This window comes from Embiotoca jacksoni, unplaced genomic scaffold, assembly GCF_022577435.1.
Source record: "Embiotoca jacksoni isolate LCO1_2020_lvr unplaced genomic scaffold, fEmbJac1.0.p SCAF_24, whole genome shotgun sequence".
Lineage (NCBI taxonomy): Eukaryota > Metazoa > Chordata > Actinopteri > Embiotocidae > Embiotoca > Embiotoca jacksoni.
This window is the reverse complement of record NW_027185375.1, coordinates 2,536,421-2,602,153: the sequence shown is the minus strand read 5'-3', so window position 1 is coordinate 2,602,153 and position 65,733 is coordinate 2,536,421. Positions and strand designations below refer to the sequence as shown.

The following is a 65,733-nucleotide window of genomic DNA, read 5'->3' as shown; positions in this document are numbered from 1 at the left end:
CACACACACACACACACACACACACACACACACACACACACACACACACACATCTCACCCAATGACTAATCAAATATGCATTTACTTATTTACTCAGTGGCTAAAACCTCAGTTGAGTTGTTCAATTTTTAAAATTTTTATCTTTAATGTGTTCAGAAAAAAAACAGAAAACAGTTGCATAATTATTGTGTTCATTTTACTGACACTCATGCAAAATAGACTGCTGCTGTTCTGTGGCAGGTTAATCAAAAGCAGTTTGAAATCATCTAAATACAAATTGTCAATCTTCTAAAACAATGAAAATAAATAAATGTTGTCGTAAATATATAATGTTGTTGTTGTTGTTTACAAAACTGTAAACATACAGTAATTTACTGACAATCGGACCAGGCTTATATTGTAATTTTACAAGAATACAGTAAAGGGTTGTATACTTACTTCTAGTAATGTACTAGCATATGAGTAATTCCTCCAATTCAGTAAGGAAATGTAAAAAAATACAGTACTGCTTCCCCCGCGGGGAAAGGTGTATTGCTGCCCTCATCAGTCTGGATGACATCATTGCTACAAATCTCAACCCTCTGGTATGAACCGGTCGGATGTAAAACATTAGCAAAACGTTGATGAGGGTTTCTCTGCAGCAGGCTGCCTCTCTCCTCTGGATCAGTGCGACACAGCGGCGCTGTCCTCGGTGCTGACCTGGACAACGGCCAAGAGGCAATCAATCTCTCTCTCTCTCTCTCTTTCTCTCTCACAGGAACATTTACTTTTATGTAGTCAGGTGAAAAGAGTTAGCACTCTAATCACTTGTTTCTTTTGCTGAGGTAAAGCTGTCATTTATTGAATCGGTTTAAGGAAATCTGTGAGAGTACGGAGCCCCGTGAGACATGAGACACAGAGCAGCGTCAGGACCTGTTAATGACTCCTGAGATCTGTATTTTTGTGCAGATAAGTATCGCTGAAAACGTCGATGAAATATAAAAATGGTAATCGGTGTCGGTGGATAAGAGTTTAATTAACCTAGCAGGCTAACGTTGATGAATTATGTGTTTGTATTTTTGCCGATTCCTGTAGATCTGCAGCACATCTTTGGTGTGTAGCATGCATGCTAAGGCCCACACTGAATAGCAGGCTAGGGTAAGATAGACAGACAGACAGACAGACAGACAGATAGACAGATAGACAGATAGATAGATAGATAGATAGATAGATAGATAGATAGACAACGGCAAAATCAATACAAATTACAGAATAAAAATAGAGGTAGTGAAGGTATAAATGTAAAATGCTCACTACATACAAATAAAATAGAATAAGATAAAAAATTAAGTTAAATTAAATTAAAAACTGCAGTAAGTGGTGGAGGTCAGGATTATCCGCTATGGATAACAGTTTGTTCAGTGTCCTCCTCTCCACCATCTTTTCCAGACTGTCCAGTTTGCAGCCGATCATGGAACCGGCCTTTTTAACCAGTTTGTTAAGTCTGTTGGTGTCACCGGCTCCAATGCAGCAGACTACGGCGAAATACAGCACACTGGCCGCAACAGACTGGTAGAACATCTCCAACATCTTGTTGCACACATTGAAGGATCGAAGTTTCCTCAAGGAAAAGAGTCAACTCATCCCTTTCTTGTAGACAGCGTTGATGTTGGTCTTCCAGCTCAGTCTGTTGTTGATGGTGGTGATAAAATACACTGATATATGATGATATATGCACTGATGAATGCTGGTTGTTTCAATAAACTGTGTACAATTTGTATGCTTGTGCCTGACTTTCAGGGGGAAAAGGGGAAGCCGGGTTGAGTTCCAGATGTATGTGTTGTAGCCCGCTGGAGTGAGAGTGAGTTCTGATTTTCTTCTAAAAAAAAGATTCCAGGTTCATTTGAGATTTTTTTTATAAAAGTGTACATTGTTCATCAATATGTTTTTCCATGACCCAATGTACTTAATTTGAAAAGCAAGTCCACAAGTTGTGCAGTTTAACAAATGAAACCTATTTTTGGTGTATTTCTGTTTCATTTCCATACATTGAAGCAAGCCACTTCTATATAAAGTGTAAAGGTTGAGTTATCTACTGCGCTATTCGGCCAGAGCCTGCCTTCTGTAATCGTTTAGGTTCTGCGATACTCAAAGCGACCAATCTTTACCAAAGTTATTTGTACTATAATAAACCACTGGGTACAATAAGGCAATGTCAAGCTGCCACGAGGGGAAGAGTTTTGGGAATGTTGTCCACAGGAGACACAACTACTTCCTTATGGGCTCCACTGATGTTGTGAATAAAGACATAAAAAAAACAAATAATAAAAGAAAAATGTCAGAATTAAGGCTGTGCTCTACCAAGTGCAATAAGGGAATAGAAGATCCACAAAAATAAATGTGTTCTGTATCTGGTCCCATCATTTAGGACGAGGCAACATAAATATCTTTAGAGGCTCTCTGCATGTTTTAAAGTAAACACAAAGGGGCCTATGTTCGTCAAACACTGGCATTAATTAAATATAAACAAAGAACACTCATCTAATATAGTGAAATCAAGTGGTGGAACGATGCTGAGGAGTGAACATGCGTTATTTGTGCACCTAAATCTCCTGATGCAATTCATTTATCAACAACATTGATGAGGACAATGTGCTCCAGACGTCACTAATGTTGTCGTGTTAATAAAGAAACTGCATCGGGAGCTTTGAGCGTTCCTAATTTATTTTGCAATCATTTATTAAATGGCCTAAACTGTTGTGCACAAATTGCCCCGAACCTTTTGTGCATAAATGACGCAATGTCACACTCTATCGCTCGCACGGATGGCTAGATTACTGAAACAGATGAACGTGAAAAAGCTTTTAAATTGTTAACCTTTTATGCGTAATTTAATTGATATTCATTTGTAGTTAAACTGACTTGCCTTTGATATTTTGTGGCTAAGATTGGCTGCTACGTCATGACACACATCCACTTACATAGTCAGTTGAATTTTTTTTACACCATTAACTAATCAGAGAGTTGCATAAAAAAAAAAATCTTGTTTAAATATTTTATGTAAGTGGGATTAAATACATATGACATCCATCGAACCTGTCTGTGGGATTTTGGATAAGCCTGTTCATGCGCTCTTTTACCCACTGAAGCCACGTCTGCCCCCATGAATCTTTTAAAGATGCGAGGAGGCTTTCGGCCTGGCAGGACGCAAACTGGTAGGCTTGACCTTCAAAAGAAAACTGGAGAAACTGATTGTGCGAAGCATCAAAAATAGAAGGACCTTTAGAGACCTACAATATCCTTATATCTAGTATGAGGCTAAGAAAACTGTCCTTCTTTGATAGGAGTCATGCAGAGGGTGATGGTGTGGCATCGTGGTTCATACCCTGCCCAAAAACCTAATTTCTAACATTTATATTGTGTTTAGAAGCAAATGTCTGAATTGACTTTACTTCAACAATAATTCATATTATGTTCATTTCTTTGGGTGTCTAAAGATAAATATATTAACAGCATCAGAGGACTAAACACTCTTATCTCAAAATAATGAAAAACCTTCTCAAAATATTGACTTAATAACTCAAAATAATTAGAAATTTCCACAAAAAATTAACTGAGTATCTCAAAATAAAGACTTAGTATCTCAAAATAATGAGAACCTTTATCCAAATAATGACTAAGAATCTTAAAATAATAAGAAACATTTGTATAGGCCTACGCTAATGGATACTATCACTGAAGACAACTTTAGATGTGGATTCACATATCATGCAATTTTAGTGGTTCCTGGGGAGTCCCACAATATTAAACTAAGCCTCCGTACTCTAGAAAGAGCTGTTTAGCAATAAAGTGTAATGTCTAATCCTTGAAACACATCACAGTGCAAATGTTGTTATGTAACATTAACTACGTATTAGGAGAAATGTATTGCTAAAATTATCATAATCATACTTTGTGGGTTTTTTTTAAATTTTTTATCTTGATCATTATTATAGTAACAACCTGATGGAAAATGAAAGTCTTTCTCTCTTTGGGTATATATTTGTGGTGATGCTTGTTGTTGTAGTGACACTGAGACAGACCAGTGGTGGCACAATAAGTTTTGAAGCGGGAGAGGGGGCATCCAGCTTTGGGTCATGTGATAGATTAGGCTTTTCACATCCACTTTTTTTTTTTTTTTAATCTCAGCCTACTTGACTAAGCTATGGTAAGAAATGCATTCCCTTTTCTCATCAGAGTACTTCCAGAAGAAAATGATTGAAGTAAGGTTTGAAAGAGAATCAAAAGTCATGGCTTATCCAACAGTCACATAAAAACTTTCCAAAATCATGACCTCAGCTGCTGACACCAGTCTGGTCATCTCTCCACACAACCATCTAAGCCAGACCTATGTTCTTTGGCTCCTCCCCTCACCCCAAATACTTGAGCATTTCCCAGCATGCCGTAGTTTTTCCTTTGTAACTTTTAAGAATAGTAAATAAGGCAACCAAATTAAATAGGTCTAAGTGATAGACATATTATATTTACTCTTGTTCAAACTTGCAGTTTTTGGAAGATTTTAATGAATACATGATTAAAAGGTTACAAGGTGGGAACGTAACATACCTATCACAGACAAGAGTGGGTTATTTACGTGATTACACTCCTGATCCTTATGCAGCCTGCAATTATTCATGAATGGTGAGTCCAAGAGGAGGCATAACTATGCCACCCATTGTTATTTTCCAATGGAAAAAAAAAAAAAAATCATATATTGCCCAGCCCTAATCACCACCTGATAGTGGGGGGTGGGGGGGGGACGGGACAAAAAGTATTGTTGTTGACCTTGTCTGGCGCTAGTGATGCAGATGTTCTCATAGGTAAAGCTCTTTTTGTTCACTGTCAATATCATATACAACTGTGATTGGCAGTTGTTTCAGGGATATGGGACTAATGACTGGCGAGAGAGAGTATTTAATAATCACCATGCTGGACTGGTCCAACTTCACCTCCAATCAGCCTACATATAGCCTCCATGGACCAAAACGAAAAGAACACATTTAACATTATTTTACGAAATGTTTTCACGTATACAAGTAGATGCACACTTTCACGAAGCATACATCTAAGTTTAGTGTGGTGAGAGCTCAGCAAGACAACGAGTGCTGCAAAATCACGCTTGCCGGCCAGTGCATAAGACTTCCTGATTGGTCGGCCTACGTTCAACTACCGAGAAAGTTTCTCATTATCTTGAGATACCCTTTGAAATATTTTTTTTTTTATTATTATTTTTTATATATTGTGCTTACACGATTGCAAGAAAGTCTTGAGAATTTGGTATCGGCGGTTCCACTGGTGATATATGTCTTACAAACCATAAAACCGTGTTCTTCAAAAAAAAAAAAAAAAAAAAAAAAAAAATGTTTTATTTTGAAAGTGTTAAGCGGAAGTCTTACTTTTCATCCCGTCTGGCTGGCAGGCAGGCTTTGACCGTGGCATGTCAGACTTAGCCAGTTGTCTGCAGGACCTTACCGCGAGGATAATGAGAGGAAGTCAGAAGCGTTAAAAAAAACCGGTAGCCAGCCCCCGGTACACACAAGGACGCCGCTCGGCAGCATCTCTCGAGCCGCATCCGTCGGGACCAGCCCTCCCTCCCCCTCCTCCCCCCACACCGGCTGCCGTCGCTGCTAAACTTGCTAGCTCGCCAGCTAACTCCGACCCCGTCGCATTCGCCCCGTTTACGGCGGTACACGAGTACCATCGGGGAGGGGGGGGGGGCCTCTCCGGCTAGTACGACCTCGGTTTGACGGGAGTTTTAACACTCCCCCACACCCCCCTCTTCCTGGGTTTATATTCCGGAGCAACATCCTTGCCGAGATGGGTGAGTAGACCGCCAGCGAAATCGGTCCCGGTCTGAGACGAGTTAAACTGTTTCACCGTTTAGTTTGCGTTGTAAAATGGTCTCTACGAACAACGTCCGCAAGAAAAGTGACGTACGTGTGATGGTCGGCGTTACTGTATTGTACATTAGTACCAATATACCTCTTCCTTGAGTTACCTTTTATAGTCGTGGATTTGCATTATTGTAACCCCCCCCCCCCCCCCCCCTAGTCGGAGGAAGAGCTGGCTGCGGATGAATCGTGTGTACGTGTGCTCCGTACACGGGTGGGGTAGCTTCCCTGACTCTCCATCCACTGATCTATCTCAGTGCTCGATTTTTTTTATTTATTTTATTTTATTTTTCCTTTTTAGCAAAGCCAAATATTACGTGTTCTCATTGTCTTCCTGCTTCCCGAATATGTCATGCAGCAGCAGGGGAGGGGGGGAGACTTAAAATTTGCTTGACGGTCCTAGTTGTTAAATGAATGTAAATTCGCTGCTGCTGCTGATGGTGTAGATGGTGTAGATGGCACTCCTCCATCCCCACAGCTGTTACGCAATGGATCCAGCTTACTCTCTGTAATGTTACGGCACCCACTGCTTGGGTATTGTGGACACACGCACATTGGTTGTGGATTGTTCGAGCACAGGCCCGTGATTTTTACTTTAGTACCACGTCTTCAAAGAATTGTGTACGAACCTGACATTTAACACGTCCTTGTTAATTCACCAATTCTAACTTTGCCCATCTATCACGTTTGAAAAGGAGCGTCTCGACGTGGAAGAGGCTTAATCGAGGCATCGAGAGCAATCGAGGTTTTTCACCGATTGTTGAATGTTTTTGCAAAGTCTTAATCCCTCATTGTCAGGCGTCCTAGGGTGACCGTGTGGTTTGTGCAGCGCACTAAAGCGGCAAACGGAAACGAACCAGGTAACTGCAACGGTGTCTCCGATCCTTATTGCGGTCGATCAGCGCCGGGCTTGAAGGCACAAGGCATCAACGTCAGCGTTTTAGATGGTCAAAATAAAGATGGGTCTCCGCTGAGGGTGAGTGAGATGTTCGAGAGAATAGTGTGTCAGCCTCAAGTGTAATTAAAGTGCAATCTGGACTGAAACCAACTGGGCAGTCCTTATCAGGTTTTTGCTGACAATGTCGATTATAAAGACTCGAGGAGAGTGCTGTGAGTCAAAATTAGGGCCGCGCGATTCAGAATGAAAAAAAGATTTTGGCCATAAGGGAGATCATGATTCTCTCACGTTATAATTTTTTTTTTTCTTCAATTTAAATGTTTAGTGCACTATGATAGTGTCTGTTATATGATCGGTGTTACGCCGAGTTCTTCTTGGCCGCCGATATTCGAATGCACCTCGAACTTTGGGTTGAGTCATTTTACAATGACTTAAACTTTAGGTCAATTTTACCCCCTCCCCGAAATCAATGACATTCTCTTGTCTGTGTTGGGGCGGCACGGTGGTGCAGTGGTCAGCACTGTCACCTCACAGCAAAAAAGGTTCCGGGTTCGAATCCGGTCCCGGGCCTTTCTGTGCGGAGTTTGCATGTTCTCCCTGTGCTTTGCGCGGGTTCTCTCCGGGTTCTCCGGCTTCCTCCCATCATCCAAAAACATGCACCTCAGGTCAGGTTACCCGGCGCCGCGCTGGTGGCAGCCTGCTGCAGCAGCTCCCCCCTGAGACACCCCCCCCTGCTGTAGTGAAGAAATTTCCCCTCGGGGATTAATAAAGTGTATAAAATCAAAAAAATAAAACATTGACGACTTCAAATGTTCACGCACTACAGACTTCAGATCATTTACTCATGATTGATAAATCGGACGAAGAAGATTACATCATCAGAAAAATCATTTCGATGTCTGGTAGTTCCCCTCAGATCTGCGCGGTCCTGTAATATGCATGCAATTCTCAGCGGGCTACCAGAACTGGACAGAATATCTCATCAGCTGCAGACAAGAGAAATGGAACCCTCTTGTTTGTTTGTTTTTTTTAGCTTAAAGTCAACAGCTTAATGACACTGAACATAAAAACTGATTAACTTCAGTATGTTCTCTTCTATTAATAAACGCCACCTTCGAACGAGTATTTTCCCCCCAGTATTGGGTTTTTAGTGGGTTTTTTCTCTCTCTCTCTCTCTCGCTCTCTCCTGTGTTTTCTTTCCTGACTGCTGCCAGTCCGCCGCCCTGCATTATGTGGTGTAATGCTGTGATGTAATTCGTCGAAGAAGCAAGCAGGAGCGCTTGTTTTGAGGCAGCTGGCATTCTGAATGAAAGTACAGCGGAATTGTCGCCATTTAGAAATGAGATCGCATTGAGGCGCAGAATCGAGATTGCAATTTTAATGTGATTAATTGTGCAGCCATAAATCTGCATTTTCAAGCGTCATTCAGGCTCACGCAATGCCGCTATTTTGTTTAAGATGCTAGTTTAATAGGCATTTGTCAATTATTATTTAGGTCAATTGTTGTACGCTATTCACATCAGACAGTAAATTGATACACAGATTACGGCGCAGTGAAGAGATATCTCTTTTTTCTTTTTCTTTTTCTTTTTTCGCTGGATCTTTGATGCAGCTGTCAAAACCACCAAAATGCAACTCTGAAACATTTCCGAGAAGTTCTTTGTGGGGAAAACTTTTATTATGCTCCTTGCTTTGACGTTATGATAGATAATCTGTAATCTGTCAATTATTAATAAGAATAGCAGGAAGGAAAAGCATTTGTTGGACCCGTTGATGAATGTGCCGTGGTTACAAATCAAAGATTCAGTTTCTGTGGTTTACGTGGCTGACAGTGCAGCAGATTCTCATAACGGGAGCGAAGAGAAAAGGAAAGGAAAACACTCAGAGAGAAAAGGAAAGGAAAACACTCAAGCAGAAGCACACTGTAGAAGAGCTGGTCATAAACCGTAGAGACCGGAGGCCCCGATCGGGTTTAACATACTCAGGATTGCCTTTCTGTTGTCTTGTCTCAACTAAACCAAACGTGATCGCGCTTAAGTGGTCACATGAAAGTGGTGGGCAACTCGATAAGTCGTTCCAGCGTTTCTCCATCCAGCTGCGAGCATGCAAGCGTAAAAGGGGGGCGGGGTTTGCATCGTCTGACCAATCACAAACGTGGGCAAGTGCACTGGCAGCAGAGCAGCATATTTTACAAATGAAGAGCAAACTATCATATCAGAAAAATATGAATCGGTTAAACACATTATCCGGGCTAAAAGCAGTATAGCTGCTAAATTCAGGAACGACAGTTGACAAAAAAAAAAAAAAAAATTTGCAGACTGAATGAATATGTGAGTTCAAAGTCTTCTAATATTGCTGCCTCATCGAGGGAAAGGGCAGTGACTGTGAATATATTCCATTAAACGAATGTGCTGCTCGACGCATTCCTCGGCATCACCGTCGGATTTATTGCTCAGTACATTTTTACATGTGGAATTTGTCATGGTGCATAACGCGAATAACTACAGTATGTGTAGTACGCAGTGTAACGCATCACAACATAATTGTGTAACACTATTAGATTTGACGAGTTTACTGATATGTAAAAAAAAAGAATAAAGATTGTAATGTGATGTGTGTTCTTATAGCGTTTATGACCTTTGTAGTGTTATTCTTGGAGCCGGAGCCCCAGCAATATGAAACGAACTGAGGAAGGATCAAGAACTAGATACAAAACATTATTTGAAAGCAGCAGGTAGGCTACCACCGCATCCGTGTCGTACGTTAAGCGAGTCCGCGAGGCTTGAGTACATCGACTATTCTGTGGTAGGATGACGTCGGTGTCGGTGTACAAGAGCGCGACGAAATGGAATCCGTATCCGCCGTTGCTGGGGAAAGCCGGAGAGGCTCGTCGGTCTCCGAACACCCCGCCCCTCCACAGAGATCCTCTCACCGTCAGCACATCGAGCGCCGCGGGATCCGCCACAATGCCCGTCGTGACACCTGCACATAGACGCCGGACAGCAGAAAAACGGGAGAGCTCCGTTGTAAAAACGCATCGAATCGCTGAACAATCGTTCAGCTTCGGTCTCGCCGTCTCTTAATCGACCTTCTGAACCGGCGTTTTGCTGAGCGTTGCCTTTTTGTCGCCGTCTCTCACTCTGGGTTTTTACTTTGCTGCCTGTTTCTGCTGCCCGGCAACACGTGATGTGACACTGTTGTTACTGGGAGAGGCGGAGCGGGAGCATTTCTTTTGACGTAGCCGATGCCCTGAATGAAAATGCCCGCAAACTTTTCTCCATTTAAAAAAAAAAAAAATTAGATCGCGCAGAGGCATGAATCGAGGTTGCAATTTTATATTAGGATTAATTGTGCCCTATGTTTAGCACTCTGCCGGCGCCTAGAATATTCTGTCTGCCACCAAAGCCATTGAACTTCTTAACAAAGTGAGGATGATATGGTTATACATGATTGGCGCGGCTAGTATACGTATCCATGGGCATTAATCCTAGCTGTAACGGATTACCATGCAGGCAGAGTGTTAGTACTTAGAATTTTTCTCTGAGACACCATGTTGAACTGCTTTCTACTCTTGTAAAGTAGGACGTATGTCTGAAACGACCCTTTTCTCCCGTAATTTGAATAATAAACACTATTTGGAATAGTGATTTTGACAAAAAAAAACAAATAATAAATTCATGAAAAAGCACTATATAGAAGACAGGGTTATAAAGGATGATCTAATAGGACGGGTTTGCTTGAATTTGTGTCACTAGATTTTTTGGGGGGGAGAAATGAAAAATATGATAGAAATGATAATAACGGTGAGCGATTTAGCATCACATGGAACGATGCAGCGTCTATATTAGAACACCTTGTTCTGTTGTTTTTGTGGACCATTAATTACGGTTCATCCAACACCTCAGCTCTCTGATGTGCTTCTGTTTTGCCAGAGGTGCGGTGTCCCTGGAGGTCTAAAGACAGAAAAGCAGCATGAATTATATACATATACATTTAAATGGACCTCTTTTCAGTCCCTCCAGTTTTTTTTTTGGTAATTATTCCGATTACAAATGCTTGATTTTTGTAGCGGATTTTCTCAAAATGTAATTCTCATAGTTTTAAGTGATTTTCTTTTTTGCTGTAAAATTGCAGGGATTGGAAAATATTCTATGTTGAGGGGGGGGGGGGGGGGGGGGGGGGAAAAGCAAAATAAGCTCTAGATGCTGGTTACTTGATATGAATTCAACAAATACAGTATATACAAAAACAAAGTGCAGTCTTTCAACTTGAAGTGCATAGAAAGCTAATTTAACATACAGTATGCAATCATTTCCTTCCCTAATTTTAATGAGAACATCACATTTCCCGCAAACCCTGTCACTTCTGCTTTTCCCCCGCTTGTTCCCGTTTTCTCCGGTGCAGAGTTTGTTTTGGTGGTGATGAGGAGACTTGCTAATTGTAAATGAGGAGTTATTTTTGTTAACAAAAGCGAGTTTTGTTTGAAAAGAATTCTTTATGCGGTAATACCGCACACAAGCTTCTGTTGATGACATTTTTTGCCTCCCCCCAAAAAAAATAATCACTGGAATTTTGCCAAATTGCTAGCTCCTGCAAATATTGCAGGTTGATTGCTTGAATTTGGGTTAATTATTATCATCGCAAGATCGGGACTTCCTGGTAGGACTGCCTTGTGCAGTACATTAGCCTTTAGGCTGACGTCTCCTACCTTTTCTCCTCTCTGAGCTACTTGTACAAAATATTAGTGTCATGTTTAATAGTTTAATCATAGCTGAGCTCCACCAAAACCAGCTTGAATAAGCTTCTTTTATACTCAACAGGCACACATTTTGTATCACAACAGCCTCAATGGGTTGCCAGATATACTGTGTATAAGGGAAACACTGCATGTTATACAAACCTCAGATAAAGCTGTGCAATGCATCTATCTTTTCACTGTCAGTCCGAGTTACTACATTGGTGGGTCCAATGTGGTTGAAGATGTCTGTAATTGGATCATTGGCTGTCGGACATCAGGTGACAAAGTTTTTTTTTTTTTTCACCAGATAACCTGAGTGAAGCCCTGGAGAAGCTGAAGCTTGTGTCTTCAGACAGCGCTACCGACAGCGTGGAGAGCTGTCTGGACTGCCTGCTCAAAGCACTCGCCAACAATAGTGAGTATAGATTTAGACTTTGGTGTCCAATATATATATATATATATATATATATATATCTATATAGATATAGATATCTAAAAACTGCATTTTGTGTTTACTTGTGTTATCTTTGACTAATATTTAAATTTGTTTGATGATCTGAAACATTTAAGTGTGACAAACATGCAAAAAAAAAATAAGAAAACAGGAAGGGGGCAAACACTTTTTCACACCACTGTATATATATATATATATATAGATATTTATCGATAGATAGATAGATAGATAGATAGATAGATAGATAGATAGATAGATAGATAGATAGATAGATAGATAGATATAGTGGTGTGAAAAAGTGTTTGCCCCCTTCCTGTTTTCTTATTTATATATATATATATATATATATTTTTAATTTTTTTTTTTTTTTTTTTTTTAATTTTTTTTTTTTTTTGTCCTTAAAAAATCCCTCTGACAATCTGTTTGCTCTGGACCCAGTTCCAGAACCGGTTCTGCTCTAATTATAACTTTTACCAGTAGTCATCTATAGAGGACCACAAGAGTCATGAACCTGATAATCAAGCAATTCAGGCATTCATAAATGTATTTGCAAATGAATAATCTGTTAACAAAAAGTCTACATTACTATGTAATTCATTATTTAATTATTAAATAGGCAATAAAAAGAGAAATTATGAAAATAATTTAGAAATGAAATAGGAATTGATCAATAAACTGCTCAAATTAAAAAACGATTTACAAAAACAACATAAGACAGTCAATAAGTACATCATTTTTAAAGTACATTTATAGATTCATAAATAGATATAGGAATTTAAAAATTCTAAAGAAAATTAAGCAACTGGATCTGTTTTATTGCCCATTTAAAAATCAGATAGTGAATTACTTTATAATTCAGTGTATTTTTTTTCCTAGATTAATTTGTAAATACATTTATTGATGTCCGAATTGCTTGATTACTATTTCCATGACTTGTGGTCCTCCATAGTCATTAGATTTCCAGATTATATCTGGATTGTATTCACAAAGGAATTGAGCAGCATACTGAACAAATGAGTCTGCTCCCATTTGTCTGAAGCCAAATTCTTTGGGCAGTGCGACAGTGTTTGCCCGGCAGCTGACTGCTGTGTAAGGATGGACATCCTGCTATCAAATGGACAATTCTTCCTTTGCTAACCATATAGCAGATCTTCTCTTAATTGGAGTCATTCGTCTAACAAAACCGGAGGAATCAAATCAGTGTAATAATCAGGATCGTTTCAAAGAAAGCTGTTTTGGTTGAGTCTCTCAGTCCCAGCCTGAAGCTGACAATAGAGACAACAGACATATTGTGATGTTATTTTAGGGCCATATCACCCACCCACCTTTTATTTTTTTTGTTTTGTTTAGTTTAATTTAATATGATTCTATTTTTATTTGTATATAATGTGCAAAAAACGTTTTAAAATGTTTTAAAACACATTTATATTTAATATTTTTTACAACTTTTATTTTTTTTATTGCTTTGCCCTATTTATGCTGCTGTAACGTAAAAAAAAAAAATTCCCTTTGAGGGATTAATAAATTAAGTATCTATCTATCTATCTATCTATCTATCTATCTATCTATCTATCTATCTATCTATCTATCTATCTATCTATCTATCTATCTATCTATATTATTAATTATGGGATAAACTTTCATATGGACAGCCAAAAAAACGAATCAGATGGAGTGAATTTAGTGAGTGAGACCATGATAACTTGTGGGGAGAAAAACAAGTATTTACCTTGTATTTAATGAGAGAAGCTGAACGGGAGTCTATGGAGCCGGAGGCTTTTTTTGGAACCAGCTCCTCAGCAGCCCCCAGTGGTATTGCACTTTGTGGCACTTCCGCAGATGCTTCATTATTCCGACTCAGAAGTTGCAGTATGTCCATTTTTGCACAGTCTACTTGTTTAATCACTGACAGAAGGTACATAAACAGCTTTTGCATTTATGTGATTGAAATTCCTCGTGTTCTTACTTCTCCAGGCACCGAGGCCAGCGTTAAGATCCAGGAGATGGGTGTTCTTCCTCTGCTCCCCATCCTGCTAAAACCCCAGTCTTCCTGCACCCCAAAAGTAGCCAACATCATAGCCGAGTTGGCCAAAAATGGTGAGATTTGCTTTCCGAGTTCATCCACTCATGTCCTCCATTTGTCAGTATTCAATGTTTCTCTTTCATGTTTGTTTTTTTTCCATGTTTTTTTTATGAATGGATTATTTGAGGGTAAATGGAGCAACCTGGTTAGTGGTGGATACTTTAGAAAGTTTTCTATGAATGAAAATACTTAAAGCAATAAACAATACAATGTTTGATTGACTATTCATTTCAGATCAAGGCTTGTTTTTAGCACTACTCCTTGGCATTTTAGAACCAAGCTGTCACCGACTGCGTTGTATTGTGCGAGGACTTCAACTTTTCTATAGCTGCCAGTGTCAGAGGGCTTCCGTCTGCCATAATTTCTCCACGCGAGCACAGGAGAAGCTTTTAAAGTAGAAAAAAAAAGCCGATGTGAATAAAACTTGGGGTAAGAAAGGTTCGGATAATGGATGGGTTTTCGGGCAGCTTTTTAAGACTGCAGCTAATGATCACACCCCAGCAGTTTGCCAAGCTTGGCAACAACCTGCTGGCATTTATCTGGCACTGCCTCCGGAAATCTCGCAATCAGCCAACTGACTGCTAGGCTAAAGACCTTGTCTGTCTGCCACTTTGATCGGTTATTTTAAGCGACAAAATAGAGTGTTACATGCAAAAATGGTTTTGAATGACAGCATAGTTTATTACATCGTGTCTTATTCCATGCTAAAATCTTCAAGATTAGTCAACTCTAATGCCCAAGTGACAATCTGATCACAATATGGTCACAGATGAGTCATCCTCCTCCACAAACAGAACATGGCAAACCAGAACTTTCTGTAAGTAGGACATGTGAAATGTTTATTTGACAGTAGTCAATGATTTTCTCTACCAGGGAAATGGGAAACTTCCCCTACAGGGCTAAACAGTAGATCAATATTATATCGATATTGTGATATGCCATAGGCGTGGTCTTTTCTTGGTTGTTTTAAAGGTGCAGTAATTATCCCTACAATATTGTTGCAATATCGATGTTGAGGTATCCGGTTAAAAACATCATGACATTTGATTTTGTCCATATCGTCCAGCCCCACTCTTCCGCTAGATGTTTTCAGTCTCTAAATGATCAAACATCAGTTTAGGAGGTAACTATGGATGAGTCAGGATAATCAGCCACGGTCAGCCAAAAAAACGAGAAACAGCCAATATATTTGTTTGTGAACAGGAATGAGGGGGATAGAAAGTAAAGTCTTTGCGGTGAATCACCCCAAATTCAGTTGTTCAGATCCAATATCAGAGGTGTGAACTTTAAATGGTAAATGGTCTGTACCTGTATAGCGCTTTATCACCTTTCGGGCTCAAAGCGCTTTAACATGGTTTTCCCATTCACCCATTCACACACTAATGAGACAGATCACCACGCAAGGTGCTGCCATCAGGAGCACATTCACACACCGATGGTACACCATTGGGAGCAACTTAGGGTTCAGTGTCTTGCTCAAGGACACTTAGACATACGGTAGTCTGAGCCACAGCCTCCCTTTAATCACGCAATGAAAAAAAAAACCAAAAGACTTACATTTTTACTTCCCAATGACTTGTGACTTCACTTGGAATCACTTGACATCCTCCATTAGCCCAATTGTTATAAAATTGTTGTGTACAATAAAGCTGCAATAATTAATTGATTAACTGATAAGTGAATTAAAAGTAAAATAGACAGCAACGCTATTGATGATTAATCGTTACAAGGTCTGGGCCTCAAAACATTTTAATCTTTTCTTCTTTTTTTTTAAAAATCATATGGCTCATTCACAGTTTAACTTTATTATTTTTCTTTATACATAAAGTTGAAGCACAGCATGACTCTTTTATATTCAAATTTAATGCATTTCTCTCAGTAAGTATGGTTATATGTTCAAGACAAAAAGAACAAAAGAGCAGCAATGAAAAATATTCTCAGCTGCGAAGGGTTGAATACCAAACTACGATACTTTTATAACACTGACCGGATTGCTTCGATACTATTTATTATTAAAAAAGTGTCTTGCCATTTGGTGCCAAATTTTGACACCTAAGAAGTAAATCTCATCTGCGTCACTCCCGACGCCCGAAGCCTTTCTCTGTGTAAAAACAAAAAGTGTACTTCGGGAACTGATGTCCAAGTTCCCTGGAGCTTGTGCGGGTTCATACTCGGGATGAGTTAACCTCTGTAAACCTACATTGTGTCTCTGGGTTACTGAGATAAAACAGTTGTCTTAATGCTCTTAACTTAATCGACTGATCTGAAGACATTTACACACTGATACCTTCCTCTCTCTCTCTCTCTAGAGTTCATGCGGAGTCCCTGTGTGGAAGCCGGCCTCATCCCTCCTCTAATTCAGCTGTTAAACGCCGCCGACCAGGAGATTTTACTGCAGACAGGCCGCGCGCTTGGCAACATCTGTTATGACAGCCGTAAGTCGGAGTTTGCTTGGGTAGCACTGAATAACCCTCGTCATCGCCATTAATAGAAGATACGTTTTTAAACATGACAGTGGGTCGGCCTCGTTTCAGCCACAAAAGTATATATATATTTTTTTTTATTAGGATTCTGTGCTGGATTGTTGAGCCCTAATTAACCAAACCTTGTTTACTGTCTGTTAGTTGTGAAAACACCGGAGACACTAATCTGTTTATTTGGAGCCCCATTAGCAGCTGTTTTACTGGCGCCTTTATCAAAATATATAAATACGGTGCTCATATAGTAAATATAGAGTACAGTACAATGCTGTGATAGTACAACGTGTAATAACAACACTGTTATAGACATGAAGAATTTACAATGATGTGTTAGCCATATAATAAACACAGTGTTTGGTATTAAATGTTAATTTAATACAAAACAAGAAGACCGACACAGTCAGTGTCTATAATGATCAATGCTATGAAACTGACAAATGACTATTATGCAAAAACTGTTTTTATAAAAAGATCTCGTCGATCATGTTTAAGAGATATTACCTTACACAATATACAAAGGTTGAGCAATAACTACAGAGACTACTGCCGGTACATATTTCGTCGCTTGATCATCACCAGTTCATGTGTGCCGCACATTTTTTGTGAGCTGTGTTCCGGGTGCATCCGCGATTTCTACGTCGACGAGACCAGAGGACGCACGTCACATTTTGTAACAAACTCTGGAAATTGCCAACAGAGACTCTTACATGCTTCAGGAGTCCAAAACTGAAAAAAAAAAAAAAAAAAAAACGCAACCAGGAGGGTTTTCTTTGATGTCGACTGCGTGCTGTGAATTCATCCCAGGAGGGTCGGATTGATACCACAGAGCTCCGCTGTGATGTTCAGAGGCGTCTGAGGAAAAACGTTGAGTACAAATGAACCAAACTGTGGCGATGGCGCTCGGATTCTTCCACCATGACAGCGCGCCTGCTCAGAGCGCAATGAAAACGCAACAACAGCACAATCGTAGCTCCTCACCTCTCCGGTTCGCCGGATTTGGCTCTCTGCAGCTTCTCGCTGTTCCCCAGAAATTGATCACAAACTTCTTCGCCGCTGCTCACAAAAACGTGTGTAACTCAGGACCTGATGACGGTCAAGCGACGAAGTTTGTACCAGTTACTCGTTAGGATCCCATCTTTCTCCTGCTCCGTGCGTGTGCACGAGCAGTAGTCTCGGAACTTATTGATCTGAACTGATTGACCTCGTACTCTTATGTTAATACAGTGATTTTACCGTGTTCTGGGCAGTAGTAGCCTGGCACAAAACTGGATTTTTGAGGTCAATACCAATATACATATTTACAAATTTCAAGAGTTCAAAAAAAAATCTGATGAAAAAGCCTTTATTTTTATTTTAACCCTTAAACGTTGGTGGGCATTTTCTCTCCTCACATTCTGCGAGCTAGCTGATATTGGCCGTTATCTTGGTGTAGCGCTTACACCCTCAGAGGCCATAGAGCAAGTCAGCGCTATATGTTTTTATATATGATTATACTGTTGCGACAGAAATTTTTTTATGAAGTTTACCTTTGACTGTACGTTTAAAAAAAAAAATAGACCAACTTCCCTCATCAAATTAAGAATTCAAGTAATCTTTGGCCAAAATACAGGAAAAACGTATTAATATTGTTATGCTCTAGGTACTCACCAATTAGCATCCTGTTGCTGTTTGTTTACTTTGTTCTTTGTACTATTTGAAGTTAACATAAAAGGTGGGCTTATGGGAAATATAGTAGTCTTGATATTGAGAGCCACATGTGACAATACAAACATGTTGTACATTAATTATTTAAATTTAATTTAAACATTTGTTAAATTATGCAAATTCAAAGCATAGTTTATTTATCGTTCATCTGACAATAATCAGAATTTGTTTGAATATGCTTTCACATAGAACTTCTAAAATGTCTGCGCTAATAAATTTCAGTAGTGAGTGTACCGTTGGAATATTTGAGCAGTGACCTCAGAGACAAGCAGCAGACTTAAAGCCTGATTTTGCAGCCAGCTTGAAAGGCTTTAATCACAGCTGTCAGTCGTGGTGCACAGTTTCTCATCTCGCTGAAAAGCTGGGTATCAGTGGAATTTAGTGGGATGTGACATTTATCAGAGAGGAGGGGATGGCTCAGTCAGTTGGCACAGTTTTATGATAAAGCACCCTTGGGAGAGTGTGAAGAAGCAACAGCTGATATGTTAGACATCGACGAATTTTTTTTTTTTAATTTTTTTTTTTTATATCACATATTACACAGTGATGAAGCATTGGAATGTACACTCACTCGCATGAAGGGACACAGATCACTGGAGAGAGTTATTATTTGTCATATTCTCGAATATCACAGAAAACCTGCTATGAGAATCTTACAGAAAGTTTTTTAAATATCAGAAAGGCTCAAATCCGATTGCTAAAACTAATTATTAAAAAGAATGTCTGAGTAGTAACTCTAAAAATCCTAAATAATTTTGGAAAAATGTTTCCTTCATCAGATAAAGTTTTGCTAGTCAATTAAGAGCTGCCGAATGATTTCATTTTATTTCCAAACAGTCTACACATGACTTTCAATGCCACCTCAGCTCGTCAAAGTTCCCTTTCCTTTAATACAATAGCTGCAATTGATGGCTTCAATGCTTTGTGATTTGAAAGAGAGCCGTGGTCCCGGATTTGATGGAAACAAAGTTCACATTAGCATCTTGTGTATTGTCTATTCACTGGGTAATCTGTTTAATCTTTCACCAGCTCGGGCCCACAAAGGGTTGCAGCATTTTTGGATCAACTTTATATTTGGTTTCTTCATTGCATGATAAGAGTTTTAACCTTCAGTAGCGGATGCAGCAATGAACTGTGTTCACAGACAATGATGTGTTATCAAGTGTTCCTGAGCCCATGCCATGATTTCCACAACAGAATTGTTTCCGCATGCGGACCCAAATATCACAACCATTGCAATATTGATTTTGTCCTTCTCCCTTGCGTAAAGAGATTTCTGCGGATTCTCTGATTTTATGTACAATAGTGGATGAAATCCCCTTTTCCTTTTAGCAATTTTACATTGAGGAACATTATTCTTAGATTGTTGTACTAGACACCCAGAGTTTACAGAGTGATGAACCCGTCCCAATCTTCAGTGTTGAGAGACTGTCTCTCTGGGATGCTTTTTTTTTTTATACCCATTAAATTTACTTACCAATTACCTAATTAATTGTGACATGTTCCACCAGGTGTATTGTTTTTTATCATCACACCTTTTTTTTTTTTTTGCCCCTATTCCAACTTTTTCAAAACATGTTGCTGCTATCAAATTCAATATAATATTTTATTATTATTTGTTATTATAACAAATGGTAAAGACAATACCATTTCTCAGTTTTAACATTTGATATGTCTTTGTTTTATTTTCAATGAGATATGGGTTTACATGATTTCCAAATCATTGAATTCTTTTTTTATTTACATACAATGTAAATAAAAGCATCTCAATTACTTTGGAAAAGGGGGTTGTGGGGTTCTATTATCAAGGATATGCACATTAGCGTATATATTACCTTAATTAAATCTGTTTATCGTAAAGAACCAAATTGATAGGGAACAAGACTGATAAATCAACAGCATTATCAGAAAAGAGTTATTGTCGTAGTTTGGTCGGCAGGCCAGTTCAAATATGTGAGGGGCCACTAAAACTGACTTGCTGGCCAATTGGGCCAGTGGTGAAAATTTTTTCTGATGAAGACATATCAGTCTGGTCTAGGTCAGTTGATTCAAGCTTCTTTGCTTATTTTTCGGTTGCAGTCCCTCCCCCCCTGATTTCATTGTGTTAATTCATATTTCTTTGCCACAGCAAAGGTTTCTGTGTGTGCTGAGAGAGATTATGATTTACACATACTCTGGAAAGAAATTAGATAGGAAAAGGAAGGAATTATGGCTACCAGTGTCAATTGCGGCATTTGATAAAGCCAACTCCAGATTCTTGCATGGACTGAAAAAAAAAAAAAAAAAAAAAAAAGTCTTTTATTAGATATTCCATGAGCCTCATTTGAATCCTTATTCACCACACACAGGACTCAAACACGGGTTTGCTTAATGTCATATGGCAGTCATAATTCTTTCATTACAACTTATTTTATTCAGCATTGTGACTGTTTATAGCCTTAGCTTGCATTGATTTTTTTATGTGTTCTACTGCTTACTTAACATTGCTTTTTAAATGTATTTTTCAGGTTGTAGTTATTTTTGCTTTACACTTTCCTTTACTTTGTGGTTGATTTGTGTCTCGGCCTCTTTGTTTTACAGATGAGGGCAGGAGTGCAGTTGACCTGGCAGGAGGGGCACAGATAGTAGCTGAACACATTAAATCCCTCTACCAAAATACTGAGCCGGAAAATGAGAAGCTCTTGACTGTCTTTTGTGGCATGCTGATGAACTATAGCAATGATAATGGTAATGACCATCCTTTACCAAGAACCACTGTTAACTCATCTCAGCTAATCAGTGGATGTTCTCTTTCTTATATGCAGACAGTAGGGTTGAACTGAACCAGAAGATTCTTTTGCATCTCTGGTTTGGACTGACCCCCTCCCACCCCCCACCCCCCACCCCTTCTTTCTACCATGCTCTGTTGCTTTTCCAACTCACTTCTGAGGTAATCTGCAGCTATAAATATTTGCTAAGAACCAGCTTTCACTGTAGCAGTTCCTCCCTACCACCACTCTGTCCCTCTGTGAGTTTGCATTGTTAATGACACAGTAGGGAGAACATGACCATAAGCCAGTAGTTTGCCTTGCTTTTTAGCCATGCTAGTGTACGTGAGCTCAAGGGATTGTGAGTCTGTCAATCAGTCATTTTGTTCCCGACTGAAATAATATCAACAACTTTTGGACTGTCATGACATTTTTTTTTTTAGGATAAGTCATATATCTATATATATCAAATCTTAATAGCTTTTTTTTGTTGTTTAGCACCAGCAGCAGATTGTCACTTAAACAGTAGAATATCTCCAAATCTACAAGTTCTTTTTATTTTTGCATTTGGAAATGTTCATGGTTCCCAAATTCCTTATTCTAATGACTTTGATGACATTTATGGTTTTAAGTGAAACATTTCTATACACTTGGGTGGATTGCCATGAAATTTGCTACACTCATTGGTGATATCCTTTAGGATGAATCATAATAACATTTGATAAATTTTCATTAAGTGCAATCATCCAGGCAAAATTTGATGATGAAATACCTGTAAACACTCAACAAGCTGCCGGTGTGAAATGTAAGAATATTAGCATTTATCTCAAAACACTGCTGTGCTTCAGAGCAGATTCACAAAGCTACATATAATACAAAATGTTGAATACTGAGTTTTGTAGTGTCGATAACTAGCTGCTTCTCTCTTTTTCCAGTTTTTATGCTGAGCAAGGCTAACCAGTTCCTGACTCTGGCTCTACACTTGTAGGGCAATTTTCAATAATTGTGAGCCTGTCTGATAAGTCGTGTCAAATATTTTAGAAATGTATTTATCCAACTTTTTAGTGGCAAGTAAAAACTGCGTCTTTTCAGCTTTTAATAGATTTTCAACAAAAGAATGCTCTTTTTTTTTTGTTTTTTTAAAGGTTAGAATTATATCTTGCTGGTCTGCACATTTCACATTTGCATTACTTACGCACTACTTACTATGATGTTTACTATGATTTGCACGATCCACTTCCTAACAGCGTAGCCTTGCTTCTGTATTTTTTTCTGGACAATCCTGCAGCTGGCGTCTTTGTGATAACAAGCCTTGTTGAGAGCAGCGAGTATGAAATGAGACTGACTCAGAGCTCCTGCCAAGGTGTCTGTTGGCACCAGATAATGGTTGGATCTGTGTGGTTGGTGATTGGGGGGGAAGGGGGGGCAATACACTAACAGAATGAATGTGTTTTTGTAACCTTCTGCAGCTTTCAGCATCTAGATGCAATTCATATCTACTGTTGAAAAAAACCTCCTGCTAACTGACTTACCCGCATCAATTAAAAGGAATCTCTTAAAACAAGGGCTTAGACATACATTGTCAAATATTCCCAGTACACATGTAACTCCTGGTGAGTATTCAACAAGGTCACATATTGTTTACTGAATGTTTCGTTTGTCACATTATTAGCAACTTAATTGCCCTATCAATATTTTATTTTACTTTATTTTAAACATATTGAACCCCTTGGATTTGCTTTTTATTTCGTGATCGAGATATTTACAGACCAGGAAATTTTACTGCCAAAAAAAAAAAAGCTTTCTTTTGGACAAATTACATTGTTGCTAATATAATATTAGTTGCCGATACTAATATAACCCCTTATTAGCCACAACATTTGAAATAATTTGGCAGGTGAAGTGAGTAACACTCATTGTCTCATTACATTAGCACTTGTCAATGGGTGGGATTTATTTGGCAGCATGTGAACAGTCAGCTCTTGAGGTGGATGTTTTTGCAAGCAGGAAAAATGGGAGAGCATAAGAATGTGAGAAACTTTGACAAGGGGCCAAATTGTAATGACTAATCAATTGCGTCAGATAATCTCCAAAACAGATCGTCTTTTTGGGGTGTTCCTTGTAAGCAGTGATTACTACCCACTCCAAGTGAGACACACCGATTCATGATGTAAACCTAGGCTTAATACGTGCCATCAAACTTTGAAAACCTGAAAGCTGACGGGATGTTTTTGCCATCATCTTTAAGAATATGGTCATTGTTTGCTCTGCACCTCTTAACATCGAACTTCCACTGTCTGGTGACAAAGCTAGCCATTCGGATGGACCATTCGCTCTTAAATGTGCATAGACTAATAATCTGCTAGATTTACCCGACAGAGTTTGCACTGCATCTGATTTTCATTTCTGTTTTAAAGGAGTTTCTCACACAGCTTTCGCCTGTAGTATTCTTTGCGTGTTTCTCCCGTTCGTACAGTCATCTAATCTCACAGCGACACGCGCGTTTTACGAGCGCTTGGTAGTGTCGTATTTGTCTTTGTTGCTTAATGGGGATTTGGCAAATGGCTTACAGGTGCAATACTGTCACCTTCTGGTGGTGGTAAAGCGTTACTACCAGGCATCGGTACAAACAAGAGAAAAATCCCTTTTTTAAGACGAGATGATGGCGTCTTATAAACTATTTGATTTCTATTAAGTTAGTGAACATTAAGAAATCATGAGCCATACCTAATAGAAAGATGTCAGAACACAGCTTGATGCGTAACGGCTGCACAACTGCAGACAAAATACCCCACGCTAACCCCGGACCAAAAACTAGACTTCAGAGCAACGGGAAGAAGATGGCCTGGTCTAATGAACCATGTTGTGAACATTCAGGGTGTTTGTATAATTGTTTATCCAGGGCAGGAAGCAGAAGGGGGAAGAAGAAAGCTGGCGGAGGCAGTGCGATGTTCTCGCCAAATATTCTGATGGGAATGTTGGGCAGCCTATGGCAATGGTATTTCCTGAAGACAGATGGCGGTACCCTCTTGCTGCAGAGTTATGCAACCTGCAACGCTGCAATTTTTTTTTTTTTTTTCCAGAATGGTTTAAGGAAAATGAGGGACTTGGCCAATAACTTTTACTGAACAAACTTGGTGTATAATGGTGAACAAATTGCCAGAGGGAGTTAACAGAACAGTAGAGAAGAAATAGAGACCAGCTCTGGGTTAGGTTGAGGACAACACTCCACTCGTTTTTCCTCTGAGAATAGTCACAGCATCAGGCGGACGACAATGAAACCCTTCTGTGTACTGTATCAGATTGTTTTTGTTGATTACAAACGTAGCTTTATAAATTGTATAGGTAGAATGCAATTCTCCTTCTGAATGTGATATTGTCTCGCTTGAAAGGAGTCAAACCCATTTTTGACAGCGCAGGGAACTCCCTGCGGTCTTAAATCTCTACGGACCTACTTCATGTTCACGACAACAGGTTGATTGCCTGTCTTTCTGTGGCTTTGTTTTTTTTTGTTGTTTTTTTGCAGATTCCTTACAAGCCCAGCTGATAAATATGGGTGTGATTCCCACTCTGGTGAAGCTGCTAGGCATCCATTCTCATAACACAGCCCTGACAGAAATGTGTCTAATTGCCTTCGGGAATTTGGCCGAGCTGGGTGAGTATATCTACCTGTGTGTTTAGCCCAGCCAACAGATTTACTAAGGATTTAAACCGGCAAACTGTGGCAATAGGTTGCTTTTTTTTTTTTTTACCTGCAGTATGAAAGAATCCATACTGTCACAGCCCCTCCCTCACATACTCTTCTTGTGTCGTCAGAGTCCAGCAAAGAACAGTTTGCTTCCACCAATATTGCAGAGGAGCTAGTGCGTCTTTTCCAGAAGCAAACAGAGCATGAGAAGAAGGAAATGATTTTTGAGGTCCTGGCTCCACTTGCTGAAAACGGTAATGTGAATTTAAAAAAAATAATAATATTTTTTTTATTATAATTAAGCTGTAGATACATGCCAAATTCAGTGTATGGGTAGTTTCACTAAAACAGTGAAAGACTGCCGTGTTCTCGTCCCTTTATATGAAAAAAAAAAAAAACGTGTCCATCTCCTACTGGATGGTAAATTATCCTCTCTGTGTGCTGCTGACTGCAAAGTCATAGTTATGCTCCTGCATTTGCTCAGCTGCTCTATTGCAAACAGATCAGCATGTCTGTGAGTTTCAGCAGCAGAGAGAGCATCTGACTGACTTATCACCATTCCAGGCAGAAAATGTGACAGACAGTCTGTCTCCAGTACAGCATCCTACAAAACACTATTCTGGAAAAAAAAAAAAAAAATCTCTCTCTCTCTCTCTCTACCTTTCAATTCTTCTCATTTGTTACACTGCATGCTGTATTTTTTTTTTTACCTTCCAAAAGAAACAACAGGGAACATGTGTTTTGTGAAAAATGCAGTTATAATTGTGAGACACAGCTGTGCAATGTAACTCACTCGAGAAAAAAATTGCTAAATGATAAAAACATTTGAAAAAATTTGAGACTTTTTTTTTAAACACTTGTATAAGATTGCAATAAACAGTTGTTTTTGTCATTAGCCAATCTACGAATTTCACTTTGGGTATCAACTGTAAGCATGTAGAAAAGTTCACATTACAAGTTTACAAGATAACAAGCTGTCTCTTCTGTCCAGTTTACCGTCATAGAATAATTAAAGAAACATAAAATGTCTACATTTTACAAGCTGCTCCAATGAATTTGTGCTATTTTTGTTCAAGAAATGCCCAAAGATTCAGCTCTACGCTCATATTTCAAAGTGTTAAGAAAGTTAACTTCCCCCTTCCTCTGTGCTCAAGGGGCCCCACCACTTCCATATGAGCTTGTTAGGAAGTTCTTATAAAAAAAATTTTGAATGGCAAGTATAAACAGGAAGATTACAGCTGCCAAAAAGTGTTTTTTCATTGCTCATGTAGGATATTGAAGTTTGTATGATGCCCTCCTTCCCCTTCCAGATGTGATAAAGCTGCAGTTGGTCGAGGCTGGCTTGGTGGAGTGTCTGCTGGAGGTGGTGGCTCAGACCGTGGACGGAGAGCGGGAGGAGGACATCGCTCAGCTGAAGACCGCCTCGGACCTCATGGTTCTCCTGCTGCTTGGAGGTAAACTCCAGGGTTACGCAAATATATACGAGGCCTCGTACCGACTGGGTTTAATGTCGCCTGCCAATCAACGTCAATATTAGGGTCGATGTGTTTGGTTCAGTTCATTTACGGCTACAAAACATTTGGATTTAGGTTGGAAAAACATCATCAAAAAGAGAATACATTGTACACGGGCTCCACATTCAGACTCCCTCAGAATGAACCTTGTGTAACAGTAATTAGAAATGTATTCTTTCTTCAAACTGTCAAGACCATTTAGCAGCACGGACACTGCAACCGGCTGGACACAGCTGTGGGGACAGAAGACTGACTTAATTAATATATATACAGAAACCTTCACCAAGACATAGTGTATATGAGCATGAATATATATCCAGAGATTCCTCTGTCCAGCACTGATGTAGAGAACAAATAATTCAGCCTTTGTATGAATATCTCATTGCCGCAGAATAGACCTGTATTTGGTGTGTTACGTGCACACAGGTCTCCCTGTTTGCTTTCTCACCAGTTCACGTGACCGTGTTCATCTCGTAGATTCTTTGTTCTTCAGTTCGTTGACAATACTCCTTTTTATGTTTCATTTTTTTATTGCTACGCTGTGACCCGTCTCCCCTCTTCTGCGCAGATGAGTCGATGCAGAAACTGTTCGAGGGAGGAAAGGGCAGTGTCTTCCTGAGGGTCCTGTCCTGGGTACCGTCTCACAACCATCAGCTGCAGCTGGCTGGGGCTCTGGCCATCGCTAACTTTGCTCGCAACGGTAAGCTTTGTTTCAAGATGAGGTCCAACATGGAAGTTGAGGACAAATTAGTCAAAACCTTTAGCGTCCTAGTGGGGGGGAGTGGGACTGCACAGGCAAAACATCTGTGGCATACAACAGAGAAAAATATTAATATAGTGTATCAAAGTCTTTGGCAATCTCACATTTATATTACGATTTTTGTTGTCATAATTTGATTGTGGCTGTCTCAAAGCCTTAGTTGACAAATAATTAAAATTAATGATTTATCTTTTTTTTTTCTTCTTCTTTTTTTAGCCTAATAATTTATTTAATAATTTTGCCTAATCTAAGTCTTATAAAACACATGCAACTCATAAAGAAGAAGAGCCATTTAGTCCGATTGAACAGTCAAACATATGTATCGCTCCTTTGACAGTCACCTTTTTGCTGCAAATCTGACAAATTGCCTCCTCCATATCGGGCTAACCTTTTTCATTTGGATTAAAACCAAATGTGCCAGGTCTGTGGTGTTTGGCTTTGCAACTAAATCCGTAATGGATTTGATGTCAATAAATGCTCAGTGAAATTCTGAAATATTAGAAAATGAAGAGCCTCGAGATAATCGGCACCTTTTAAGAAGAAGGGGGCGCAACGAGATGATGATCTTTTAATGAAAAGAGAGGCAATCAAACCTCAAACGATGGAAAACGATGTGGAAATATTGATGGACATTTTTCTTAGTTCCATCCAGCTGGTTTTATACAGATATATATATCTGCACGGTGGTGCAGTGGTTAGCACTGTCGCCTCACAGCAAAAAGGTTCTGGGTTCGAATCCGGTCCTGGTCCTTTCTGTGAGGAGTTTGCATGTTCTCCCTGTGCTTGCGTGGGTTCTCTCCGGGTTCTCCGGCTTCCTCCCATCATCCAAAAACATGCACCTCAGGACTGTGCTGACAGGTCATCATTGTAAATGAGAATTGGTTCTCAATTGATATTACCTGGTTAAATAAAGGTCAAATAAATAAAATATAGAAACGATTCAAACGATGATGCAAAACGATTGCGGTCTGCTCTATTGTGATCAGATGATTATGTAATAATTGTAACGTGCCCAAATTTTAATCTGAATCAATTTTTTTATATTCATTAAAAAGGAAAGAAAACTATATTTTAACTCTTACTCCAATCCACTGCGTCTCAAACCAATAACTACTGACCTTTGCACTGAGCTGCAAATGAACATAACGTATAACAAAAAGCTAATCATCAGGAAAAAAAAAAAGGAAGAGAAAGATGTGTCTATTAGGCCCGAGCACTGAACTGTGTGAAAGCGATATCATAAAGGAATGAGTTGTTTTTATAAGGGACCAAGCAGGAAGTGGTGCGTTGACACTACTGTTTTGCAAGAAATTATTGCATTTTTGAGGTCTTTTAAGGTGCTCAAAAAACTAATTAAACTTGCCACACTGGTCAGATGTGGTGAAAATTGACATATGATGAACCTAGAGCTCAAAAAAAATATCTCAACAGGACATCAGCTGTTTTGCATTTAGTGTTCATTTGTTTGTCATTACTTCTGTCTTGAGGCATCTTACAGTGAATGGATTTCGAATATGAAGATTAAAAATCACCATGACTGTGTGAATATATTTTTTTTCCATTTATTCCTACTGAACTTCTAATAAGACTGTAATTATTTCTGCGACTTATTTCTAAGACCGAGCACTGGTCAGCCTTCCTGGTAATCTCAACGCATGTCTTCAATCTGCATTTTCCTGCTGTGAGTAGATGGGAACTGCATCCACATGGTGGACACTGGTATTGTGCAGAAGCTTCTGGAGCTGCTGGATCGGCACGTTGAGGAAGGCAACGTCACCGTTCAACACGCCGCACTGAGCGCCCTGCGGAATCTGGCAATACCTGGTGAGTTGCATAAACCACAAGCTATATATTATATGTTATAAAACTATATTATCTACCCATAAAGGCTCTAATTCTCATCTGTGGAGTTTGTGATGACCCTGACATGTACCAGCAGCACATTTTTAGGCCTAACTCTACCAGACTCACTAAAACAGACACAAAAATGTTGGTTACTTTTTTTTTAGTATAATGTAATAAAAAAAAAAATAATAATGTAATATGAGCAGGCAAAGCTTGAAGTCCTGCTGCATACACAGTGAAGATGTTTAACATTTGACCAGTGTTTAAATCTGCCCTGTTTTTTTTTTTTCTCTCTCTCCAGTTGTAAACAAATCCAAGATGCTGTCAGCTGGTGTTGCAGATGTTGTGCTGAAGTTTTTACAATCGGAGATGCCTCCAGTCCAGTTTAAGCTTCTCGGGACGTTACGTATGCTCATCGATACACAAGGTAATTGATCATTTCTTTTGTCTTTTGACAGTTGACAAATTGACAATTATCACAGCGCAGCTTGTAAATATCTCGGTCAAAGATATTCCAAACAAAGTTCCAAATAGTCCGCGGGTTCCCTCAGCTCTGTTTAAGCTTTGTTGTGATAGTTGAGATTCCTAGCAGCCCAGGCTGTAAGATCCTCCATCCCAGGTCATAAAGACACACAAACATGGCAACGGCTCCTCCGGGAATTGCGCATCAGAATCATCTTGCTTACCTGCTGTACGTGTTTGGTTCAGCCGACGCCGCAGACCAGCTAGGAACCAATGGGAAACTGGTTGAGAGGCTAGTGGAGTGGTGTGAAGCCAAAGATCACGCCGGGGTGATGGGCGAGTCCAACAGGCTGCTGTCAGCCCTCATTCGACACAGCAAGTCCAAGGTAAGACACCACACTTTAGCTTTAAAGAGCACACGATGGTCAAATAATCTCCTAACACTTTAGGTCTTAACACGGCCTGGCAAATTGAAGGCCGCCCAGATATATTTGGCGACACATTTTTGCATTTTTAATTTCTTTATTAATCTGTCCGAGGGGACGACGTGAGATCTGTGTCGGAAGCGAGCGGAGGGGAACAGCGGTTTGTCCTCCGCTGCAGCATACACTCAGACACAGAGACTGCTCGAACTTCAGGTGTCAGTGCTGCGGTATAAACTCAGCCTGCAGCTACACACAGGGTCAACTAAGATATACCAACATGGGTTAACAATCATAACTAACCATTAAATAGCTGATAGTTATGGGTGCATTCATGGATTCGGTCTGAAACTGTCGGTCAGAAACTCAAAGTTTCAGTTTCATTTCACTCAGAGCAGGAGCGGATCAATCATTAGTGATGTTGCAGCTGCAGTAAAAAATACTGTCGGAAGAAAAAGTCCTGTTTTAAATAATGCTGCTGCAGCTTGCTACTCAAGAATGTTAATTTAATTTGTATACAGTACATATTGTGTTTTTGTTTCTCTTAAAAAAAAAACAACAACAACAAATGAACCAAATAGAGTGTGATTGGAGTGTTGGATCAATAAGCAGAATCATTAACATCCTAACAATATCCATCACTGTTCCTGAGTTACTGTACATACAGGAAACTCAAGAAGCAATTTCAATAACTTCAGCCACAAAACTGTTGAAAATCCTCTCATCTTTATGTAATGTATTTATTTGATCTTTTGTATCAAATTATGAAGAGTTGTATCAATAAGAGTACCCTCCCACCCCCGCTATCAACCTATGGCAAACACTGCAATAGCTGGACATAATGTACAGTACCTTCCACAGGAAAAAAATGACTCAAATCTGCCTGATGGTGGCACTTTAATTAAGATCCAAAAGATAAAATCTTTGAAAAGCGACACCCCTTAAACCATAAATCCAATTGACTTGAAATTTGAGGCACACATCCGGCTCAATGTGCTCTACAAAAACAACCTCCTGGTCCATTGAAGACTGAAATGATGGATTTTCCGTCATTTTGAATTTTTTTAAAAACACATTTTCTGATTGCCACCTAATTTTCTGTCGATCGTCATTAGAAGAAGCTTATTGAAAGCTTGTTTTCTCTCTCTTTATCTTTTTTTTTTTTTTTTTTTTAAATTATTTTTCAAGCTATTGACCAATAAACTTCCAAAAGGGCAGGGATTTGCAGGACATTGTAACCCGCCAACGATTTGTCCAATTATTACAAGTATGGAGAGATATTTTCAGATCGTCTTTGGGAAGAAGCCTACCAAAGCATTTTGAGCTTGACCTTTAGGAGGCCCCACAAATGTGATTCATATTTACTGTTTCCTATAACGTACTTCTATTCTTTATTGACATAAAAATACATCTCAGGATTGGTTTATGAAACCTTTTTTTTTCTTCTTCTTCTTGATTTTAGGAAGTTGTGAGGACTGTCATCCATGCGGGAGGAGTCAAGCACTTGGTTACCATGGCAACCAGTGAGCATATGATTATGCAGAACGAAGCACTGGTGGCTTTGGGTCTCATAGCAGCACTGGATTTGGGTAAGAGCAAGGACAGTTAACTGTCAAGAAGGTTTATAGAGCTGAAACTGTTTGTTTGGTTGTTTGTCTGTAAATACAAAATATTAAAAAATGTTTGATATATACAAAAAAAACAAAAAACTTATTTGCAGTTGGATACAAACTAGTTCAAAAGAGCTCCACTTCAACTAAGTACAATAGTAAAATCCTGCTTTTATATCAATGCATTTTATTTATTTTCAAATGGGAAACCATTGACACAGTCAACAAAAATATAAATGCAACATTTTGTTTATATTTCCATTTTTCATTAGTTGAAGTAAAATATCCAAGACTTTTATGCACTCAAAAGCTTTATTATTTTTATTTTATAAAAAAAAAAAAAAAAGATTTTAGTGGCCTTTTATTGGAACCAGTCCACACCTTGGCAATAATCATGCTGTTTCATCAGCAACTCAATATGTCACGTCTGTCAGGTGGATGGATTATCTTGGCAAAGATAACATGTATTTCTATACAAATTTGCGAACAATATTTTAGAGCAGTAAACTTTTATGTGCGTAAAAACTTTCTTTTACTTCAACTCAAGAAAAATGGGTTGCGTTTACAAAAATGTACATCCAACATCCAGTTCTTCAGTACAAACACTGGCGGCACTGGCAGGAGGCTTTTGCCATAGCTCAAACAAAGAAAAAATAAATAAATGTACTATATGGTAAAACCCAGGCAGAGCTGTGAAAGCATTTCCAAGTAAATGGTAAACGGTCTGTGGACTTAAAAAAAAAAAGAAAAGAAAAAAGAGAGCAGAGCCTTCACCGACGACCACACAGAGGAGCTCGGCAAGGAGTCTTTATAGTTTTGAAAATATATCCTGTATGTGTATATATACCTGTAAATATATCCTGTATATAGTTGTAGTTACAGTTTTATCCTTTTACAAATCTTCAGGAGTTTGCACATTAAGGTGGACTTTTTGCATGCTTTTTACAAACACGCTGGAAAAGCTCTTGATAATTTTCTCTTTTTTTTTAATTTTTTAATTAATTTTTTTATTAATTAAGGGTTTAGCCCACAGACCTGGGCTAAAATGGCAGAGGCCCCTGGTGCATGTTCACCTCAAAATTGCATTGCACTGGTGCATCTTTACCAACGTGCTCCCCCCCTGTTGCGCCGTTCCGGCCATCTTGGCACAAACAGAAAAAAATGTTTTAACATTAAATGTTATCTGATAAAAAAAAAATTAAAAAAAAAAAAAGTCTTGAACAATGTAGATCACTGGGCCGGAGTGCTGATAGGCTCCTGAGAACAGAAGCCGAAAGCTTTTTCAGCTTGCAGTATTTATCGAAACCTGTCAATCTACTCTGGAGCCCGTGGTAATGCTCTGAGACTCTTTTCTTTCTGGATTTCAGTTGCCGCTGAGAAGGACTTTGTAGGAGCCAACCTGGTGTCAATGCTTCATAAACTGCTGTCAGATGAGAGGAGTGCACCAGAGATTAAGTACAACTCCATGATCCTTATCTGTGCAGTCATGGGCTCAGGTGAGGCTTGCATACGCTCTTGCCATTAATTGTATCAAAGTCTCCTGGCTATCTTTCTTTCTTTTTTTTTTTTTTTTTCTTTTAAAAGCAGTTGTTTACAAAAAGTATTTTGATTTAATTATTATTGTTTGGTTTAATTTTCATTTCGCAATATTATAGAGATATACGCACAGTATAGTATCAATGAGTGCCTGTACAGAATTGGCTAGTTGTTAAGAGTAACAATAACCTTCCTTGTCCCTCACTGTGTTTACAAGGTTTTAGATGGATTTGAATACGACTATAATTACATTTCACAGAGGAAACAAGTCCCGCTGGACTCCCGCATGTCATCGGATGTTAGCATGAACTTTTTTCAGCTTCATCACGCAATGTCACGAGGCAGCTTTTGTACTTTTGAGTAATGGGTGAGCAGTGCCAGCTTGCGTCTTGAGGGTCAATTCATATTTAATGGTATCCTCTTGCCATTCAAGTATATGTATGTTTAACAGTTTCTGTGTTTCTAATTAAGATACCTAACCTTTGGATTTCCTATGTTATTGTAACTTTTTGGTACTATTGTGTATTTATTCTGCATAAGTAGTAAAATTCTGCAGAAAACACTGATGAGTTAGGGGTACAAAGATGGTTCCAGTTTTAAATGTAGATTTTGGTCAGTGTTAAATTGCTGTTTGCTGTCAGTGCAAACTTGACTCGATGTTTAGTTGTTGTAGTGATTAAATCTGTAGACTGTACAGTCACCATTTCATGCAGATATTTGTTATTAAAATCTTACCAAGACAGAGCTGCTGGAAGGCTTTTGACATCTATAGAGGAATGGTTAATTTTATTGATGGAAATTTGCTGTTGGGAATAGTAAGAAAGTATTATTATTTATTATTAATATTATTGTCATTACATTTATACTCTTTAAATCTGATCATATCTTAGTTACAACCCAGAAAAAGTTGAAAAACAAAGTTTGCAGAAAAGTTATGCTGTGTAAAATGTAAATAAAAAAAGAATGTGATGATTTGGAAATCATGTTAAACCCATATTTAATTGAAAATATAACAAAGACAACATACCAAGTGGTGAAACTGCAAAGTTTTATTATTTTGGGAAAAATACAGCACGTTTAAAAAAAAAAAAAGAAAATTGACTCGGGAATGTTGACCACTGTGTTGCATCACCATTTTTTTGTAACAACTCTGAACATTTGTGAACTGAGGAGACCAGTTTCTGGAGTTTGGAAAGTGAAATGTCCCATTCTTACCTGATATAGGATTTCAACTGCTCTTTTGTCATATTTTTTTATTATGCTCAGTCCATCTTAAATGAGCTCGGGCCCAGAGAAGGCGGTGGAATTTCTGGATCATGTTTATATATAGCGTCTTCTTAGCATTTTGGAGTTTTAATCTGCCATTGTGGATGCAGTGAAGTGTTCCTGAGCCCATGCAGTGATTTTCACTACAGAATCGTGTCTGGTTTTAATGCAGTGCCGCCTGAGGGCCCGAAGATCACAGCCATCCAAAATAGATTTTTGGCCTTGTCCCTTACATACAGAGAATTCTCTAGATTTTCTGAGTGAGCCTTAGATGATAAATTCCCAAATTCTTTGCAATTTACATTGAGGAACATTATTCTTAAATTGTTAAACCATTTGACTACACAGTCTTCCCATCATTTTTGAAACGTGTTGCTGCCCTCAAATTCAAATTGAACATATATTTTTCAATTTTCAACATTTCATATGTTGTCTTTGTTCTATTTTCCATTAAACATGAATTTCCATGATTTCCAAATGAACACGTTCGGGTTTTTTTTTTTCCACATTTTACACAGCGTCCCCAACCTTTTGGGAAATGTGGTTGTAAGATGTCTTTGTTGATGTTTGCTGGTGTCAATGCAGATTCGCTTTTTCAACGTTGATATTTAGATTTGTAGGCCTTTAGTGTGAAAAGTGTTGAGTTTGATTGATGCTGAATTCACACCAATCAAAAATATGCATTGTGGAAAGTATAACATAATTCTTTTATTTTACTTTATTCTACTCTTTTTATTCTTTTATCCTCCTTTATTTCACGATACTTTTCCCTTCTCTTTTTTTTCAGAGCCTCTCCACAAAGAGGTCCAGAGCCTGGCGTTCATCGAAGTGGTGTCCAAGCTGAGGGCTCATGAAAACAAGACGGTATCGCACCAGGCGTCGCTCACAGAGCAGCGACTAACTGCCCAGAGCTAAATGACTGTGTCCATCCCACCCACAACCAACCACCCACCCACCTACCCGAATGCCTGCCTGACCATCTAATCACCCAATGAAACCTCATGACTGCGCTCCCTTGTGTCTCATTGTCATGTGCCAAGGTACCATGTTGCGTTAACTGCCAGCCAGACATACAGTCACGTCTCTATCCCTGACTCTCCGCCCTGACCACCTCCTCTAGGGTTAGACTGATGTGCAATACTTTGTGCTCATATACAAATCATGAAGTTATCTAATTTATTTTTTATTCTGAATGACAAGAACCCCTCCCCCCCCCCCAGAATTGAATATTTGTTATGGTGAAAATGCCTCTGAAATTGTTTGTAGACTACCTTGGGATACCAAAAGTCTCCTTTGAAAGCCATAATAATGTGATATTTAGAAGTGTTGGCAAGTGCTTCAGGCAGAGTGAGGTATGTTTTTTTTTTAATTTTTAAATAAACTCATGCTCAAACTTAATGCTACTTTTTTCTAAAGCAATTTTCTAAAATCATACATGCGTGTGGCCAAAATTTTGTTTGAAAATGGTGAAATAAGGCCATCCTAATGTAAGATTTACTTACCCAAGTGTAAACTGAGTGGTTTTTATCTACGTATGGGGTTACCGAAGTAGCAACAATGCGTTGCAAATGATGTGGCTCACTTGACACTGACGAGATTCACTCCTACATAAAGGGGGCAAAAATGTACACGTTATTGTGGATGTAGCCTCGGTCACGAAAGTTGTCAACGATTGACCAGGCACTTTTCAATAGCAGTTGTTACTGAAGCAATTTGCTCAGTGCCATAATTCAAACTTTGGCACCCAGCCCTACGCATCAGTCTAACCCTTCTCCCTTGCTCTTACTTGTGCATTCATTTTCTGCTACAAGTAGTTCCACGGGAGCTGAGGTGCCCTACACAGTCTAACGCAATAGATTAAGAGACAACACTCTTTTATGACCATAGCTGTGACGCCATCCGCTGGAAACCCACTCGTGAAAATGTGCACAAAAGGAAAAAAAAAAACGAAGAAAAAAAAAAAAGAAACTTGTCGTGATTTTTTCTTTCATTTAAAAAAAAAGAAGAAAAAACAGCCATCCATGATGTGCCCAGTCATCTCCCATGTAGCTTGAGTATAAATTGACTAGAAACTGTGCATGTTTTAGTCCTGTTGGTGTGCCAGTGTTCATTTTACCTCTCCACTGCTCGCATACTCCAAAGTACAGCCTGCCTTCCTCTAATGACGGTCTTGTAAACTCCTTTTTTTTTTTTTTTTTTTTTCCACTTGTTTCTTAGAGACTTGGATCTAGAGATTTTGAAATTTGAATTCCATCGTTGTCCAAACACATTCCCCTTGAATCCAACAGCTGTACAGTGAAGTTAGATATTCTACTCCCATCGCTGAATGAGAATCATGTGAGAAGCCGACGTAGTGGAAAACAAAGTAGTAAATAGTCAAATCAACCTTTATTTGAGGAGTCCAATTCAAGACTGAGAACAGCCAAGTTTAAGCCACGAACATGTCAAAATAGGAAATTGGAAGTGTGCCTTTCCCATGCAATGTCAACGGAGATGTACAACGCTGCGCTGGAGCTCTGAGCCCCGATCCAGGACCATCGCACTACGGTTGGCGGTCTGGCGTCGCCGTCTACCGTCAGTTCCAAACCAAATTTGAAAAGTGAGAATGTTTAAAATACACTCCCCGGATATTAGCTCACCTTCTCAGCAACTTACACGGTTTAGCAACAAACGTTATGAGGTGGGTGAAAAGCAACGGCAAAACATTTCCCTCTTGATCGAGAAGGGTCTCTTCCAATGATGTCAATACAAACTACGTAAATTCTAAAGTGGCGCAGGATGCATCGACTTGAATCAAAGAGACCTCTCCTATTCAGACTAAATTGTTTTTTTCACAGTCTTGGCCTATAAGTTGCTCAGAGAATTGCCTATTTAACATCAGCCCGATCGACGCATTACATATTTCTCAATCTGTGTTTGACACTTAAATTTCTGTTTTTTTTTTTTAGTGCTGTGCACAGAATAGCTATAAAAAAGGATTTTGTTTCACAATAATGGCAAGGAAAAAAAAAAAAAAATCTCAAAATGAGGGGTCACCGCTGTGCACTATAAGAAAACTAGGGAGTGTATTTTAACAGGATGAAACCAAGCTGTCACCATTTCTACGTGTGCGTGCGTGCGTGTGTTGTGAACGTACAGCTTGGGGTAGGCGGTATTGTCTGGAATCTCCTGAGCACAGCTAATTGAATGCAGACACAAAACAATCCCAGTATCTGTGCTGCTGATCAACCCCCCCCCCCCCCCCCTCCCCTTTCTCCGAACGACCACCGTATCACAGTCTTTACATATGAAGAGGGAGTTCTTTTATTTCTGCTAACAATCACATCTGTGCATGTCTGACATAGTGTTGACACCCTGTCAAAAATGCCACGGTGTATTTCCTGGTCTGGGCCCACACTTTTTCTTTTTAACGGTATGAATGTGTGGAGATATATCCATAGTAACATAGTAATACTATAAACATAAATGTTTGTTGTAAATGTCATAAGTTGTACATTTGGATGATTGTAACTAAGCAGATAATTAAAAGATGGTAGCTGGTGATAATCGATTGTCGGTTTTGGTGTTTTTTTTTCCTTCGTTTAGCTAGCGAAGTGACATGAACTTCGCATATCCATAATCTATGTGAAATTATAGATATTAGTGATTTAATAATAAAGCGGAACAACAACAGTTCTTGCTTAGCAAATACCAATTTCTCAAAAAAACAAAAGCTGAACGCAAACACAAAAGGGCTTTTCATTTAAATCGAGGGCTTTTCATTTAATGCGTGGGATCCACCGATGACGACAGCATCAGTCAATCATGCGGCATTCGGCCGAACAATGGTGTAACTTTATCACTCCCTCCATGATGTTTATAAGGCTGCCTCTGTGTTGCAGTTCAGCCCCCCCCCCAAAAAAAAAAAAAATTCTAGCAGGAGGCTTTTATTGTGAAGGGACTACAGGAAATGCTACGTGTTTGTGTGTGAGTAAAAACAAGTAGTTTTAAACATCCCTGATATTTTGGGCTTTTCTGTGAATTGACCAGCGGTCAGTGTATCTGTAACCTCTTGTTAGTGACTGTAGGTTCCGAGGTCACATCACCTCTTCACACTCCACTCATGTTTAATAAGTACGGTTGCCCTATATTCGGCTGATACATCAGATTTCCAACTGAAGACGGTTGGTTGTAATCCCACACTTTGCTCATAAATTATTTGTCCAATTTGCATGTAGTTATTTTTAGACGCAAACAAAAGTGAATTATTTGCACAGTAGAGACCCGCAAAACTTGATTCCTTTAATTATTTACCTCCCCCTCCATTTTCCTTTAGTCCCTATATCTCAAAGATATTTTATATAAGCCCCTCAGTATGCAAGCTGAAATATTCATCATTTTTGTCTTCGCCTCAGTTTCACTCACTCGGGTGGAGTAAGTGGAGTGATTTTTTTTTTTTTCCCTTCGAGTTCACAGTCAAAATTTGCTTTTGCCTTTGGTTTTAACACACCTTAACACAGGTGAAGTTTTAATCCAACAGTTTTTCAGTCTGTGGTGTGAATTCAAAATGCTCAGAATCGGTATCCCCTTATTGTCATTGCAAAGAGTACAACAAAACTGAAAAACAATCTGAAGTCGGTGCAACTCGAGGAAAAAACTATATACACTGCTCAAAAAAAATAAAGGGAACACTTAAACGACACAATGTAACTCCAAGTCAATCACACTTCTGGGAAATCAACCTGTCCAGTTAGGAAGCAACGCTGATTGTGAATCAATTTTACCTGCTGTTGTGCAGATGGAACAGACAACAGCTGGAAATGAGGCAATTAGCAAGACAACCCCTATAAAGGAACGGTTCTGCAGGTGGTGACCACAGACCAGTTCTCTGTCTTCGTCCTTTCTGGCTGATTTTTGGTCCCTTTTGCATTTTGCCAGCGCCCTCACCACTAGAGGTAGCATGAGGCGGTGTCTGCAACCCACTCAGATTGCTCAGGTAGTGCAGCTCATCCAGGATGGCACATCAATGCACGCTGTGGCAAGAAGGTTTGCTGTGTCTGTCAGCACGGTGTCGAGAGCACGGAGGAGATACCAGGAGACGGGCCGGTCCACCAGGAGACGTGGAGGGGGCCGTAGGAGGACAGCAACCCAGCAGCGGGACCGCTATCTGCTCCTTCGTGCAAGGAGGAACGGGACTCCTGGCCAGAGCCCTGCAAAATGACCTCCAGCCGGCCACTAATGTGCATGTTTCTGCTCAAACTGTCAGACTCCATGAGGGTGGTATCCTCAGCCCGACGTCCAATGTGTGCTTACAGCCCGACACCGTGCGGGGCGATCGGCATTTGCCAGAGAACACCGAGATCGGCAGCTTCTCCGTCGGCGCCCTGCGCTCTTCACGGATGAGAGCAGGTTCACACTGAGCACATGTGACAGACGTGACGGAGTCCGGAGACGCCGTGGAGAACGTTCTGCTGCCTGCAACATCCTCCAGCGTGACCGGATCGGCGGTGGGTCAGCGACGGTCTGGGGAGGCGTTTCGTTGGAGGGCCGCACAGCCCTCCATGTGCCAGCCAGAGTGACCCTGACTGCCATTAGGTCCCGGGATGAGATCCTCAGACCCATTGGAAGACCATATGCTGGTGCAGTGGGCCCTGGGTTCCTTCTGATGCAGGACAACGCTCGGCCTCATGTGGCTGGAGCGTGTCAGCAGTTCCTGCACGATGAAGGCATCGACGCTACGGACCGGCCCGCCCGTTCCCCAGACCTGAATCCAATCCAGCACATCTGGGACATCGTGTCTCGTTCCGTCCGCCGACGCCACGTCCACCGCAGACTGTCCAGGAGTTGACTGATGCTTTGATCCAGGTCTGGGAGGAGATCCCTCAGGAGAACATCTGTCGTTTCATCAGGAGCATGGCCAGGTGTTGTAGGGAGTGCATACAGGCACGTGGAGGCCACACACACTACTGAGACTCATTTTGACTTGTCTTGAGGAATTTCCACAGAAGTTGGATCAGCCTGTGATTTAGTTTTTCCACTTTTATTTTGAGTATGATTCTGAATCCAGACCTCCATGGGATAACGATTTTGATTTCCATTGATCATTCTTATGTTATTTTGTTCTCAACACATTCCACTAAGTAATGAATAAAGATTTTCAACTGGAATATTTCATTCATTGAGATCTAGGATGTGTTGTTTAAGTGTTCCCTTTATTTTTTTGAGCAGTGATTGACCTGACAGTTTTGTAGAATTACACAATTGCACTTTCAAGTTGGTCTAAGGTAAGTCTTAAGTTTTGTCAGAATATATTGGAAGCATTTGAGAACTGCCATCTTCAGGCCTCGCCACAGATGTATATGGGATTCCAGTCTTAGGCTGAGCTGGGCCTCTCAAGAAGCCACTCCAGTTTTATCTTGGTTGTATGTCATGCTCTCTGGAGCACGTTTTCTTCAAGGATGTATTATTATTATTATTATTATTATTATTACTATTTGGTTGTATTCATCCTTCTATTAGTTCTGACCAGTCTCCCTGTCCCGGCTGTATAACGTTAACTCAAAGTGTAATGAGGATTTAATGGAACACTGACAACCCGATGAGAACTTAACCATCGTGTTTATATCTTTGTCCCCTTCATGAACCGTCCTGTTGTGCACATAAATCATTTGTGCGATGAAGTCGTCTGGAATAAATACCCTACTTTGCATCAGCCATGACAGACACCAAAGATGTTCGGGGAACAGTGACAGATCATGTGTGGGAAGTGCATCGCAACAACCAGTTCGTGAGCTCTTTGCGCAATCTGGAGAAAAAAACAAAGAGACACTTTAAGGATAAAACAAGCAAACACTCCCTTTTTTTTTTTGTCAGCTTTATTAATTAATTTTACTCGATAATAAAATCAGTCCAATTTTTAACGAAACATGAGAAAAGAAAATGACAGGAGGTAGTTATGTTACAATGTTTGTGGGCTATACGTTCATTAACTAAACAATCTGACGGTGTAGTACAGGTAGTGCTGAGTGAGAGGGCTAGCGGAACATCTCACTAGAATATTTTACAACCTCCAAAACAATAACAAATCAGCTTCGGTAGTACTGAATGTTTTAGCGTTAGAAAACCAAATCAAATATACAATAAATACTTTGTATCAAAAACAGTGAAGCAGTTTTTAAGTAGCCAGGGGACCTATTGTGCTCATTTTCAGGTCTTTTTTTTGAGACTGCACTATAATATCTTTGCAGAATTTAGATTAAAAAAAAAAAAAATTATTTATCTCATACTGTCCCTTAATGCAGTTCATTTTGCCTGAAACGAGCCATTTTAGCTCCTGTCTCTTTAAGGACCCTCCCCTCGTCTCGGTGGTGTGGCTGTATCGAAAAGAAACCGTAAACCTACAAACCGAATTCGTCAGTCTTGATCAGAAATGGCAACTTCTTATGAAGTTATTTTTTTGTGTCTTTTTAACGCAAAGAGTTCAGTCATTTTTGATTACAAGTGCAAAAATATAGGCCAAAATATACTCTCAAAACTGAAGATAAAATGTTTAAATCATATTGACTGCAAACAAATGATCCCTCGCAGTTTTGTCGCTTTCTGTGACAGACTTGAGAATTTTGCTTCTAAAGCTTGCCTCTTTTTGCGTTACAAAAAAAGTTTTGACTGCAAATCAGGCGTCTGGTTACACATCAAAAATGTTTGCTTTAATGTCACGCTAACAATGTCATGGAGTGTGTTTTTTATAGAATGACATCATCTTGGCATGAAGCACCCTTATTGTCAAAATAGTTTTAACTTTGTCAACTTTAGCTCACAGAAAACTAGTCTCACTGGATTATTTTTTTTTTTTTACAATTTGGCGAGTAGCCAACAAAGGATTGCTTCATGTTAAAATCCATGTTTAAGAAAAAGAATGGACTCCATGACACCGGCTGCATGAAATCCAAAATTATAGACACAAAACAGAAAAACTGTCAGAAATAACTTCTTTGCAATCCATGTTTGCCAGTTTGTTTTTACTTTACAAATTTGATAGTTCATCGTCAGTTCTTATTTCATCGCAAGTCTATGAAAAATGCTCTCAATTATGCTTGCATTAAAAAGATCTTAAAAAAAAAAAAATCCATCATGACTCCTGAAATTTATTCGCACGTGTTCAACCCTGAGTGCGATCCAAAATATGAGTAGAGCAGTTCTACAGCAGGACAAATATCTCCCTGCTCCTTCAGTTCGTTCTTCATGGGCTTGAGCGGATGACCATTTAAATGCAGATAGTGAGCCGAGTGTTTCAGAGTAGTTTCAAGCCTCAGCTTTTTTTCTCCAAGGAATTACTTTTACATGTGTTTACCTTTATTATTTAAAAACTTTGTTTATTTTTGTAATATTAACATCTGACATTGTAACATTATATGTGTGACAGGAAATACAAAAAAAGCGTAATAGGTCCCCAGTAACACATTCTCAGAATGTAACCCACCTGAGCTACAGACTGAGGAAACACACTTTACAACAAGGACCACTGCTTTAGAAAAAAAAAAAAAAAAAAAAAAAAAAAAAAAAAAAAAATGCTGTAAATACACTGCTACAAATACATGCTTTGAGCAAATAATAACTTTAAACCATAAAAAAAAAATAAAAAGAATAGTTTTCATTTTGTAATTCCAGATGTAGACTGTTTGTCATGTGATCTTGTTTATACTGATCAGGTCTGTAGCAAAATACACAAAGTGAACGGCAGTCTTTGGGTTTAAGTGCCAGATTTGTTTTCATTCAAGTAAATGCATAAATGCAGTATATGCAACATTGAAATTGTTCACTAATGCCCATTTCACCATTTGAAAAAGTTTAAAGTATGTTCAAATCCGCACTAAATGACAAATGGTTACTTAGCATTTGTTTTAACTTTTCAACTAACTTAATCGAGTTATTTTTTTTTGCAAAAACGTTAGCTTCTAGGCAAATGTAATAACCACAGTGATGTGAAATGACAGCGGGTGTACAGCTGCATACATTATGTATTCACCTGTGTCATGACTGGAATGCCTTATAATTACAACATTTTTTTAAAATGATGGAAGTTATGGGTGATTTTTCCAAACCTTCAGGACTCTAATGATACCTGCAAAATTCTAGACTTTTTTTTTTTTTTTTTTACATATAATTATGCATCCCACATTATTTTTCAGTAGAATATTATCGAGAAAATCCTTAATTTTCATCTGATGAATTTGGAATTTTAAAGTCTAAAAGTACAGCTTTTACATGCTAGGCTACCTGTATGATAAGAGTCACTGGTTGCTCCAATAATCCCATACTGGTCTTGAAGGAAATGCTCTGTAGAGTGTATGGAACAAAATTCGGTCCTTCTTAGTGTTCAAAATTCTCTATGGTTTTATCAGGATGCCGTATCCTTTCTGAGCCGTGGCAGCAGGGTATGTCCTGGGATTTACCTGTAGATTTGCCACAATAAAGACAACCTCCTGCACCCTTTTAATAGCTTCTAGAATGCACTTTGTACTGTACAATGACTTGAGGATTTTCACCTTTTCGAGACAAGTGGCGCTGTGATCGGAACAATTACAGCGAGAAGTCGCTTCATCAAAAGCACATATTGCATGTGGGCATCTGCATCTATTCTGAAACATGTCTAGTATTTCTTGAGCTCAAGCAGCAATGATGAACTATACTTGAATAAAATGTGTTTCGTTTCAAGCATCCAGAATTATCTGATTAAAAAATAAGCAGCGTTTTCAATACTTTGTGTGATGGATGCATTTTTGGGCGTTGCCCAAAAAAAACCCATTGAGGTTTGATGCCATTAAAACATCCAACCGCAGTGCTCAGAATTCATAGCATAAAAAAAAAAATTAAAAACCTAGTGTGGTCATGAAATTACCAAACATTACTTTATTAATTTTAGTCAGTTGTGTGGAGTAGAAACTCATAATGCTAAATCGCTGAAATACTTCTCCCTTTCATGTAGCGTGGCTCCACCAGACTATTGCTCACAGATTTAGTTTTCCTCACTGCGATAATAGTCTGGACACAGTGCTTGTGATAGAGCTCGCTCAGCGACTCTGAAGGGGTGCACCAATCAGCGACCAGCATCGGTGGTTAATTGCGTTTGTCCCGCCTCTCCGTCACTGTGATTGGAAGGCTGGGTAAAATGTGAATGACAAGCGCACCGGGTTTTACCCAAAGTTGAACATTTTTCAACGCTCGGTGACCAGAAATAAAGTGTAGCGCAGAATAAAAGCCTGGCACCTCGGTCTCCCTGCTGGCGTTTGAACAAACGCGGCGCTCCCGTTAAAAACAATCTCTGCTCGGGGAAAAACGGTTTGGCGGACACTGGCTTTAGGTCGTTGCAGCAGTGGTGTCGGTCGGTGTTCCCGCATGCTGATTGGTCAAAATGGACCCGAGGTCTACGCCCAGTAGGACTGCAAACGGTTCCATACGAAGCATACTCAGACCCGTATATTCACGCAGTGATTTTGGGTCGCCGGGCTGCATTTTATGCTGGATGCAATAGAATGTTAAGCTCTGCCATAGCACAGTAGTTTAAAGAAAACTTTACTGAAATTCATGGTTAGTGCAAGAAGAATTTGTTTAGGTTTGTATTATTGAATGGAAATGAACATAGCAGGAATCCTTTTTAACTCACTAAAGTCCCAAAGGTGTTTTTTTTTTTTTTAAACACTTTCAGTTCCTTTGTAATTTCGCCTTACAGTGCCTTCGAAATGTAAACCTCAGTGCCTTCTATACACTATTTCTAAGTCCAATATGACGGGTTTAGCAATGGGCCATTATTTGCACTGTAAAAAATATGGATCTAATATCAAAAGATGTATCAAAACTCCTACTCTCTATATGTAGCTATCAAAACTGGAACTTAGCAATAATGTAGTCCATTTTTAACCATTATTTCCAAATTCTTACAGTAGTCACACACAGTGTTTATATACAGAGCACTTCACATTTTAGTGCCTCGAAAAGGTGCTGGTTCAGTGAAGGAACTGGTGCAGGTGATCGGTGAAGTCCTCCCTGACGGTGTGTTCAAGGAGATGTGTTCAAAGATGGAGCTGACTCAAGACAAAAACAACCCAAATGAATAATTAGCAGTTTTATATATTTCTGTTAAACTCACATTTCTAAAGTTAAATTCCATCAGAAGAAAAGCTCACCTGTTAGAATGGAAATCCCATTTCAGCTTTAGGTAAAGAAACTAGAAAGGAGACAGAAAGGAGAGTTCAATAAAAAAGCCAAATTAAATCAATAAATCATCAACTCACTAACAAGGTTCCGAAGAAAAACCTGCGGTTAACAGTTTTAGAGAGGACAAAGAAGGAAAGCAGATATTGCTGAAGTTAGGGGTTGGATTGGGAAGGCTGAGAAAAGAGTTTTCTGCAGAGGATCAGTGGTCTAAACTTAAGTAAAGGCTGGGGAGAGAAGACTTTACAAGGATTACAAAACACGGGAGAGAAAAGTGTGTGTGTGTGTGTGTGTGTGTGTGTGTGTGTGTGTGTGTGTGTGTGTGTGTGAGAAAGAGAGAGAGAGTCTCAGTGTGCAGGCAATAGAAGAAAAGGCCACCACGAATGAAAGGATTGTTTTAGTCCTACGCCTCCCAGGCTTAATTCAAAACGCCCCAACTCTGTAGCTCAGTAGGATCAGCGACCTTCCTTCCAGGCGTGTCAGAATGTGGGATATTTTGGCTCAATGAAGTTTATTTATGCCAAAAAAAAAATTTGACAATACTATGTTGCTTGCTATCCGGTGATGTGGCCTCATTTCACCATTTCACACTGTCAGTGCTGCACCAGATTGTTAGGAGTTATTAGGAGGGTGCGTCAAAAAGTTCAGAGACCGCTCCTGTTGCGCTCGAATAGTGTGCAGCACTGTGACGTGAACAGAGCACAGAGAAGCTACAGTGGAACCTTTGAGTAATACTCCCATGTTTTTGTCCTTTGATCAAAATCAGCACACGAGTCACGCATGGTTTCGCGAGTGGTGGTCCGGGCGCGTGTCAAACCCTGAATATCGGCAACATCTACTCATGAAATGGTTCAGGAAGCCTATGGCGACGAAGTAATGAGCCTGAAGGTGTTGACTGTGACATTCGTGTTTCCGAAGGGGCTCAAAGTCGCTGTCCCAAACTGAAAAAAAAAAAAAAAAAGCGCATCAGGCGGGTTTCCTTTGACGTTCGCAGGGTTGCGCACCGTGAATTCATCCTCAAGAGGGCCAGACTGTGAAAACAAGAGTTCTACTGTGACGCTCTTTGGCGTCCGAGGTGAAACATTCACTGCAAATTATCCGAACTGTGTTTCTACAGTGTGACGACGCGCCCACCGACAGCGGGTTAAAAATGCACGAGTTTCTCATCCACAACACCACAAACGTCGCTCCCCCACCAGCCGAACTCGCCCGATTTGGCTCCCTGCCGCTTCTTTCTGTTAACCCAATAATTTGTCACAAACTTCGATGCGCGCTCTCTCCGCTCAAGCTTCAGGCGCGTGAAGAAATCGACAACACACCCGGACCGTTGCTCGCAAAAGCGACGCGCGACTTCGGTTGTTGAGTTTGATCAAGTGACGGAACTCATTGAGGAAGGCCGGAGCTTCTCTCGCGTCTGCTGGAGCAGCAGTCTCTGAACTTACCGATCCACCTCAGTGTTGCGTTTGTGGTGCGTTGCAACAGTTCTTAGCAGGTGTCTGCGGTGCACTTAAAAGTTGAAATTCGTTGAACTTTTACCCGACTTGTGCCGACTGCTGCGGTTGCGGCCGGCGGCTGTAGGATGAAAAACTATTCTCTTGGCAGAATACCAGCATGCAGAAGCAGCTGCAAAGGTTTGTTACACAAAAACTCTGCGTGGGTCTCCGAAAGTAGCTGCTATCTACATTATTATTGTAGCTGAGGTACTGCAGTTTAGCACAGCACCATCTGGAGTACAGTGCAGGACCGACCCCTGTGTTTTTCCCCATTATAATGTGAACACCCTTGTATTTAAAAGACATTTTAATTTGTTTTTTTATTTTTAGCCATTCACAATGATTGGGCCCCACCCCAGTCTGTACGGAGCTTAGGGTTACGCCAAAGGAATCACTGAGAGGTGGTCAGTGTTTTGCACTTCAATTGGACACATATGTGTATGTACATTTGATATCAACAAATTTTATACCACATTGATAACCTACTGAACCAACAACATGCTTCCCAACTTACTGCTAATCACTAGCTCTAACTAGCCAGCAAACACGCAATGCTCCTTGCTTGTTTTTCTAAACCATAACAATGGAGTCTGCATTGTGTCACCTTATGAACTTTTTCAATGTTTAATTATTATCAATTAAATTACCTTTGATGGGCTAGCTGTTATGTGTTGGTAGAGTCAAATTTCTACATAAGAATTCCTTGTGTCTTTTTTTTTATTGAACCTTTATATTTCTTTCAAATCAGGTAATTAATTGATATAATTAAACACGAATAACTTCATAAACAGAGATCATTCACAGCAATGCTCAAGAGGAAAAACAAATGACCAAATCAATCCATAAAACCCACCGGTTACAAACACACATACAGTATGCGCGTGTGTTTGTACGTCTCATGAGTAGTAAGCCGATGCGTTCTTGCCGGAGTGTGGTGGGAGTCGACGCATGCAGAGGGGAGGGGGCACCCTGACGAAGCATGGAGGAGGAAGAATGAGGTGTGAGGTGAGTTTTGGCATCGTGATCAAATATGTGAAATGGAACAGCACTATATGAATCCTACAGCTAAATAGATGTATGCTCTTGGGAACAAGATGATGATGATGATTGGCTGAACAGGTTATGAACTTGGGAACACGAGACCATAAAATGTCTTTCATCACTTTGAGGACAGGGTTTCCCGTTTCCAGAGCTTGTGTAAAGCATTTTTAGAGCCAAATACAACTCCGGTTTGTTCTGTCTAAATGAGCGATCAATGATCGATGATCTTTCCATCTCTGCGTTCTGGACTAACTTCAAGAGCTATATTCAAATCGAATTAGAAGTTAATACATAATCAACAAATATGTATTTTTTTTTTTTTATGTCATAAAACAACATAAAAACACTGGTGAAAGGCATAGGAAGCGAGCTCGGAAAGAATTACGTCCTGTCTGTACGAAGATAGAGGAGAGCCCGAACTGACGCAGTAAAAGTTAAGATCGTTTTCTCACCAGCTTGCCCGCACAGCCTCAATGTCACTCACTAAGTTTTGGGCCAAACAAATACCAAAGATCTGTGGATGACAGAAAAAAAAAAAAAAAAATCAACCAAAATTGGCAACCAAACAGCAGTATAGTACAATGCTCTTTTCTCTTCAGGAGCAAGGGAACAGAACTGACCTGCAGAAGTGCAACTCCTATGAAGATCCCAGCCACCAAGGTGAGGTTGTCCTGCAGCCACTTCTCAAACTGCGGCACACAGCCTTTCACATTGATGTAGTCCTTCTGCTCCGCGTCCTGGACAAACATAACCCCAGTCAATAGCCTCATATTTTCACTAAGTCTTTTCAGGCCAACTTTATTAAAACACATCTCTGGTAATAAGTCATTGCTTCAGACGGGATTTTATGTGGTCTGGATTATAAAATACTGTCTGTTGGCAGCATTGAGAGAGAAAGAGATTTGAATGAGTACATTTTCTTAAAAACATTTGTGGGTGCAACAGAACCATTCAAAAAAAACAAAAAACAGCCGGGAGGTTGTGAAAGCAACAAAATTGATGAAATTAAAGGGTCAGAGTGAGTGTTACTTACTGGTTTACCTCGAACGTCATAGCCACACTGGGTGTTTATTACATCCTCCTACAGACAAAAAAAATTAACTTGTTTAAAGGGAGTGTTATGAAGTGAGCAACTGTAAAGATAGTGTGATTTTTTTTTTATGTACAATTACACAAATAAAAAAAGTACAGAACAAAGAGATTAGATATGCATAGAGGCAGCACTAAGTACCAAAGATCTCAAGTAATCAAAGATGTTCTTGTTTTATGAAAAATATATGCTTATATATATTTAATTTGATGATTAAAAAAAAAAAAAAAAGCACCTCCAAGAGCCAGAGTCTCTCAGCAGTGAAGATGGAGAGGGGTACATACATACATAATAACAATTCAAGATCCGTGATCTTCTGGCCCTCAGGCGGCACTGCATTAAAAGCAGAGTAAATTCTGAGGTGGAAATCATTGCAAGGGCTCTGGAACATTTCCAAAAAACATTGTCTGAGAACGCAGTTCATCGCTGCAGCCACAAATGCAGGTTGAAACTTTACCATGCAAAGAAGAAACCATAAATATGATCCACAAGCACCGCTGCCTTCTCTGGGCCCTAGCTCAAGATGGACAGAGGCAAAGCGGAAAACTGTCCTGTGGTCTAATTTAAAAAGAATTCTGGAAATAATGGACACGGCGTCCACCCAGCTTGTTCAAAAGCCAGCATCTGTCATCACAGATGCTGGCTTTTGAACATTTGTGTATGAGTATGAGGTTGCATTAGTGCACATGGCATGAGTAGCGTGTAGATCTGGGAAGGAACCATTAATGCTGAACGAGATATTACCGATTTCGGAGCAACATGCGCTGCCACCCAGACGATGTCTTTTCCAGCCTTTGTTATTTCAGCTCAACAATGCCAAACCACATTCTGCACGTATTTACAACAGCATGACTCCATAGTAGAAGAGTCTAAAGAAGAATGCTAAACTGGCCTGCCCGCAGTCCAGATCTGTCACTCATTGAAAACATTTGGCGCGTAATGAAATGGAAAATACAACAAAGGAACTGTTGAGCAGCTTAAATCCTGTATCAGGCAAGAATGGGACAACATTTCACTTTCTGGCAACTGGTCTCCTCAGTTCCCAAACGTTTGCAGAGAGTTGTTAAAAGAAGAGGTGATGGAGCCCAGTTCTTATTTGAAATGTGTTACAGGCATCAAATTCAAAATGAGCACATATTTTTCATAAATCAAAAAAATGTCTTAGTTTCAACATTTGATATGTTGTCTTTGGTCTATTTGAAATTAAATATGCCTTTACATGATTTGCAAATCATCTTATTCTGTTCTAATGTAAAATGTAATGCAATGTAAAGCTAGGGCATTGTACCGCTGGGTCCTTGGTGCAGCAGGAGAAGGGAACTCCACACTTCTCTCGACTGGGATTGCCATCAGTACAATTAAAATAGATGTTCAGGTTCCAGTCATCTGCTCCGAATGCACCACAGCACTCCCACTAAAGTCAGAGAGAGGATAAAAGACATTTGAAAGGCTCCTGTTTTTTCTCTACACCCCCAGATATTTTTCAAAGGGCAGTTGGAGAGCAGTTTGATAGAAATAAAAGCATCAAAGTGAACCCAATTGCCTGTAAGAAACTCCACTGCAGTCACTGCCCATCTCGATTTAAAAAAAAAAAAAAAAGTCATGACTTAATTTTTAGTTGATTTAGCTGAAATGTTTCAAGTCATGATGCCACAACTGAAAAAGAAACTACTCCAACAGCACAAACAGAAACTTCTGGCTTCTGTCCCACAAGACATTTGTTTAATTTAAATAACAATAAAATAAAGAGCTACAACTTAACCTTGCAAAAATGTCTGATGGGTCACTCAGTGTTTTTATATAAACAAGGACATGCACAGTAAAGGAGATTACATGTTTCTTTGAAAAGGGATTATTGCTACCATTTGGCAATACGGGTTTATAAACCACATTACATGTGGCCTTACTTTTAGTTTGAACTCTAAATCATTAAAACCTCGTTTTTCTTTAACACAGAAAAAAACACAATACGGGAGGATAAGTATGAAACAGCTGTGTAGATGAAAAATATTGCTAAATTGCCTCTGACAACTTGTGACACCACTTTACAATGGCAGAATAACCTAAAAGGACTGTTAAATAAAGCTGTGCTTGACAGAGCATGTGTTTTAATTATGATGACTTTTAAAGTCAAGAAATTAAAAATCATTAACATCACAACGTTTAAGATTCTAATTCTATTATTCCAATTCTACTCTATAGATTTTTACTGTGCAGTATGGACAGTTAACTTGTTTACCAGTTCAGAAAGCCTACTGAAAGAAACCCTCATTAGATACCACAGAAGCTAATATTAATTTTTATAGCATAAATTAATCAAAAATAATCATTATATAATCTTAACAAAATGTCCACGCATACTTTTTTCTCGGCCTTTCAAAACAGCTCAAGGTCTATGTTCAGCCATTATACACTGAGGAAGACTGGTTGAAAGCTTCAGGAAAAGCTAATAAGAGGAATTGGTGTTTATTTTATTTGGCCAAAGATGGAATGTTTTGTTAATGGAGTCCTCTGATCTTACATATTCCTGAGTGAAATCGATGAGGTTCTGTAGATCGATATCATCTCGATATGCCCGGATGTTGTTGTTGATGAACAGGTTGAGCTGGTCTTTAATCCAGTCCTTGAAGACAAACGCCAGAACTCCCGTCGTCAACTCCAGGAAAAAAATGATTCCTAGAAACACAGAGAACTACAGCAGGGAGAGAACCGGAGTGACAGAAAGATCAGACACGCGTCCATTATTTCCAATACTTAAAATGATCCGATCATTTATCGCTGCCGTGCGCGTGACGGAACATACAAACTTCAGGAGAAAGGTGTTTTCCCGCAGCGCTCCAATACACCCGGCAAAACCTAGAATGAACATAACGCCCCCGACCACCATGAAAAGCCAGACAGGGTCCAACCCCCCAAGATCTGTGATGGACGAGATGTTGGACAGAACCCCCTTCAGAGGAGATACAAGAGGACAACAACACATTGTCAACACACTCAGTCCGGCAGCTGTATGTCAAAAGAAAGCTAAGAAAAATAAAACAAAAGACAAAAAAATAAAACTCTTTTGGCTTTGGGGCATAACTGCAGTGAAACAATTCTTGGTGGAAAGAACAACTATGCTTGCTCATTTGTTTTTCAATTGTTGATATAGAAATATTGAATAACGCATTAGTGGCAAAGTGGTGACATGAAAACTTGAATGATAAATTCAAGATTAAATCAGGAATTGGGTGCTTAAATCAGATGACGTAAGAATCATGTTGGCCTTTTACAAAAATCCTTATTTGTCAAAATGCCATTTAAACAGAAAAAAAAAAAAAAAATCAATGACAGGAAAACTTCTTCTGAACACAACATTATATTTCTTTTTAAGACTAAAAAATGAGGGTGTACTCACCTTCTCACTCCATGCCCACAGTCCAATCCCTACTAAGGCCATGCCCAGCAGCTGCAAAACACCAATGATATCTCATTACGTCGAAGATATATAGCTGCAGGATGATATGATGTGGCTAAGTCACAGTGTTGTTCAATAAAAAAAAAAAAATGAAGAAATATTTCCTATGGGACCTTCTCCAAGATGTGTCATATGTGTATAGTAGCTTATATTTAAAAGCAGTCAGTGTCGAACATATATATAACAACAACAAAACATGAGAATATCATATACATCTCTGTATACTGTTGTATTGTCTTGGGTTAGATTTGATGGATTTGGACATCTGATGACATCAAATTTTGCTCCTGCATACTGGGATTGGATATTTTTAGATTGTTTTCTGGAATTTCATAGATCAAAAGATTATTCAGTGAATTAAGTAAATAATGGGCAGATTAATCCATAATCAGAAAACGTCGTCCTTTTCATTTACGTATAAACTATTTTCTAATTCATGAAAATGCATACATTTTATAACCGACCCTTAGCTTTCCTTATAATTGAGGTAAAATATCAATATTAGAAATATGCCAATATCGCAGTGTTACAGAAGAACGAGAACACTTCTTTTTTTTCAGGTGTCCCTGGCTGTGGAGCTGCATGTTTCTGGTCTGCGATATTTCTTGCTCCACTGACAATTTATTGTCTTTTTAGTACGGTCGAGGCCGCCCACCTCTGAGCCGGTTTCTTGCGGAGGTTTCTCACTGTTAAAAAGGAGTTTTTCCCTTTTCGCTGAGAGGTCTTTATTCCTGTTAAAGGGGAGTTTTTCCTCCCAGCTGTGTCCGATTCTTTTTTTTGGGGTTCCTTTCTCTAATGTTGTATGGTACTTTGCATGCCTTGTGATTTGGCACTAAGTAAATAAAAGTGAATTGAATTCATGTCGTTACTCCTCGTTCATTCATTCACCAAAGGACCACTACAAAAAGCTTTCACAAACTTTTTTTCCCCACCACTTGCTTTTTGTAGGTGACAGATCTCGGAACGCTCAAAATGTAAATGATGGTGGATCAAAAAGTTCCAAGACTGGTCCTGTTGCCCGTGATGTGCAAAGAGCACAGGGAACCTACGACCTTTGTGAATTAGTATTCCCAGGTCCAACATCCAGGCGAATCAAGGATTTCTTCATAGAAATGAGGGCACGCATCAAATTTACATCAAATTTGTTAGGCAGCGACACTTGAAATCCTTCAGAAATCCTGCAGCAATCGAGCAACGAGCCGTTTTGAGTGACGTTCACAATTCAGAGGGGAAAGTTCATTGTTCAAAACCCGAAAAAGGGGGCATCGGGTCAGGAGCGCACCCAGGTGAGTTTTCTTTTCCATTTCTGGAGCTGTGCAGTGTACGTCCAAATGTTCCGGATCAAATTCTGATGACGTCTGTCACACTCAATATTTATCCACTGCTTAACAGCCACTCCTTTTCCAGTAATTGTGTGTGTGTTTGTGTGGAGGTGAGGGGTGGGGGGTGAGGGGGGGGGGGGGGTTTCTCTTCCGGTCAAGCTGCTTCACGTGATAAATGCGTAAGTTGTAGTACAGTAGTTTGACCACTAGTTTAGTGGACATCCTGCACACTGTTCCTGGGGGGGGGGTTTGCTGTGTCGTCCATGTTGACACAAGGAGAGAGCTGCAGTTACTCCTGTTCAGCTGAAACTGCTTCAATGCTTCATTTAAGTTCATTGTTAGGATGTTGCACTTTTTTTTTTTTTTTTTCTTTTTTTTTTAAACTTTTACATTTACTTATAGGTTATTTGAAAACACCAAGTCATGTGTTGATTAATTTTCGTATATCAACAATATGTAATTCTTGCCAGTGTTTAACTGCGGAATGTTTAAATTTAAATTTTTCAGGGTAAGTGACTAAAAAGGAGTATTTTCTCTGCTGTACCGAAAACACAGCGGACCGTCCCTCAATACTGTGGTAGCATGAGCGACAACCATTTTCATAACATATTACACGAGCCCTAAATATAGTCTCCTTGGCCGACGCAATGGAAGTACTTCACTTTGAGCTGTGCGCTGTGTACAGTATGAATGCGTCAGCTGGACGAGACGCTGCGGCCGGACGCTGAGCTGTCATTAGTTCACTACAAAAGCCGATTAGCTTTCCGCTGTCAACCAATCTGCAGCTTCTCTCCCTACGGACGAATATATATATAGTCACAAAAAAAAGGCACGAAAGGAACTGATTTTGACTGTAAATATGAGCTGAAAAGATAACGGACGTGATGGTGATGATGATGATGATGATGATGATGATTCGGGCCTTCCTCCCTATTGGACATCGACGATGTACAGATTTCCACAAAAAAATAAAAATAAATAAATAAAGTCACTTACCCAAAACAGAATGTTGAATCCAAAAATGAAGTATTTGATGCAGCAGCTGACTTCGTTGCCTTTGTATTGATTCCCCGACATGTTTGAGCGTCATCAGTGCGGCGTCTCTGGGAGGAGAAAACGCGGCCTGCACTCACAGGCTTTGTGCTGCGCGGGTGGAAACAGGTTCGGCGCTCCGGGGATGCATTTCACTTTGTCCTCTTCAAAAGTGTTCGCATCAAATACGTGCCGTCGGCATGACGGACGAACGACAGACGCGCTCACACACGCTGCACTAAAAAAAAAAACATAAACCCGGGTTAACGCACCAACGAGTGGTACAAAAAAAAAAAAAAAGAAATCCTCCGCTTTTCTGAGCAATTTGCGCCTCCTTGGACACAGTAACGCCGCTGCGGTTGGTCATCAGTGATTGGCTTGAAAACGGCTTGATAGACAAGTGACGCAACCAATCACATCGAGGAAAGTTAGCGCACTTCCTGTGGAGTCCACGTTATTATTATTAATACTACTTCTAATCATATTGATGATGATGATGATGATGATGATAATAATAATAATAATAATAATAACAATAATAAGCCAATGTTTTAGATTAACATATTGACAACTCCAAACTTTTGGCATTCACAAATAAATAAATGTTAATAAAAAAATAATTACCTAATTCTGAATGTTATGTAGTGGCACCAGGTGGTTTTCCGCTGTCTGCTCATGGATTGGCAGAGTCTGGGGTGGTGCCAGAAAAGCCACTCGCCTCACCAAGTCTGATTTGTGGTAAGAGATTTCATGTTTGATGTTTTAGGAGTGGTTTGTTTTAATGGCACTAAATGCAGGTTCCCATTTTATACAACGGTATGTCTTTGGATATTGCAGTGCAGTCAGACAACATTTTATGTTAATTAATCAATTCCCTTGGAAAAAATTTCATCACCAATCGTAAGATCATGTGGAGCTCAGTGGAGTGAGACTTTGGCTTTCCCCGTTTGTTTGTTTTTTTAAATGAAATATAGATTCTATTTCATGCTGCCCTTTTGGGGTTTTGTTTGTGACATTTGTTTGCTTATAGCAAGGGTGAACAAAAAGTTCAGAGACTGCTCCTGCTGCGCCTCTAAGTGCATCTGACAGGAGCCAAACAGTTTTTTTGTTGGGCTTTTTTTTTTGACAATCGCATGGTTGTGCACCATGAATTCATTGTTCATCATTGACTGTCAACAATGAGTTGTACTATTACAATTTGAGGTGTCTGAGGGAAAACCTTTAGTGTGAACAACCTGAACTGTGGCTTGATGGCACTCGGGTTCTCCAACATGCCAACATTCCCACTCACAGCACATTGAAAACAGGTTTGTCACTCGCAAACACATGATTGTGTTCAAAAAGGTGGAAGAGCAGTGTTTCAGGTTGAAGATATGTCATCCTGTATATGACACAATATTTTTTGGGGGGACTGAGAATTTTGCCTTTTTATGAATATTTTTTAAGATTTTTAATGTGGCTAACCTTTATATGGTATAATAATTATAGTTATAATAATATTAAGGAGTAGATTTATGTTCATCTATGTGCCTGTTATGGCACAGTGGACATCATAACGATTTCAGATTGCACCATTTTGATAATTCACACTGTTGTATCAGGTTAGTGTTGTGCTGTAGTTACTCACTGTGCCTGCTAGAGGGCAGTTACATCTCATGATTATTAGAACTCCACCAGCAACAACACAGACACAACAGTACTAACTTCCACTTTAAGAATAACATCAAATTATTGGCATCACATGGTACATGCTATAAACATACACATACTTAGACAATGTGGTTCCCTGACCACGTATCATGTTCCAATTGTATTAATTTGAACGGAGTTTAACTTGATGTTGTTTTACACTGCCTTTTTAAATATGCAAATATGTATCATACTGTTGTGTTCAATTAGTCACATACTGTATTTGTTGTGATCAGGTTGCATTCATTAATTGGACCAACTGGTGTGGTAGAAGCTCAATGTCGAAGCCTTTGCTGGTTTTGTGTTAAATCCTGTTTCCCCACCAGAGTGTGTTCCTCACAATATCACACACATGATTTGTAGGAGGCCTCTAGCGGGCAATAGTTTAAAAAAAAAAATCCAAAGGGCCATCTCCGGCCCAGGAACCGCTTGTTGAACAGGCCTGCTTTAGAATCTGATCATTTTAATAATGCATTTACGTGATATGGCCACAAGAGAGCTTCACTTTGTTACATTCAGCAATTACTGAAGAAACCTACAATATATGTGATGGGTTTCTTTTCCATTAAATACAGTTTAACCCTACATTTCAGAGAAAAGAAGGTCCGGCATTTCCCAAACTATAAAATAATTAATTAAGGGTCTGCCCTGATCTTAACGTCATCTCCATTGTACAACCCTGTTTGCTAAAAAGTTGGGACGCTGCGTAAAATGTAAATAAAAACAAAATGTAATGATTTGCAAATCTCATAAATTGCAATTAGACCAAAGAAAACATAATTAATTTTTAAACTAAGAAATGTTACTGTTTTATGAAAAATATGTGCTCTTTTTGAATTCGATGCCAGCAACACATCTCAAAAAAGTTGGGACACCAATAGGGGATTTATTTTCAAATCTTCAAACTTATATAGTTTAGGGAATTGAGAAATAAAGAATTTCCTTTGCCCCAACACTTTTTCTACTTCATCCAAAGTCATGGGTTTAGCTAAACACACACAGGCTTACATGGATTTTACATGAACAAACAGCACTACACAATTATATGCACTGTACTACCAAAATGTCATGGCTAATTCATTACATACATTACAGTACAATACATTGTTAATTCTGCACATGAAGCTATAGTTTACTTATAATTAATGTTACTTATTTCATTGTTTCATGATTTACTGTCATGCAATTTTGTTGAAAAGGTGAGAACCATGACTATTGCAAATGAGGCATCATTAGGTGTTCAAAACAAATATTTTATTTTATTGCTAATCCTTTGCTTTTAGCTTCCTTTTTGAATTATTTATTCATTATGTATAAATAACTGAGTCAAATATACTTCTGGCTTACTATTTGAATTGTTTATTCAATAATTTTGCCACTCAATCGTTTTACGTACCCCCTGGAAAATGCAGAACAAGTAACCCCAGGGCTACAAAAACTCCTAACTGTGAATCACTAGATAATGCACTAATTATAAATGTCTACTATAAATTAAGAAGAAAGAATATACATTTTCTAGGGGCCCAATCTGCTGTCTCAGATTAAATCCAACCTCATCATTATGACCTTCTTGACTATTTTGTGCCAAAACATAAAAAATAATAACCACCATGATCAGTGTTATCCATTCGTTGTTGTGGACAACACTGAATGTATTAGCTAGGTTTAAAAAAAGAAGAAAAATAACAGATTCATGTGGCATTTTAACAGTAAAGAGATTCCAGTGTGAGCTAGATCTGAAGAGGGTGGTTCTGATAGAGCACCAGTAAGGGTTCACTCAGACAGCCTCTGTTCAAACAGTACAGACTTTGTGTTAGGGCTTCGTGGAGGACCAGACTCCCACTCTCGTCTTTATAGCGCAGCTGAAAGCCCACCAGCTCCAGCGGCTCCACAGCCAGAACAGCTGACACATCAAACACATCATACCCTGATAAGGGTCTCTGATCCAGGGATAGCTGTCTTTCCTCAAGAGCAGGACTTTCATTCAGATTTCCCTCTGAAGCTACAACACTGTGCAGGGTGACAGTCACACTGAGGGGATGGGGGTGGAGGACCTTCCTGAACAGAACGAGCTCTGCGCCCAGCATGGAGGGGTTCAGGCTGCTCACATTGAACCAGATCCATCCCTGAGGAATGTCATGTAGACCTGGGTGATCCAAAAATAAAATACAGGATCAGTTATAGGATTATATCAGTGTGTGGTGTGTGTGTGTGTGTGTGTGTGTGTGTGTGTGTGTGTGTGTGTGTGTGTGTGTGTGTGTGTGTGTGTGTGTGTGTTTACATTTTTTTTCTCTACTACAGTTTTAGATTTTTGGAATTACTTATATTACCATTTGGAAAATCAAATACTTTCCATTAATTTCGGCATTGTATGATAATCATCTGATAATCTAATTGTGTGTCTCAGTGATCCTAGGAGCTATGTTGTCGGGGGTCTTTGCTTCTGGTAGGGTCTCCCAAAACCCAAGGGAGACACCAGACAAAGAGCGATTCATGACACATGGCCATTGGGCCCGGTGGGACATCGTTTAAAGCAATGACATAGAGCTGCCAATCAACCAGGGGCCTGGGTGTGCCGATCCTGTTGGCGCAAAACAGCTCTGGGGATATGAAATGTGACATCTCTGATGGAGACGGAATCAGAGTTAGTGCAGGAAGGGGAACAGTACCAACCAGATATAGTTAGGCACACCTCCACCCACGGCACCGGCTCTGGTGAGTCCAGCCTCTCCTGGACTCTTAAATTTATGAGACATTTGGAGACAAAAAAAAAACACTTCACACATAAACTAACACTTAAAATATCAACTAACCTCGTAAATTGACTTAACTTTGAACCACTAAGATGTAATGAAAAAAAATATGAATGATGAAAATAATTTTGTGTCAAATTTTTTGGGGAACAGATCAAAGTCACAGGGAGACAAATCCATCAAGTAAGGGGTAGGGGAGCGACAATTGTATTGTTGTGAGTAAGAGTGAGCAAATTGTAATGTTGGAGAACCCCAATTGCCATCGCATCACTGTTCTGGTCGTTCGCGTTAAATGTTTTCCCAAAGACACCTCAGAATGCAACAGCAGAATGTGGCATTGACAGTCTGATTCTAGGAGACAAATTCACAACAATAATGACCTCATGAATGTCAAAGAAAACTCACTTGGTTGCGTTCCTGACAACTTGACGCACCTTGACACCTGATCACAGTTTTGGGGACGTTCTGGCCCTCTTGAAATCCACTCAGAATACCACGCCTGCCTCTTTAAATGATTACTAGAGGCTTTTCATGTCAGTTACTCAGAGCCTGTATATAACAGTGGATGTAGCTTCTGGCTCTGAAAAATGAAGCCGACGCAGAAGTGGTTTAAGCTGCAATACCACCGAGTGCTTGACTCCAAAAAGCCTTCAGCTCCATAGACTCCCATTCAACTAGTCTCATAAAATTCTCAGTCAATTCTCCATGAGTCAGGTTACAGGTAATGGTGGGCGGGATGTAGTATCGTCGGGTTTCCAATCAGATCAGTCAGATCCACCAGCTCGCTCCTCCCCCAACTCATCCAAATATAGTCACTTCCTGCTCCAAACCACTCAGGACTAGCAAGATGGCGCCGGACAAATTCCGTACTCAAGGCTTCATAACGGCCATTCACAAACCAATGGGTGACATCGCTGTTGGTTGCTAATCCTTGGTGAAATTGCAAATGTGTGCGTACCAGTTGTCACAAAAACATGATATATCAGTTTGGAAGTCAATAAAGTATGTGGTGCCCGTACCACTAACACACAAAATTACATGTTTATTTATTTTCTGCAATGGTTGTCTGCATTGTCGTTAGTAATACTGTGGAGACATCGTGATAATCAAAGGTATTATTTTAGGGGGAGTCGTGACTCTAAAATATGGCAAACCCTGGGTTAGAAGAACACCATGGCCATGGTAACAATAATAAACACACATTTAAGGTTATAGAAGAGGTATGGTTTTTCCTGTTTCAAACTGAGTCAGCTATGTTTAAGTCCAATCATTTGTCAACATATCCATCTTCCCCAACTTCCTCCCTGGTTCTATTACAATATCACCGGACTTCCTCCTTCACTAAGGTTACTAGGTCACTTAACAATAAAACATGTCTATGGCACTTAATAAGCTACTGCACTAACATCTGATGGGCTCATTTCTTGAAGGAAGGACAGTCTCACTGAACCACTGCTTTGGCCAACAACCCCACTTGCACTCTTATTTTGCAGTCACGTGATGGGAATATATTTGTAAGAGAAAGTAGCAAAATGAAAATGATCACTGTGTTATAAAGCAATTAGATTAATTCAAATCCTTACCATCAACACTCCGAAAACTTTGCACCAGGGTTCCATCCGATTTGCCAAAGTTTTGAGCCTCCAGTGAGTCCAAATGCTGATAGATCCTCCTCATGTAAGGGTGGGGTTTGGCCTGATGGCTCGCCGACACTTTATTGATATGTAGCATTTCCAAAATAGCTTTGTTGAACTCCTTGTCATCCTCCGCATCTCTGCGTTGATCTATCAGCAACAAGCCCGTCACAGAGCACACCAGGAGAAACACCGGCATCATATTAAAAACCGCCAAACACACTTGTTGGACCATTCTGAGTTTGTTGAAAGAAATTTTTTAGCTCTGGCTCAGATGAAGAAGTATCTGCACTTGTTTTCTGTTAAGACTGCGGCTGAAGCTCCTACATGGCGGGCCAGTTAACAGTCCGTGCACTAATAGATATGCAGAAACCCCAGGGGCTGTCAGGACTTAGTGAAGCAGTGGAGTTCTGAAGCTGAGGAATGTTACTTCCCTTGGACAAACACTGCAGCATGGTGTGTAACGAGCCACAGCGCTGCGCTGCTTGGAAAAAGGAACCGCTGGGCTGATGCACTGACTGGAAAGACTCCACCGTGACATGAATCAACCAGTAGACATAAACAACTACAGGCTGTGGCTATTATGAAGACAGTCTCAGTGCGATGTGTGTTGCTTGTTAAACTCATGAATGCAATGATTCATGTAATGTGACAGAAAAAAAACTTTTTAAAAAACAAAGGACTAGATTAAAACGTTTGTTTACAGGGATAAAAGAAACCCATAAAGCTGTCATTTTTTAGGAAAATGTTGAAATTCAATTTAATCATATTTACACAGTGCCAAATCACAACATAAGTCATCTGAAGTCAACTTTGCAGCAGGGGTCTCCAACCTTTCTTCCTCTGAGAGCTACTTTGACAAAATGAAAGTATCCGACAGCTCCTCATGTTTAGTAAAAACATTTCACATAGCTGAGCTCCACCCAAACCAGCTGAATCCAGTAAAAACAAATTGATATTCAACACACACATTTTGTGTCACAACAGCTTAAATTCAACATGTGCATGTTTGTTTCTGTACGCACTTCTTTATATTTTCAATTGATGAAGCTCACGTGACTCACATCTGTCATAGAAAACAAAACAATCTCAATTTAAATGTCTTTATTTTCTGTTTGTCCATATATGGAGGAATCTCGTCTGACGTTACGGTGAGCGTATTGCGTCACTTCCTATCTACAAACATTGTGACTAGTGTTACTTCTCTCTATTCCAGCTTCTTTTCCTGAATTATATGTATCTTAACTCTCTCTACACTCTATTCCTTCAGCTCTCAGCAGTAATGACTTCATTAACTTCTTTACAAATAAAATTCATACTGTTAGGGAGAGAATCGGGCAGACCCTTCCTGCCACCTTCATTGATGTGACGTTAAGCACAGCAGCTCTGGAAGCAACTGTAGGACCAGATGTATACTTGGAAAATGTCTCTCCTGTTGAGCTCTCTGAGTTAACTAGAATTATTTCTTCATCTGGATCCTCTAGCTGTCTGTTAGATCCCATCCCAACTAAACTTTTTAAGGAAGTCTTCCCTTTAATTAATACTTCCATATTAGATCACATCAACCTATCTATTGTAACCGGCTATGTACCACAGGCTTTTAAAGTGGCTGTAATTAAACCTTTACCTAAACTGAGTTCAGCCTCCAACCTCTGAGAACTTAAGAGTGGGAGGACCGACCTCGGAGGCCCCGGACCGTCACCACTGGGATCCCCCAAAGGACCTATTGATCCTGACTGCAAAATCCAGAGATTTGAAATATTATTATTAGAAAATTGATAATTTAACAGATATCGAAGATTTTAACAAAAGAAGTAATTCAATAAAACAGTCTACTGGGGGCCATATAATATTTTCAGTTTTAACATTAATATTGTTTTTACTGTTTATGACGGGGAACGAGGAATTTAAGAGTAAAACTGTTGTTCAACTGCCTTTTTCTCCGATTGTGGCGAAAGACAAATCGGAGCTTCACGGTGACGATCATGTCTAAAGAATAATGGACTGCAGCCAAAGTAAAAAAAAAAATCTCCATTGCCAGATGTACCGGCAGGGTCAAAATTAGAATGGATGAAAAATAAATATGATCTCTGGTCGGTTGAACCAGCTCAAATATGGATAAAAAACTGGGCATTCCCGGAAACTGGGTCGTTCAGTTCATCTCAAATAAAAAAAATAGACGAAAAGGTCGACGACAAAGAGAAAAATGTAATGGAACAAAATAAAGTCAAAATTAAGGTTTTAAAACAATTAGACGAACATAAAAGGGCTTTGAAAGCATGGAAGGAAGAAGCAGAACGTCGGGAAAGACGTCAAACAGCAAAAACATTGCCATTTCGTAACAAAGACGAATTAGACACACAAACAGAGAAAACTGCAAACACAGGAACAGATTGCTCTTCTCAGCCTGTCTTTTTTTCTTTATATCGCTCCCTCCAGATGTCTACGTGTGTGAAAGTGGACCCCGACCTCGACGTCCGTCCTCCCCAAGTGCCGCCACCGTACAAGGCCAGACCCGCTGATGGACAACTACAATCTGGAACCCCATCAGCCCCAGCCCCACCTCCTCCACCACCATATCCTCCACCTACCACCGCCCTACCAAGGACGCCGTCCACATTGCCTCACCAACCATCAGACGAACAACCGGGCACGGTCGGCGGAGATCCAGACCTAGACAACAGCCTTGTCACCCAGATAATCAAGGGCGTGGCCGGTATGACATCGCCATCACATACTCGCCATGGAACACCATATGGGTCCCAAAACGAAGGCGTCTTCCAAGCCCCCATGGTAGAAGTGGGCGGGCCGGTCGGCATCCAAATGGCCTACAGACCATGGACAGAATCAGACCTAAAAGCAGCAATGGCCCATCTGCCGCCTATCACCGCCTCGGGTGAAAGGTTTGCAACAGAGTCCCGAGCTTTTTGCAAAGAATTCAAGCCAACTCTCCCCGAGGTCAGGTGACTCCTAGTCCTTCACATGGGACCAGTGGAATGGCACAAGATGTCGGCCGAATACCCCAGAGGCAATCTCCGACCCACAAATCCTGACTGGGGTCACGCTGATATTGCTGCCAAGACGGTCCTAAATTTATATATGGGGGCAGGAGAGTGGCACAAGATGTCAGGTGACTTCCCTCCGGGCAATTCTCGACCAACAAAGCCAGAGTGGGTTCATGCTGACAACGCGGCTTACGTCCAAGTCATCGAGGCAGTGTGTACCCTCATCAAGACAAAGTTTCCACCCAGAATCAATATGGCCGCCATCAGAGCGTGCGAACAACGGCCCACAGAGATTGTCAACGAATATCACGCCCGACTTCTGGATGTGTTTAATGTCTACAGCGGCATGCGAATACCCAATGATCTGGGCCTCTAATGTGGCCTGTGGGAATCACATTTCCGCAACTACTTCCTCTGAGGCCTCCGACCAGAAGTGAAAAAAGATGTGAAACAATCCTGTGTTGGCCTTGAAGACTGCTGACTGGTTGACATAAAGCGACATGCTGTGCACGCCGAGCGCCGCCAGCAGGAAAAGAAGGAAAAAGACACTGTGAAACGAGACAAAGACCTCCTCGTGGCTGTAGTCATCATGTATCAAGGCCATTAACAGGGGCGTGGCTGTTACCAAGGGTGTCGTGGCAGAGGACGTGGACGCACACCCTACGACCCAAACATGTGTTTCCGGTGCCACCAACGAGGACACTGGGAAAAAGACTGTCCCAGTGATGAGGCGCCGGTCGACAAACCACATGCGGACTGAAGGGCGGAGACGGCGAGCAACGGGGAACGGGCCACCACTCGCACCGCTGTAGAACATCACAGAATGAAGGGAGGTCATGCACCCATAACACTCACACATACACTGCCTGTCTGCAATGAAGAACAGCTTGCTCATGTACACAATGCTCTGAAGTTTCTGTCACATTAACATGAGGGACAGACAGGGACATATGTTAAATATCAAAATTAGGCCTACAGACAAATGCCTCAGGTTCCATTACAGATAGGAGGGAAAACAATAATGTTTTTAGTGGTTTCGGGGGCCACCCATTCAGTAGTAAAATCATCTGAATTCAATGAACAACCTAAACTTAGCGGCAACTTTGTATATTCTATCGGTGCAGCTGGGGTCACGGTTAGAGAATTTTTCTGTCCCACTGAGATAGATATGAATACAGCCCAAAACTGATGATTGAACACGCTTTTCTCATTTCTCCACAATGTCCAATCAATCTGATGTGCAGAGACCTCATGTGTCATCTGGGTATTTTTTTTTTATCTCTTCTTTAGATGGACTGAAGGTCATTTGTCTGGAGAATTTGACATCCCATACATTGTTGTCAGCCTCATTAGAACCATTGCTATACATATGAGAGCAAAATTCCTCTTATCATGGCGTCTGTTTTGCATCACTTGGCCACTGAAGTTGCCCCACTTAACCGCACTGATTTTTTTTTTAATCCAGCTGATCTCCATTGTACAGTCCACATTTCTGTCGGTCCTGACCACTCCTTTGAACAAAACTGGCATTGTGATCTTAATGATAAAATAACTCTCACTCCTTTTTATTGGAAAAATAGCCTCTGCTCTGCTGCAGTCTCTTTGAACAAAACAGACTGAATTGTTTGACATTGAATGATCTGATCCCCATGTTTCTCTGACCAAGCATCCTATCGCCAGATGGAAGGATTTGGGGCCTTTCACACTTGCATGTAATCGTGCAGGTGACTGGGTCCCTACAGATGACCCAAATGTGCTGTTTTTTTCCTTCTCTGCATGCTTTTCAAAAAACTGTCACTATGGTGACTGATGTTCTCTGATCCGTTCCTCTCTCACACTATGCACTATGCGCACACACACCTCAACATGCCTCTCTGACTCATCTCCTCCACATCTGGCCCTAAGCCAAAT

At 39.9% G+C, this 65,733-nt stretch overlaps 3 protein-coding genes across 7 annotated transcripts; 1 reads left to right on the top strand and 2 right to left on the bottom strand.

The window, feature by feature from the left end:
* Positions 1-5,488: 5,488 nt before the first annotated feature.
* On the top strand, positions 5,489-37,667 carry rap1gds1 (RAP1, GTP-GDP dissociation stimulator 1). Of its 2 annotated transcripts, XM_069159042.1 has the most exons (15): positions 5,489-5,839; positions 11,853-11,960; positions 13,974-14,096; positions 16,392-16,517; positions 20,847-20,993; positions 24,540-24,668; positions 24,830-24,955; positions 26,012-26,155; positions 26,784-26,915; positions 28,665-28,799; positions 29,122-29,247; positions 29,529-29,668; positions 31,167-31,293; positions 32,682-32,810; positions 34,904-37,667. In XM_069159042.1, the coding sequence occupies exons 1-15, from the start codon at positions 5,836-5,838 to the stop codon at positions 35,029-35,031; spliced, it is 1,824 nt and encodes a 607-aa protein (XP_069015143.1). In that variant the 5' UTR covers positions 5,489-5,835; the 3' UTR covers positions 35,032-37,667. The 2 variants fall into 2 exon arrangements, with proteins under 2 accessions (XP_069015143.1, XP_069015144.1); XM_069159043.1 differs by lacking the exon at positions 20,847-20,993 and having other exon boundaries at positions 5,494-5,839.
* Positions 37,668-44,650: 6,983 nt separating this feature from the next.
* On the bottom strand, positions 44,651-55,105 carry tspan5a (tetraspanin 5a). 3 transcript variants are annotated; one of them, XM_069159039.1, is made up of 11 exons: positions 54,706-55,105; positions 52,328-52,378; positions 51,734-51,880; positions 51,452-51,622; positions 50,219-50,344; positions 48,874-48,921; positions 48,461-48,577; positions 48,293-48,354; positions 47,653-47,768; positions 45,279-45,319; positions 44,651-45,176 (listed from the first exon to the last, which is right to left on the bottom strand). In XM_069159039.1, exons 1-9 carry the CDS (start codon positions 54,784-54,786, stop codon positions 47,696-47,698), a joined length of 876 nt encoding a protein of 291 aa, XP_069015140.1. In that variant the 5' UTR covers positions 54,787-55,105; the 3' UTR covers positions 44,651-45,176; positions 45,279-45,319; positions 47,653-47,695. The 3 variants fall into 3 exon arrangements, with proteins under 3 accessions (XP_069015140.1, XP_069015142.1, XP_069015141.1); XM_069159041.1 differs by lacking the exon at positions 47,653-47,768 and having other exon boundaries at positions 44,651-45,180; XM_069159040.1 differs by lacking the exon at positions 47,653-47,768.
* A 1,983-nt stretch (positions 55,106-57,088) lies between these two features.
* Positions 57,089-61,097, bottom strand: LOC138203983 (uncharacterized). Of its 2 annotated transcripts, none has more exons than XM_069159038.1 (2): positions 60,767-61,097; positions 57,089-58,576 (listed from the first exon to the last, which is right to left on the bottom strand). In XM_069159038.1, exons 1-2 carry the CDS (start codon positions 61,050-61,052, stop codon positions 58,161-58,163), a joined length of 702 nt encoding a protein of 233 aa, XP_069015139.1. In that variant the 5' UTR covers positions 61,053-61,097; the 3' UTR covers positions 57,089-58,160. The 2 variants fall into 2 exon arrangements, 1 of the variants encoding a protein (XP_069015139.1); XR_011178755.1 differs by lacking the exon at positions 60,767-61,097 and adding an exon at positions 59,104-59,242 and having other exon boundaries at positions 58,521-58,576.
* Between the last annotated feature and the right edge of the window lie 4,636 nt (positions 61,098-65,733).

Excerpts from the sequence above, each read along its gene's own strand:
- rap1gds1 (XM_069159042.1), top strand. Across the intron at positions 16,518-20,846 it reads CAACATCTGTTATGACAGCC|ATGAGGGCAGGAGTGCAGTT; the intron begins GTAAGTCGGAGT and ends TTTGTTTTACAG. Across the intron at positions 29,248-29,528 it reads TATGCTCATCGATACACAAG|CCGACGCCGCAGACCAGCTA; the intron begins GTAATTGATCAT and ends TGTTTGGTTCAG.
- LOC138203983 (XM_069159038.1), bottom strand. The coding sequence starts at position 61,052 with ATGGTCCAACAAGTGTGTTTGGCGGTTTTTAATATGATGCCGGTGTTT. Across the intron at positions 58,577-60,766 it reads AAGTTTTCGGAGTGTTGATG|GTCTACATGACATTCCTCAG; the intron begins GTAAGGATTTGA and ends TGGATCACCCAG.
- tspan5a (XM_069159039.1), bottom strand. The coding sequence starts at position 54,786 with ATGTCGGGGAATCAATACAAAGGCAACGAAGTCAGCTGCTGCATCAAA. Across the intron at positions 50,345-51,451 it reads TCGATTTCACTCAGGAATAT|TGGGAGTGCTGTGGTGCATT; the intron begins GTAAGATCAGAG and ends CTCTGACTTTAG. Across the intron at positions 48,355-48,460 it reads TAGGAGTTGCACTTCTGCAG|ATCTTTGGTATTTGTTTGGC; the intron begins GTCAGTTCTGTT and ends TGTCATCCACAG.